We start from the raw sequence: 72089 nt of genomic DNA, 5'->3' as shown, positions 1-72089 counted from the left end.
TGTCCTGCCTGTGTTCCTGATGTCCTGCCTGTGTTCCTGATGTCCTGCCTGTGTTCCTGATGTCCTGCCTGTGTTCCTGATGTCCTGCCTGTGTTCCTGATGTCCTGCCTGTGTTCCTGATGTCCTGCCTGTGTTCCTGATGTCCTGCCTGTGTTCCTGATGTCCTGCCTGTGTTCCTGATGTCCTGCCTGTGTTCCTGATGTCCTGCCTGTGTTCCTGATGTCCTGCCTGTGTTCCTGATGTCCTGCCTGTGTTCCTGATGTCCTGCCTGTGTTCCTGATGTCCTGCCTGTGTTCCTGATGTCCTGCCTGTGTTCCTGATGTCCTGCCTGTGTTCCTGATGTCCTGCCTGTGTTCCTGATGTCCTGCCTGTGTTCCTGATGTCCTGCCTGTGTTCCTGATGTCCTGCCTGTGTTCCTGATGTCCTGCCTGTGTTCCTGATGTCCTGCCTGTGTTCCTGATGTCCTGCCTGTGTTCCTGATGTCCTGCCTGTGTTCCTGATGTCCTGCCTGTGTTCCTGATGTCCTGCCTGTGTTCCTGATGTCCTGCCTGTGTTCCTGATGTCCTGCCTGTGTTCCTGATGTCCTGCCTGTGTTCCTGATGTCCTGCCTGTGTTCCTGATGTCCTGCCTGTGTTCCTGATGTCCTGCCTGTGTTCCTGATGTCCTGCCTGTGTTCCTGATGTCCTGCCTGTGTTCCTGATGTCCTGCCTGTGTTCCTGATGTCCTGCCTGTGTTCCTGATGTCCTGCCTGTGTTCCTGATGTCCTGCCTGTGTTCCTGATGTCCTGCCTGTGTTCCTGATGTCCTGCCTGTGTTCCTGATGTCCTGCCTGTGTTCCTGATGTCCTGCCTGTGTTCCTGATGTCCTGCCTGTGTTCCTGATGTCCTGCCTGTGTTCCTGATGTCCTGCCTGTGTTCCTGATGTCCTGCCTGTGTTCCTGATGTCCTGCCTGTGTTCCTGATGTCCTGCCTGTGTTCCTGATGTCCTGCCTGTGTTCCTGATGTCCTGCCTGTGTTCCTGATGTCCTGCCTGTGTTCCTGATGTCCTGCCTGTGTTCCTGATGTCCTGCCTGTGTTCCTGATGTCCTGCCTGTGTTCCTGATGTCCTGCCTGTGTTCCTGATGTCCTGCCTGTGTTCCTGATGTCCTGCCTGTGTTCCTGATGTCCTGCCTGTGTTCCTGATGTCCTGCCTGTGTTCCTGATGTCCTGCCTGTGTTCCTGATGTCCTGCCTGTGTTCCTGATGTCCTGCCTGTGTTCCTGATGTCCTGCCTGTGTTCCTGATGTCCTGCCTGTGTTCCTGATGTCCTGCCTGTGTTCCTGATGTCCTGCCTGTGTTCCTGATGTCCTGCCTGTGTTCCTGATGTCCTGCCTGTGTTCCTGATGTCCTGCCTGTGTTCCTGATGTCCTGCCTGTGTTCCTGATGTCCTGCCTGTGTTCCTGATGTCCTGCCTGTGTTCCTGATGTCCTGCCTGTGTTCCTGATGTCCTGCCTGTGTTCCTGATGTCCTGCCTGTGTTCCTGATGTCCTGCCTGTGTTCCTGATGTCCTGCCTGTGTTCCTGATGTCCTGCCTGTGTTCCTGATGTCCTGCCTGTGTTCCTGATGTCCTGCCTGTGTTCCTGATGTCCTGCCTGTGTTCCTGATGTCCTGCCTGTGTTCCTGATGTCCTGCCTGTGTTCCTGATGTCCTGCCTGTGTTCCTGATGTCCTGCCTGTGTTCCTGATGTCCTTCTGGGATCGGTGTCTGATGTTCTCCTGCTGAGCCTGTGCTACGTCCTAGGCCTGAAAGATTGGCTGTCCTAGTATGCCCGTGCCAGATGACCCTGGACTGCATCAACCCATGATGACTCCCGCCATTGTCTGACGTCTGAGTCGTGTACCCTTCCTAGACATGTGGAATCGGGATCCTGACATCATTATGTTTTGTTATGTACTGTGCTATCATTTAAGCAAACTTTGTTTCATCATACCTGAAGTTGTGCGGTGTAGTCTAGTTCTGCATATCTACATCTTGTTCACATGCTCAGCTGCCACAGACCCTGCTCGCTACCGTTCCCTAGTCTGGGTAGGTCCAGGTTACTCTGTGGTCCAGTGGGTCCACATTGCGTTCCTTTTTGGGACGCTCGCCCACGTCGTCATGGTCTGGCTACGTGGAGGTGTCGGCTCGGCCACGTTTTCGGTCGCAGCCGTAACAATTGTCTCCTTAATGGTGCCATAGGCTTCTTGCCACTATATCAATGGAAGCATATCAAAAGTTCTGGTTCTCATAAGGTGAGGATAAAAAAATTACTGGTAATCCCCTCATGCTGAAGGCCAATATGACGATTGAAGAGCAGAAGGTCCAGCTGACTTTATAACTGGATAATGCTTCTCCTTGGGCCTGATAGGCTTAAAGGGGTTGTTCACCTCTGGGGATATTTTTGTTTGTACTTAAAAGCATGTAATTTGGGATAAAAATAATTTTTGCTATTGGGTTTGATTAAATATTTTGTACCATTTTGCTTTTACAGACTTTTTATTGCCCTGCACATTCAACTTTGATCCTAGAGCATTGGATCACATTTTTCAGACACTCAGATCCAGCTGATCAGAGTGTCATTGGCATAATCATCACGATTCCTTCGGATGAGAGAATCGACGGCCGTGTGCACCTGTGCCCTTATGATAAAAGCCATACACAATATTTATTTGTAGAGACATGATTCGGGATAATGTTTCTCCTCTGATCTAATTAGGCTGTATGAGAGACCTCTTACTGGGGTCCAAGGGGTGACATCTCTCCTTGTGGTGAGTGACGTGCTTGACATGGCTGTGTAAGGAGACTTAAAGGCCATGCAATGCTCTTTTGGGAAATTTAAATATGCAAAATACCTCTTCAGAGAAAAATCAACGATATAACACAAGCAGATCAAAACAATGAAAAACTACTACAGGAAACGCTGTATTACTAAAGTTCCTTTAAGAGCCATATGTTTGAATGTCTACAAACAAAGCTCAAATGGAGACAATAAAGCTAGTTCAGTCTGCGTCAGTAGGTATTGACTCTCGGGTCTTTTGCACACTTATGGCATCATATTTTGGGCTGTTTGGAAATCACTCGAATTTCTTTCCCAAAATAATATTGGAATTGGCAAATATTTACTCCAGATAAGATGGAAAAGATTGTGACCAACTGGACGTGCACTGTGCCAAAACAAAGGCCTACAACAAGAGACCATTGTGTTAACCAACATTTTGACAGACCCACCCTAATAAACATAACCTGAAAAGACATAGCAAACAACTAAGAATATAAAGTTAATTCCCGTAAGACTCGTCCATTCTACTCTCGACTCCAACCATCAACAGGCAACACCAAGTGAGGAGACCAGCCATGAACTACAAGGTGTTTTGCTTATTTGCCATCGCCCTCATCGTTGGGTCCTCCAGCTTCGTACATGGTCAGAATGCGCCAAGTAAGTTATCCACATTTGTTTATAAAATATATTACTATATAAAGTTGCTATAAAGTTGTCAAAGAGTATTTCATATGGTTTTCTAGTTTATCTGTGTGAAAGTACTTTATTAGGATATTTTGGGTTACTGAAGATCAGATGTAAATCATTGATTGCAGCTCTGGTAGGTTGTTTAGGGTTGTTGTCCTGTTGGAAGGTGAACCTTTTTACCGTTGCTAGCTGCCCCCCTATATGGCATGTAGAAAAAAAGGTGATCTGGTCAGATGAGACCAAAGTAGAACTTTTTGGGCTAAATGCAAAGTGCTTTGCATTGAATAAAACTAGCACTGCACATTACCCTGAAAACACCATCCCCACCGTCACACATGGTGGTGGCATCATAATTCTGTGTGGAGGCTTTTCTTCAGCGGGGCAGAGATAGGGATGCTGGTCAGAGTTGATAGGAAGATGAATAGAGCTAAATACAGGGCAATCATGGAGGTAATCCTGTTAGAGGCTACAAAAGACTTAAGACTGGGGCGAGATTCACCTTCCAGCAGGACAACAACCCTAAGCATCTGGCCAAAGCTACAATGGAGGGTTTAGATCAAAGCATATTTATGTGTGTGAATGGTCCAGTCACCGTCCAGACCTAAATCCGAGGGAGAATCTGTGACAAGATGTGAAAATTGCTATTCACAGATGAATCCATCCAATCTCACTGAGCGAGAGCGAGTGTGAAAAGAAGAAGGGGCAAAGATGTCACCTTTAGATATGAAAACTGGGACAGACAGACCCTAAAAGACTGCAGCAGCACCGTAATTGCAGTGAAACGTACACCAACAAAGTATTGACTCACAGGGGCTCAATACTAATGCATGGCACAATTTTCAGATTTATATATTTAAAATAATTAGAAAACCCTTTACACTTCACAAATACTTGTTACTTTGTGTTGATGTCACATAGAATCCCAATAAAATTACAGTGGCATATAAAAGTTTGTGCACCCTTGGTCAAAATGACTGTTATTGTGAACCGTTAAGCAACTTGAAGATGAAATTATCTATAAAAGGCCTAAAGTTAACGATGACACATTTCCTTTGTATTTCAGGCAAATATATATTGTCATATTTTACATTTTAAAAATTACAAAAAGGAAAATAGGCCAATGTAAAAGTTTGGACACCCTGCATAGTTAGTACCTAATAGCCCCTCCTTTTGAAAGTATCACAGCTTGTAAAAGTTTTTTTGTAGCCAGACGAGAGTCTTTCAATTCTTGTTTCAGGGATTTTCATCCATTCTTCTTTGGAAGATTCTTCCAGTTCTTTGAGATTCCTGGGTTGTCTTGCATTCTCTGCTATTTTGACGTCTAGTCACAGATTTTCAATGATGCTCAGATCAGGGGACTGTGATGGCCATTGTAAAACCTTTAGCTTGTGCCTTTTGAAGTCATCTATTGTGGATTGTGATGTGTGTTTAGGATCATTATCCATTTGTAGAAGCCATCCTCTTTTCCACAGATGGTGTTATGTTTGCATCAAGAAATTGTTGAAATTTAATTGAATCCATTTTTCCCTCTACCCATGAAATATTCTCTGTGCCATTGGCTGCAACTCAACCCCAAAGCATGATTAATCCACCCCCATGTTTAATGGTTAGTGAGATGTGATTTTTCTGAAATTCTTTTCCATTTTTTCTTCACACATATCTTTGATCATTGTGGCCAAAGAGTTCTATTTTAACCTCATCAGTCCACATGACATGTTTTCAAAATGCATCAGGCTTATTTAGATGTTCTTTTGCATACTTCTGACACTGAATTTTATGGTGAGGACGCAGGAGAGGTTTTCTTCTGATGACTTTTTCATAAAGGTCATATTTGTGCAGGTGTCTCTGAACAGTAGAACAATGTACTACAACTCCATAGTCTGCTAAATCTTTGTGAAGGTCTTTTGCAGTCAAACGGGGGTTCTGATTTGCCTCTCGAGCAATCATATGAGCAGAACTCACTGAAATTTTCCCTGGTTTTCAAGACCTTATCTTGACCTCCACTGTTCCTGGTAACGGCCATTTTTTAATTACATACCTTTCTAACTCAGGAAAGGGCAACTTGAAATCGCTTTGCTATCTTCTTATAGCCTTCTCCTGCTTTGTGGGCCTCCACCATTTTCATTTTCAGAGTGCTAGGCAGATGCTTGGAAGAACTCTTGGCTACTGTTTTTTGGCACAAGGTTAGAGGAGGCTGGGTTTTTATAAAGCTGGGAAATTTGCATCACCTGACCTTTCCTAATGATGAAGGTGAACAAGCCATAACCCTAACAGGCTAATTAAGGTCTGAAATATTGGTCAAAGTTATCTGAGCACACAGATCTCCCAGGGTGCCAAACTTGCTAAACTGTTCATAATAAGAGAAATTTTGACCAGGGGTGCCAAAACTTTAACATGCCACTGTAAGTTTGTGGGTGTAACATCAAAAAATGTGGAAAAGTTTCTTGCATATGAATATTTTTTTACCAAGGCATTGTATAAAGCTTTGTATAGACTTCCTGATCACTGGTTGTCCCGAATGCTGGGATTCCCATCAATTCTGGGAATCGGGGCTGTGAAGACCCTTTTGTTAATGCAGTGGTGTTCAATCATGTGCACTTCTGCTCCATTCATTCTGTATGGGACCTCCAGAGATATCGAGGGCAGAGAGTTAGATGATCTTCTACATTCTTACGGATTGTGGATAATCTCCAAACTTGGCACAACATCTTTAAGTTACCAACTTTTGAAAATGGTCTTTGCGGATAATATTTTTTCATAACCATACCACTAGTGTTGAGCATTCCGATACCGCAAGTATCGGGTATCGGCCGATACTTGCTGTATCGGAATTCCGATACCGGGATTCCGATACTTGCCGCGTATCGGATACCGGAATCGGAAGTTCCAAGATTCAAAATTCCGAAATTCAGCCAATGAGAATGATTCCAAGTGTGGGCACATCCTGTTTAGCATGGAGGGCATGAAACTACTGGCAAGGCTGTGATTGGCTGCTGAAATGATGTCATGATGCAGTTTAAAAGTCGCTGGCGCCATTTTGCGATCACTCTGCTGTGAATTCAGTTAGTGACAGGACGCTGTTTGCTGACTGAGGGACAGTTTAGAGATAGCGATTTGCTTCTTTGTGCTTTCCAAAGGCTAATTTAGCAACCGCTGTGTTCACCTACTATTCACCTTGCTTTTGCCTTGTAGCGCTGTTTTCACAGCGATCTGCAAGGTCTGTGTGTGTGTGTGTGTGTGAGTGCAGCCCACTCTCTAGTCTGAGTGCAGCCACATAGGCCATCCATAGCTGGTTGTATTCAGTTCAGGGAGGGTGGTTCATTGCCTCATACTGTTCTTTTTTTTTTTTTTTTCAAGTAGTGTAGTCTGCTGCTAATTTATTAAAAAAAATCCTATTAGTGTCTTTCCACCCGTCTCCAGCTAATTTGTGGAAAAACACTACATAGGATAACGTAGAGGAGGGTTTTTGGGCCTTGCAGCGCCGTTTACGGCTGTCTGCACGGTCTCCGTGTGATTGCAGCTCGCCCTGTAGTCTGTGAGCAGCCATAGCCTGGTTGTCTCCAGCTCAGGGTTGTTCACTGCGTCATACCGCCAAATCAATTTTCATTTTGTTTTAAGTAGTGCAGGCTGCTGCACATTTTTTCAAAAAATTCCTATTAGTGTCTTTCCACCCGTCTCCAGCTAATTTGTGGAAAAACACTACATAGGATAACGTAGAGGAGGGTTTTTGGGCCTTGCAGCGCCGTTTACGGCTGTCTGCACGGTCTCCGTGTGACTGCAGCTCGCCCTGTAGTCTGTGAGCAGCCATAGCCTGGTTGTCTCCAGCTCAGGGTTGTTCACTGCGTCATACCGCCAAATCAATTTTCATTTTGTTTTAAGTAGTGCAGGCTGCTGCACATTTTTTCAAAAAATTCCTATTAGTGTCTTTCCACCCGTCTCCAGCTAATTTGTGGAAAAACACTACATAGGATAACGTAGAGGAGGGTTTTTGGGCCTTGCAGCGCCGTTTACGGCTGTCTGCACGGTCTCCGTGTGACTGCAGCTCGCCCTGTAGTCTGTGAGCAGCCATAGCCTGGTTGTCTCCAGCTCAGGGTTCTTCACTGCGTCATACCGCCAAATCAATTTTCATTTTGTTTTAAGTAGTGCAGGCTGCTGCACATTTTTTCAAAAAAATCCTATTAGTGTCTTTCCACCCGTCTCCAGCTAACTTGTGGAAAAACACTACATAGGATAACGTAGAGGAGGGTTTTTGGGCCTTGCAGCGCCGTTTACGTCTGTCTGCACGGTCTCCGTGTGACTGCAGCTCTATCCGTTGTCAGTTCAGCCCCCAAAAAATAAATAAATAATAAAGTTCACCAAACACACCAGTTACACCACTTTACATTTGTGTAGGCCACATTAGCTCATATTAAAGTCTAGTCCACACTTTAGAAAATTAGTGTTTCTTATACCTGTTAGGAGGAGTTGCTCAGGAATAAGCACACAAAGCCGTTAGTACTTTTCTGCTTATCTTTATCAGTCAACCAAGATGAAGAAGGCAGTGAGTAAGGCACGTGGGCGTGGGCGTGGGCGCGGAGCAGGGAGGGGACGTGGGGATTCTGTGCCTGCTGCGGGCACCGGTGACTCATCAGCACCCACTTTCACCAGGCAACAGTCATTCATGCGCAGCTTTGTGTCAGAGCGCCGTACACCGCTGCTGCGTGAAGAACAAATTGAAGCCGTTGTCGGATGGATGGCAGCTAATGCATCAACTTCAATTAGTGCCACATCCTCTCAGACACAGAGCACTGGAGAGCAGCCATCTGTCTCTTCACCACCTGCCAAATTGCCCAGGCAGACAGAGAGCCCAGGACAGGAGCCGTCTCTACTTCTGTTCTCTGAATCTCTTGGCTTGGAAACAGGGGGCCAGCCAAGCAGCATTGAAGAAATGGAAGAAGAGGCAGGGTGCAGTGATGCCCAACAGCTTTTTCTCTCTTCCTCTGAAGAGGCGGGTGGGCCAGTGGCTCCGGTCACCACATCGCAGGCCGCATCAGCTGATGATGACACTCAGGTGCCACTTACTGGTGCGTGCTCTGCTGCTGAGACTACCCAGGAGGAGCAGTTGGGGGCAGAGGGTAGTGTAGATGATGAAGTCCTTGACCCATCTTGGCGTGAGGGACAGGAAGGTGGTGGGAGCAGCTCTGAGGAAGAGATTCCCCGTACAGCCCAAAGAGGGAGAGGGAGGGGGAAGACTGCGGATCCTGCAGCCTCCGCTTTGGCACCCGTTAGGAGCATGTCTCTTCCAAAAGCCAAAAAGGGCGCTCCCAAGACTTGCAGTGCCTGGTCCTTTTTTGACACAGTTGCAGATGACATTTGCTATGTCAGATGCAAGGTGTGTCATCAAAAAGTCAAAAGAGGTCGAAATGTCAGCAACCTCAATACCTCCAACATGTGGAAACATGTGCGCAACAGGCACCCGGCGGAGTTAGAAAAACACACTGAAGAGCTAGGCCAACCAACAGCGGCAGCTACCACCACTTCAGCTCGTGTTGCCTCTTCCTCTAGCTCACACGCAGCTGGTTCAGCTTCCTCCCAGGATCGCCGTGGAAGAACCTCTGGCCCTGTTGTCCAGAGACCCGCTGTAATTCCACCCGCAGCACCACTTTCCCAGTCATCCACACACTCCCAGCCCAGTCTACAGCCATCGGTAGTACAGGCATGGGAGAAAAGGCGGCCTTTCTCGTCAAACCACCCACGAGCACAGGCTCTGACTGCAGGCATTGCCAAACTTCTGTCACTGGAAATGCTGTCATTCAGGCTGGTGGAGACTGACAGCTTCCGTGACTTGATGTCATTGGCAGTCCCACAGTACAATGTGCCCAGCCGCTTTTACTTCAGCAGGCAAGCCGTCCCTGCCCTGCACAAGCATGTGGAGGGACACATAAAACACGCGCTACTGAACGCCGTCAGTAGCAAGGTCCACCTCACCACCGATGCGTGGACCAGTCAACATGGACAGGGGCGATACCTTTCCCTCACTGCCCATTGGGTTAATGTCGTTGAGCCGGGTACAGACCGTGCGAGTGGCGCAGGACGTGTCCTGCCCACTCCAAGGATTGCAGGAATCCATTCTGTACGCATTGACTCCTCCTCTTACACCAGTTCCTCAGAATCATCGCTGCAGGAGCCGTCACAGTCCACCTCCACATGGACCCGTGATGAACGTGTACCTGTTACGACCGACATGAGCACAGCCGTGGCCAAACGTCAACAGGCCGTCTTGAAATTAATTTTTTTGGGGAATCGTAGCCACACAGCGCAGGAGCTCTGGAATGCCATTAAACAGGAGAGCAATGTGTGGTTTGTGCCAGCGAATCTCCAGCCAGGCATGGTAGTGTGTGATAATGGCCGAAATCTGGTGGCAGCTCTGGGCCTCGGCAACCTCACTCACATCCCATGTCTGGCACATGTGCTCAATTTGGTCATGCAGAGCTTTTTGAGGGACTATCCGGATCTTGATGCACTGCTGCACAAGGTCCGCCTAGAGTGTGCTCACTTGCGGCGTTCCAGCACGGCAAAAGCGCGCATTGCGGCTCTGCAGCGCCGACACCGCCTGCCAGAACATCGCATCATATGTGACCTACCTACCAGGTGGAATTCCACGTTACATATGTTGGAGCGGTTGTGTGAGCAGCAGCAAGCTGTAATGGAGTACCAGCTGCTTCAGGCGCAAAGAAGTCGCAGTCAGCGCCGTACAGACTTCACAACCACAGAGTGGGCCACTATGAATGACGTCTGCCAGGTTTTGCGTCCCTTTGATTATTCCACGCGGATGGCGAGTGCAGATGATGCACTAGTCAGCATGACTGTCCCCCTTATCTGCCTGCTTGAAAAATCACTGCAAGCGCTAAGGGATGATGTTGTGGAAGAGGTGGAGGATGAGGATTCAGCATTTCCATCATCTTCTGGACAGTCAGCGCCACGTGGTTCCTCACAAACGCGTAGGCAGGGGACAGTTTGTGAGGAGGATGAGGAGGAGTCAATGGAGGAGGAAGACATCCGTCCAGAGGAGGGAGTTACCGAATTGTCCAGTACTCAGTGTGTACAGCGAGGGTGGGGTGATGACGAGCGGGCAGATATCACGCCTCCAGCAGGGGACAGCGTTTCTTGGGCAGTTGGCAGTCTGCAGCACATGGTGGATTACATGCTGCAGTGCCTGAGAAACGACCGCCGCATCGCCCACATTCTCAACATGTCTGATTATTGGGTGTTCACCCTCCTCGATCCTCGCTACCGGGACAACGTAGAAAGCCTCATCACACCGTTGAACCGGGAGCGAAAAATGCGGGAGTACCAAGACACACTGGTCAATTCCATCATCTTCTCCATTCCAACTGAGAGAAGTGCTGCTAGTGCATTCCAAAGCAGCTCAGTGCGTCCAGGCAGTGGTGGAGGCTCTGCACAAAGAGGGAGCAGAAGCAGTGCCTCTGCCCAAGGCAAGACCAGTATGGCCCAACTGTGGCACAGTTTTCTGTGCCCCCCACAAAAGTCTACACCATCACAGACGGCTCCAGTCAGCAGGAGGCAACGGTTCCGTCAGATGGTGACAGACTACATGTCTTGCCCTCTTGCTGTACTCCCAGACGGCTCTTCCCCTTTCAAGTTTTGGGTCTCAAAGCTGGATACATGGCCAGAGCTAAGCCAGTATGCATTGGAGGTGCTGTCTTGCCCTGCGGCCAGTGTATTATCGGAACGTGTCTTTAGTGCTGCAGGTGGTGTACTAACTGACCGTCGCATGCGACTATCCTCCGATAACGTTGACCGGCTTACTTTCCTGAAAATGAACAAGGCCTGGATCTCGCAGGAATTTGCCACTCCTCCTCCTGATTAAATAATTAGGTCACTGCATACGTTATCCAGGTCTCCTGTTGTGTTCATCTTTCTACCACCTGAACTTAAATTCCTGGGCTCCAACACCGCCAGTTGAGGCTCAGAAGTGCCGTCAGCACAGTCAAAACATACGACCCAGTGTTATTGGGTTTCAGTAACGTCAGCTGATCCCCAGCTGTGTAGCCGGCAATGTGTCATGCGACCGCCACGCTGACACAACAACTGAAATGTAAGGGAATCTGTCCCCCCCCCCCCAAGGCGTTTGTTACTGAAAGAGCCTCCTTGTGCAGCAGTAATGCTGCACAAGGAAAAGGTAGCTATTTTGGTTTAGCTCCTTGCACACGCAGAACTTAACACTTATAAAATGTGTCCACTGATACCGTAAAACCGTCCCGGAGGTGGGACTTTCCTTCGTAATATGACGCAGCACAGCCGTCATTCCTCCCCCCCCGGCGCCGCGCCCCGGCTCCTCAGCGTTGTTTGATTCCGTCCCGGAGCCTGCGCTGTTATGTTATCCCGTGGCCAGGCACACTTAGCGCTGCCCGTCTTCTGGCATCATTTGGTGTCAGGATGGCTGCGCCTGTGCGGCCGCGCTGGCCGAGAGCCCGCCTCGCAGTGTCTTCTGATTTAATCTCACTGGGGGCCTGGGATCCATGGACATGCGCAGTGCATATCTGAACCTCCACCTCTCACTCATCTCCCTATGGCTTCTTCAGACTGTTCGGTGTCAGCTGGTCCCTAATAGCATGCCACGGCCGTGACACCGCACAGTCTTAAGAAGCCGTAGGGAGGGGAGTGAGAGGCGAGGATATGCACTGCGCATGGCCATGGATCCCAGGCCCACAGTGGGATAAAATCAGAAGACACTGCGAGGCGGGCTCTCGGCCAGCGCGGCCGCACAGGCGCAGCCAGCCTGACACCAAATGATGTCAGAAGATGGGCAGCGCTAAGTGTGCCTGGCCAAGGGATAACATAACAGCGCAGGCTCCGGGACGGAATCAAACTACGCTGAGGAGCCGGGGCGCGGCGCCCGGGGGGGAGGAATGACGGCTGTGCTGCATCATATTACGAAGGAAAGTCCCACCTCCGGGACGGTTTCACGGTTTCTGGGGACACATTTTATAAGTGTTTAGTTCTGTGTTTGCAAGGAGCATGATGAAAAGAGCCACCTTTTCCTTTTGCATCTTTTGTGCTGCACAAGCTGGCTCTTTCAGCTACAAACGCCTTGGGGGGGGGGGTTAAAGGTTCCCTTTTGACTTTCTCAGGCTTCGGCCTACATTGTGTTCCTCTGCTTTTCCACCTGTCCCTGGGCTCCAACACCGCTAGTTGCCGTCCAGAAGTGCTGTCCGCACAGTCCCAACAGTCGCTCCTCTGTTATTGGGGTTCAGTAACGTCAGCTGTTCCCCTGCTGTGTGTGTGGCAATCCCTCCTACCTCCTCCACCTCCTTCTCCTCCACCTGTCCCTGGGCTCCAACACCGCTAGTTGTTGCCTGGTAGTGCTGTACGCACAGTCCCGACAGTCCCTCCTCAGTTATTGGGGTTCAGTAACGTCAGCTGTTCCTCTGCTGTGTGTGTGGCAATCCCTCCTACCTCCTCCACCTCCTCCTCCTCCTCCACCTGTCCCTGGGCTCCAACACCGCTAGTTGTTGCCTGGTAGTGCTGTACGCACAGTCCCGACAGTCCCTCCTCTGTTATTGGGGTTCAGTAACGTCAGCTGTTCCCCTGCTGTGTGTGTGGCAATCCCTCCTACCTCCTCCACCTCCTCCTCCTCCTCCACCTGTCCCTGGGCTCCAACACCGCTAGTTGTTGCCTGGTAGTGCTGTACGCACAGTCCCGACAGTCCCTCCTCTGTTATTGGGGTTCAGTAACGTCAGCTGTTCCCCTGCTGTGTGTGTGGCAATCCCTCCTACCTCCTCCACCTCCTCCTCCTCCTCCACCTGTCCCTGGGCTCCAACACCGCTAGTTGTTGCCTGGTAGTGCTGTACGCACAGTCCCGACAGTCCCTCCTCTGTTATTGGGGTTCAGTAACGTCAGCTGTTCCCCTGCTGTGTGTGTGGCAATCCCTCCTACCTCCTCCACCTCCTCCTCCTCCTCCACCTGTCCCTGGGCTCCAACACCGCTAGTTGTTGCCTGGTAGTGCTGTACGCACAGTCCCGACAGTCCCTCCTCTGTTATTGGGGTTCAGTAACGTCAGCTGTTCCCCTGCTGTGTGTGTGGCAATCCCTCCTACCTCCTCCACCTCCTCCTCCTCCTCCACCTGTCCCTGGGCTCCAACACCGCTAGTTGTTGCCTGGTAGTGCTGTACGCACAGTCCCAACAGTCCCTCCTCTGTTATTGGGGTTCAGTAACGTCAGCTGTTCCCCTGCTGTGTGTGTGGCAATCCCTCCTACCTCCTCCACCTCCTCCTCCTCCTCCACCTGTCCCTGGGCTCCAACACCGCTAGTTGTTGCCTGGTAGTGCTGTACGCACAGTCCCGACAGTCCCTCCTCTGTTATTGGGGTTCAGTAACGTCAGCTGTTCCCCTGCTGTGTGTGTGGCAATCCCTCCTACCTCCTCCACCTCCTCCTCCTCCTCCACCTGTCCCTGGGCTCCAACACCGCTAGTTGCCGTCCAGAAGTGCTGTCCGCACAGAGCCAAACACCTCGCCAATGTGTTAGTGGGGTTCAGCACCGCCAGCTGTTCCCCTGCTGTGCAGCCGGCAACGTGTACTGCGACCGCCACGCAGGCACAACAAGTTAAATTTAAGGGAACCTGCCCCCCCCCAGGCGTTTGTTACTGAAGGAGCAACCTTGTGCAGCAGTAATGATGCAAAGGGAAAAAGTGCCTCTTTTCGTGGTGCTCCTTGCACATGCTGATCCTAACACTTATGAAAAGTGTCCCCTCCTACCGTGATACCGTACGGTTGGTGGAACTTTCCTTTGTGATGTGACGCAGCACAGCCATCATTCTTACCCCCTTGGAGCCGTGCGCCGCCTCCTCAGCGTTGTTTGAATCAGTCCCGGAGCCTGCGCTGTTAGGTTAGCCCTTGGCCATGCACACATTTTGCGCTGCCCGTCTTCTGACATCATTTGGTGTCAGGCTGGCTGCGCCTGTGCGGCCGCGCTGGCCGAGAGCCCGCCTCGTACTGTCTTCTGATTTAATCCCACTGGGGGCCTGAGATCCATGGACATGCGCAGTGCATATCTGAACCTCCACCTCTCACTCATCTCCCTATGGCTTCTTCAGACTGTTCGGTGTCAGCTGGTCCCTAATAGCATGCCACGGCCGTGACACCGCACAGTCAGAAGAAGCCGTAGGGAGATGAGTGAGAGGTGGAGGTTCAGATATGCACTGCGCATGTCCATGGATCTCAGGCCCCCAGTGGGATTAAATCAGAAGACAGTACGAGGCGGGCTCTCGGCCAGCGCGGCCGCACAGGCGCAGCCAGCCTGACACCAAATGATGTCAGAAGACGGGCAGCGCAAAATGTGTGCATGGCGAAGGGCTAACCTAACAGCGCAGGCTCCGGGACTGATTCAAACAATGCTGAGGAGGCGGCGCACGGCGCCAAGGGGTTAAGAATGACGTCTGTGCTGCGTCACATCACAAAGGAAAGTTCCACCTACCGGACGGTATCACGGTAGGAGGGGACACTTTTTATAAGTGTTAGGTTCAGCATGTGCAAGGACCATAATTAAAAGAGCTAAGTTTACCTTTTCCAGCATTAGTGCTGTACACGATGGCTCTTTCAGCTACAAACGCCTGGGGGGGGGTTAAAGTTTCCCTTTCAACTTGCTCCAGTGCAGGCTTCGGCCTACACTCTGCTCCCTCTCCTCCTCCTGCTGACCCTGGGCTCTAACACCGCCAGTTGGGGCCCAGATGTGCTAGCTGCACAGAGCCAAACACCAGCCAATGTGTCAGTGGGGTTCAGCACCGCCAGCTGTTCCCCTGCTGTGTAGCCGGCAACGTGTCCTGCAACAGCCACGCAGACACAAGAACTGAAATTGAAGGAAACCTGTCCCCCCTCCCCCAGGCGTTTTTACGTTTTACAGCCACCTTGTACGACAGTAATGCTGCATGTGTGCAAGGTGGCTCATAAACGTATTCTCCTCGCACATGTGGAACTGAAAACACGTCTAAAATGTGTCCTCTGTGTGACCATTTAACCGTCCCGGTGGTGTGACTTTCCTTTGTAATGACACGCTGCAACCCCCTTGGTAGCGCTGCCCGTCTTCTGGCATCATTGTTTGGCTGCCTGCGCCTCTGCGGCCGCCCTGACCCACACAACGCCCTTCGGTGTCTTATTTCTTGGGACTGCGAGGGTGTGATTGATGGGCATGAGCGGTGCATCACTTCGCCTGTCCCTCATCTCCTTCCGCCTTCTTCAGACTGTGCGGCTTCATGGCCGCGGCATGCGATAAGGGATCAGCTGACGCCGCACAGTCTGAAGCGGGTGTAAGGACCCGAGTGCGAGAGGCGAACATATGTGCTGCGCCAGGCCATGAATCCCAGCCCCGCAGTGTTTTAACAATGTTAAGACACTGCGGGGCTGGGATTCATGGTCATCGCGAACCGCACCGGCCGACATTAAATGAGGTCAGAAGATGGGCAGCGCTAACAGCGCTAGGCCAGGGGATAACACGACAGCGCAGACTCCTGTACAGCAAATAACAACGCTCAGGAGGCTGCACCCAGCACCAAGGTGGGATTCTTGACATCTGTGCTGCGTCTCATTACAAAGGGAACTCGCGCCTCCAACACAGTTTGACTGTATAAAGGGCTAAATGTTATACGTGTTTCATTCAGCGTGTGCAAGGAGCAAAATTAAAAGAGCAACCTTTGACTTGTGCAGCACTACTGCTGCATAAGCTGTGGCTCTTCTACTTTGTAACCCCTGAGGGGGGGTTAAAGGTTACCTTTGAAATTGGTTCAAGTAGGCTTCGGCCTACACTCTGCTCCCCCTGCAGAGCCCGGGCTCCAACACCGCCAGTTGGGGCCCGGTACTGCTAGCTGCACAGAGCCAAACACCAGCCAATGTGTCAGTGGGGTTCAGCACCGCCAGCTGTTCCCCTGCTGTGCAGCCGGCAACGTGTCCTGCAACTGCCACGCAGGCACAACAGACCCAAAGCTGCCGCCAGTGCAGGCTTCGGCCTACACTCTGCTCCATCTCCTCCTCCTGCTGACCCCGGGCTCTAACACCGCCAGTTGGGGCCCGGTACTGCTAGCTGCACAGAGAAAAACACCAGCCAATGTGTCAGTGGGGTTCAGCACCGCCAGCTGTTCCCCTGCTGTGCAGCCGGCATCGTGTCCTGCAAAAGCCACGCAGACACTTGCTCTTGTACCTTCTGCTCCCCATCCTGGTTCCAGTACCGTCAGCTGGTTCTGGGCAGAGCCTTTGGCTTAGGTGCCTCCCTCTGGGTATCCGAGTTCCACCAACGTCAGGTGGTCCTTGGTAGTGCTTTCAGGCCCGGGTACCTCCTGCTTAGTAACCGGGTTCCAGTAACGTCAGCTGGTCCTCGGTAGTTCCATTGGCTCTTGGACCTTCGGCTACCCATCCGGGTTCCAGCACCGTCAGCTGGTTCTCGGCAGTGTCTTTTGCTCTTGTACCTTCTGCTCCCCATCCTGGTTCCAGTACCGTCAGCTGGTTCCGGGCAGAGCCTTTGGCTTAGGTGCCTCCCTCTGGGTATCCGAGTTCCACCAACATCAGGTGGTCCTTGGTAGTGCTTTCAGGCACGGGTACCTCCTGCTTAGTAACCGGGTTCCAGTAACGTCAGCTGGTCCTCGGTAGTTCCATTGGCTCTTGGACCTTCGGCTACCCATCCGGGTTCCAGCACCGTCAGCTGGTTCTCGGCAGTGTCTTTTGCTCTTGTACCTTCTGCTCCCCATCCTGGTTCCAGTACCGTCAGCTGGTTCCGGGCAGAGCCTTTGGCTTAGGTGCCTCCCTCTGGGTATCCGAGTTCCACCAACGTCAGGTGGTCCTTGGTAGTGCTTTCAGCACAGGTACCTCCTGCTTAGTAACCGGGTTCCAGTAACGTCAGCTGGTCCTCGGTAGTTCCATTGGCTCTTGGACCTTCGGGTAGCCATCCGAGTTCCAGTTCCATCAGCTGGTTCTCGGCATTTTCTCAGCCTTCTTGTACCTTCTGCTACATTTCCAAGTTCAAGAGACTAAACACGATGACCCGGAAGACCACCCCTAAGATGACGACGACACCAGAGACGACAACCACCGTGATGACGACGACCCTGGAGACGATGACCCTGAAGACCACCCCGATGACGACGACCCCGGAGACGACGACCCTGAAGACCACCCCGATGACGACGACCCCGGAGACGACGACCCTGGAGACGACGACGACCTGGAAGACCGAGAAGCAGAAGAACAAGAGGCTGCAGAACAAAGAGCAGAAGAACATTAAGCATAACACTAAATATCAGAGCAAAAAATATTATCTAAATTATAAGCAGAAGAAGACTAAGCAGTGTATGGGGGTGAGTCCGTTCCTCCTCGTGGTGCCCCTGGATAAAGCCTGATGCTGCAGGCCAAACTGAACGCGGACAAATGTAACTCTTTTGTGACAGGCAGAACGGAAGGTGTAATCTTCAAACTTTTATAGATAACAACTACGGGAATGCCTGTCACAAATAAGAATATGATGAAGAAGTAGAATATGATGAAGATAATAGTAAAATAAAAAGAATATGAACAATGTAACCAAAAAAATAATAGGTAGAAGATGAAGAAGAAGATGAATAAGGTGAAGAAGTTGATGTCAAAGAAGCTGATGATGAGGATAATGAAGAAGAAAGTGTGGGAGAAGTAAAAAAGAAGGTGAAGGGCGTGGAAGTAGTGAAACATCAATATCTGACAAAAATAAGTAAAAAATTAACATAGTCAAAATCTTTCTACCGCCGAACGTCATAAAAAAAACCAAAATCCTGCTATTCTATTACATTGGGCTAAACCTCTGTGCCTTTAATGTCTCCGCCACGTCCCCCAATACATCCTACATTATTCTTAGTTGTTTTCCTTCATGTAGAATGAACCTACAAGTTTATAAAGGGTTTATTTTAATTCCGATATTTTCGTCCCATTGACTTGCATTGGGATCGGGTATCGGTATCGGATTAGATCCGATATTTTGACGGTATCGGCCGATACTTTCCGATACCGATACTTTCCGATATCGGAAAGTATCGCTCAACACTACATACCACCATTCTAAGACCATTCTCTTTCGACATCCCAAGATTAGGGGGCACTGTTCTCTAAAATATTCCAAGTGGTAGCAGCAGAATTGACTACTCATGAGAGGTCTTTTTTTGCCTGTGACTGTCCTTAATTTTCCGTGAGAGAAAGCAAGGATGGTAAAGTTACTGTATAAGGGCTTTACTGGAGTGGAACAATGGTGTCCTATTATTCCCACACAGCTCCTCCCCTGCAGAGACTCTTCTAATTGACATGTTTTAGTGGACCTGATCCACAGAGTCCTTGCAACCTTGTGTTCCCCTTAACTCAAACTTAACCCATAGGGCTCCTTAAATCTTATGTATCATCCCTGTGCCACTTCCCCCCACCGAACCTCTGTTACTTTATGACTCCTTCTGTCCATCACTCTACATCCTCCCCTGCATACACCAACCAAAGAGCCCTTGACATGTTATATTTCGACTGACCTTCTTGAATCTACCCAAACATAACCATTCCTTACTCAAAGACCCTTCTACCTTGTGTTTCCACCAGATCACGCCCTGGTTAGGGGGTCAAGAAGGTTTAGAGCCGGCCCTGCTGAAACACATATTTAATGTTGAAAGGCATAAACTGTCAGGTTCAATAGGTGAGGTAGACCCTCTAAGCCTCAGGTTTGGGTGGACACACAAACACCAGACATTGATGCAGCAGGTAGAAAGGTGCGTGGGCAGCGAGGACTAGTCATGCTCAGGCATCTCAGGAGCAGCAGGCTGGATGAAGTGGAACACAGAAGGGAAGGAAGCAAGTAAAAGGACAGTATGCAGATAAGGCAGACGTCTAGAGGTCTAGAGTCTCAATCCAAAGACACAGATGTGTACTTAAATGGGCCTTAAATAGATCCGATGTGGAGCACAACAAAGGGCAGTGGACCCAGGGGAAGGAAGCAGAACCTGTGATACCACGTGTGTAATACAAGCATTGTATTTTGCTTGTAACAATAAGTTATAAGAGACATATAGGTATCTTCATCGTCTGATGTCTGTATATATTATGTTAATATAGGCTTAGGGAAATTAATTATTGGAACACAAGTGTTTTATCAAGTATCTAAGTTTTATTCAGTGGCTGTCACTTAATTTCCTTTAAGTAGAAATGAGCAAAATTTGCTGAAAATTTCAATTCATCAGTTTGCTTGAAATTAGCAAAAAAAAAGTTTGATTTGGGTTGAATGTTCCTTATTATTCTTTATGGCCTTTGTAGACCCCAGAGCTTAACAAATATAGGGTGTAAGGAAAAAAGAAAAATGTCACTGACCTGGCCTCCCCCGCCCCAGCCCACCATCCCTCCCTGCCGCAGCCCACTCGTCGGACCTCTTCTTTCCTCCAGCGTTCAATGCTGTCTTTGGATATCTTCCTGGCATCTAACATCATGACATGGGTTGCTTCAACTGAGGCCTCACCAGCCCCTTGGGAGGAGCATGTCAAATCTTGATGTGAAGGGCTTTTTTTTGGAGCAGAAGGAAGATGCCCAAAGTGGATCTACCATGCTGGAGGAAAAAAGAGGACCAGATATTGGGCTGCGGCAGTTGAAAGACAGGTAAGGCACGATAAATATCAGTTGGTTTAACACCTTTTCCAAAACTCTGCAACTCAGAAAAATAAGACGCCATTTTGATGATTTTGGATCATAAAAAATTTCGGACTGAGGAAAAATCTGAATTTTTTTAGAATATTCGAGGCAAATTCAATTTACCAAAAACCGATTAGCTCAACCCTACCTATAACCTCCTTTACAGCTGCCGCCTGACTCTGAGCTTACCATACATGATTTTTTTATCATTTTTAGATGAAGTTCAATGCTCCGTTACCCCATTTTCAAGAGTGAATTGTGGAGAACCCGGCATCACAGCGGAACAATGTATGGCGAAGAATTGCTGCTATAACGATATGGACTATGATGCCATCTGGTGCTTCTATCCTCACCCAAATGAAGGTAAGATTTAAAGAATTGTGCAGACTCAAAACAACGTCCCATAGTCTCATTGTACCCAAGTTTCATCTGTGGTCAATGGTTGCATGAGAACGTAGAATGGGAAAACAGCGCCATCCTTGTTCCCTGGTTGTCTCTGGTACTGCAGCTCAGCTCTTTTAATTTCAATGAGACCAATGGACAAACAAACTTACTAGAGTTTTAAGTTTTGGAGAAAAAAGGCAGATTTTGATTATTTATATATATAAATATATATATATATATATATATATATATATATATATATATATATATATATATATATTTTTTTTTCTTTTTTTAAAGTTACTTTTATGCAGTAGAACTTGGAAATTGTAATGGTTTAATTTTTTGGATTTTAGCTTTCATTACATATCCAGTGCCCTCATTTAACGCTAAATACTCATGGCTGTTTTTCTTCTATAGAATGCGAGTTTTAATCAGATTCTGATGGACAACCCGGTCTCTGCCAATGGAAGAAATGCAATAAGTCACGATCGTCATCATGTTTCATATCTTCACGGATGGAACAATCGGAGAACTATCTCTGCCTGATAAGATTTCACATTGTAAAAGACTTTCCCTCTTTCTAAATGCATTAGGGTACTGTCACACAGTGCAATTTTGATCGCTACGACGGCACGATTCGTGACGTTCTAGCGATATCGTTACGATCTCGCAGTGTCTGACACGCTACTGCGATCAGGGACCCTGCTGAGAATCGTACGTCGAAGCAGATCGTTTGAAACTTTCTTTCGTCGCTGGATCTCCCGCTGTCATCGCTGGATCGTTGTGTGTGACAGCGATCCAGCGATGCGTTCGCTGGTAACCAGGGTAAACATCGGGTTACTAAGCGCAGGGCCGCGCTTAGTAACCCGATGTTTACCGTGGTTACCAGCGTAAAAGTAAAAAAAAAAAAAAACGTACATACTCACCATCTGATGTCCGTCAGGTCCCTTGCCGTCCGCTTCCCGCTCTGACTGTCTGCCGGCCGGAAAGTGAGAGCAGATCACAGCGGTGACGTCACTGCTGTGCTGCGCTCTCACTGTACGGCGGCACTCAGTCACAGCAGGAAGCAGACGGCAAGGGACCTGACGGACATCAGATGGTGAGTATGTACGGTTTGGTTTTTTTTACTTTTACGCTGGTAACCACGGTAAACATCGGGTTACTAAGCGCGGCCCTGCGCTTAGTAACCCGATGTTTACCCTGGTTACCCGGGGACTTCGGCATCGCTCCAGCGCCGTGATTGCAAAGTGTGACCGCAGTCTACGACGCTGGAGCGATAATCATACGACGCTGCGACGTCACGAATCGTGCCGTCGTAGCGATCAAAATTGCACTGTGTGACGGTACCCTTACAGCCTGGCACTTATGTAAAGTAATAAAGATCCAATTAGACACGTTTCGCAATTTTTTTTGTAATATAAGTGGTATACATAGGGGGCCTCAAAAATCAAAATGGGTCCACTTTACAGCAGAGATTACAACAAATTTCAGGCACTGTCTCCATCTATCCCCAACCTGCATAAACCCCTCATCCTGCTGATACCCCAATACTGAGCGGCTGCTGACAACAGGTCTTACTGCCCCACATACTAATGCCACCACTGTGCCCCTTACAAAGTATAATGTCTTCTTTATGCCCTCTAGATGGTAAAATTGCCCTTTAGAAAATATTAATGCTCTGTGCAAGTGCCCTAGAAAACAGTGTCCACATTTTGCCCTCCTAGAAAGTAATAATGCCCCGTGTGTCCCCTTGACAGTAATAATACCCTGAGTGCCACTATAACAATGTGTCCATCTAACATTTAATAATGTTACTCAAGCCCCTTTGTACATCTCCCCTATACACAATATAATGTGCCCACAACTCCCCCATACACAGTATAATGACCCTACCAGTAACATAGCTACCAGTGGGGCAGAGGGGGTCGCCCCAGGCCCCGTGCTCCGAGGGAGCCCACCTGAAGCTATGTTACTGGAACTGTATCGGCATGCACAGCGCACCCATAAAGTTATACTCTGTAGCAGAGCAGGGAGAATCGATCTAGCAGCACTGCCACCCGGTCACTATGGGGCCCCTGAGCAGGTGGGAGGGCCCGGTGCCAGCAGTGGGCCCCACCTGCCCGTCATCACAAGTGCAACTGTATTGGCTAGATGCTGATACAGTTGACCGCATTGATGAGAGAGGGAGCGTTACGCTGCCTCTCCCATCATCCCCCTGTCAGCGTCTGACGTCCCTGATACAGACACTAACAGCGGGCGCGATGATGTCACAACTCAACACCCGCTGTAGGGAGATGTGTGGGTGCTCAGAGCACCGGAGGAATGAAGAGGAGAGGTGAGTATTTATTTATTGTTTTTATGGGGGTGCATTATACTATAGAGTCTGCCTATGGGGGGCTGCATTATACTATAGAGTCTGCCTATGAGGGGCTGCTTTATACCATAGAGGCTTATGGGATGCTTTATAATATATGGAAACCTATGTTGAGTGCATTATACTCACTCAGAGGCGTAGCTAGGGTTTTGGTTCAGGGGGCAAAACTTCTGAGTGGCCCCTAACTAGGTAATCTTGATTACAACTGAGTGACACCCTCTAATATATGCAATATAGAGTCTGCCTATGTGGAGTACATTATACTATATAGAGGTGGGTGCATTATACTATGTAGTTTGCCTATTGGGAGTGCATTATACTATAGAGTCTGCCTATGGGGGTGCATTATACAATATAGAGTCTGCCTACGTGGAGTACATTATAGTATATAGAGGGGGGTGCATTATATTATAGAATCTGCCTATGGGGGCCTGCATTATACTATAGACTCTGCCTATGGGGGAATGCATTGTACTATAGAGTCAGTCTATGGGGAGCTGCATTATAATATAGAGTCTGTCTTTGGGGGTCCATTATACAATATAGAGTTTGCCTATGGGGGGCTGCATTTTACTATAGAGTCTGCCTATGGGGGGCTGCATTATACTATAGAGTCTGCCTATGGGGCTGCATTACACCATATAGAGTCTGCCTATTTAGGGCTGCATTGTACTATAGAGTCTGCATCATACTCGGGACTTTATTAAATGTAAAGTGGGCACTTATTGTTATACGGAAACTCAGGTTACTGTGGCTGTCAAAGGGGCACACAGGGCATTATTACTTTCTAGGGGGCAGAATGTGAGCACTGGTTTCTAGGGCACTTGCACCCGGCATTACTATATTCTAGAAGGGTACTTTAGAATTTAGAAGGCACAGAGAACCACACAGCAGGTGCAGTAATAGGGACACATATGGCAGAGGCACAGTATTGGGGTATCAGCAGGATAAGGCGCTTGTGCTGAAAATATGAGACGTGAAATGTGTCTTTGTTGAATTCTCTGCAGACAAGTCCTGGCTGGAGAAGTTGTCATGTCTGTCTGGGCCAGGTGGAAAAGAGGGGAAAAGCAAATGATTCCATCAGAAAGAATGTCAGTGGTAAGTCACCATCTATAACTGTGCTGTGATCTCTTATATGTTCCATGGGACTGGTATTTACTACTGACCATATGGCCATAATATCAGTCTTGGTTTATGTATAGAGATTATTTTTAGCAACAGTGGAGTCATCTGCTGAGGTTCTCCTACATCCACTATTAGGGGCCCTCTCAGAAATGTCACCCCCCCAGAACCAAAACCCTAGCTACTCCTCTGACCCTTCTATTCCACTCTGCACAGTATGATATTTCCACAATTTCCCTATATACCGTACATTACGATAGACCCACAACTCCCCCATGCACAGTATAATGCCCCTGCCATTCCACTCTGCACAGTATGATATCCCCACAATTCCTCTATATACAGTATGACAGGCCTACAGCTCCCCTACACACAGTATGATGCCTCCATAGCTCCCATATTCACAGTATTCTGTCCCACACAGCTCCCATATGCACAGTATAATGTCCGTACAGTACTCCCCACACTGTATGACGGCCCTTAGGAGTCCCACAATCAGGAACAGTTTTAGAGAAAATGGTGCCCTGGGCAAAAAATTAAAGTGGGCCCAAAATTCTGCACTCAAATAATGATATTACCAGTACAACCACTAACCCATAACCTGTCAAATAAGACACGTGAGTGATATCTGGGAATCATGCGTCCCACCAGGTATGTGTAGATGGGACGTCATCAGCTCAAGTCATCTCCTGATGCAACAATGAATTATGGTGGACAACCACTTTAAGTTTGTAAAATAATTCCCATAAAGGAAATGCCTGGTGATCAAGATATCATCTGTCTGGCAGATAGGTGATAAGTTATTAATCAGTGGGGGTCTGACCACTGGAACCAGGGGAGGACACAGACAGCTTGGGACCCCTGTGCAGGAAATGTGTCTGGGCTCCCCTACTTTTAAGACGACAAAGATATATATATATATATATATATATATATATGTATATATATATATATATATATAGCCACATATACATGTATACATTACATAGTCTCCTTTATTATGTATATTGCCGTCCCTTACATATCGGATTATATAGAGCCCTGTCTTTATTACATACCATCCTGTCTTGTTAGCTGTATAGTGCAATGATGGCTGATGGAGCATGGGAAAGCTTCCTATCTAAAGGAGGAGCTGATGGACTGGTCGTCTGGTCACCGGCTCCTCCATCAGTAGTCATTTTATATCTAACAAGAGAGGGGACTATGTAAGAAAAGAGGGCGCTGTGAATAACAAAAATAACAAGAATACACTGTGTAAGAGACAGCACTGTACATAACAGCAGAGGAAGCTATATAATAAGGGAGGGCATCATATATAACTAGAAAGGATGGTAGGTAATAAGGGACGGTGTTATACATAACAAAAGAGGAAACTATGTAACTAAGGATGGTGTTATAGATAATAAGTGAGTACACTTTACACTAAGGGACTGTGCTATACATGAGTACACTATATACTAAGGGACTGTGCTATACATAATAAGTGAGTACACTTTATACTAAGGGACTGTGTTAGACATAATAATCGATAATAACATCTTCCTCCACCCCCCGTTCCTAAATCCATTATAAATCCCCCTTCCTGCCATCCCAATCCCCCACACCCCTCATTGTCCTCCTCGCCCGGCATCCCATTATTGCCCTCTCCCCCACTCCCATGATTGCCCTTTTCACCACCTTCATCATTGCTTTCTCCCTACCACCCCATTATTGCCCATTCCATACGCTCCATCATTTCCTCTTCCACCACTCTCATCATTGTCCTTTCCACCGCCATCATCATTGTCTTCTCCCCCACCACCCCCATCATTACCCATTCCACGACCTCCATCATTTCCTCCTCCCCACCACCCCCATCATTATCCATTCCACCACCTCCATCATTGCCATCTCCCCACCACCCCTATCATTGCCCTCTGCATCAACCCAATCATTGTCCTTTCCACTGCCATCATCATTGTCTTCTCCCCATCATTACCCATTCCACGACTTCCATCATTTCCTCCTCCCCCACCATCTCCATCATTGCCCTTTCCACCACCCCATCATTGCTTTCTCCCCCACCACCCCTATCATTGCCCTCTGCATCAACCCAATCATTGCCTTCTGCCCCATCACCCCCATCATTGCTCTCTCTGTCAACCCAATTATTGCCTTCTGCCCCATCACCCCATCATTGCCCTCTCCATCAACCCAACCATTGCCTTCTACCCCATCACCCCCATCATTGCCCTCTCCTCCACCTACACACACAGACACTCACAGCACCGTTCACCTCTCTGCATACATATATATACACACACAGCATCATTCACCTTTCTGCATACACATACAAACACACACACCTCACCTCACCTCTGCACACGGTATCCTGAAGCCGAACCATCTTCAGCAGCTTCCTGTCTTGCACAGCCATGGCGCTGAATGATGTCATTCAGCCGCTGCTGTGTGAAACAGGAAGTGCGGGCAGGAAGCAGAATGGATCTATTCCCTGTAGTTCCGCTCCGCTGCCATTTTCTCTTACAGGCAGCGGAGCTGTAGGGATTGCTCCCTGCCCGCCGCACATGAGGGCTATTTGGCCAGGGGCTCCCCCGGAGCCTTGGGGCCGGATAAACTGGCCAGATTGCCCTCATTATTAGCCGCCCTGCAGGGGCCCCACAGAGCTTCTGGGCCCAGGTGCAGTTGCACCGGTTGAACCGGCGATATGTCCGCCCATGACTGCAACCCACATTGATTGGCAGAACATGGAACTTTAATCCCCATTAGAATGAAGTGGCAGTGAGCGTATGAGACCTGCGCTCCATTCATTTCTAATGGGGCCGCTGGCCTCTGCAGTAGGATTTTTCTGGTGCCCTTAGGGTATGTGCACACGTTCAGGATTTCTTGCAGAAATTTCCTGACAAAAACCGGACATTTCTGCCTGAAATCCGCATGCATTTTTTGCGCGTTTTTACGCTTTTTTCACGTTTTTTCCCGGAGCTTTCCCAATGCATTAGGCCCCCTTCACACGTCCGCTTAAAAGTATACGCTTGAGACAGTCTGTTTTTCCTATAGGTGTTTGTTTCTATTGGCCATCAATATGTACATGTGTACAATCCGTATGACACTTACAGGAATAGAATGCATTCAAGAAATTACAGATTTTTCTTTGTTAAAGATGTGCAAAAATGATAGATAGATAGATAGATAGATAATAGATAGATAGATAGATAATAGATAGATAGATAGATAGATAGATAGATAGATAGATAGATAGATAATAGATACATAACAGATAGATAATAGATGATAGACAGATAATAGATAGATAATAGTTAATAGACAGATAGATAATTAATAGATAGATACATAGATACATAGATAATAGATAGATAGATAGATAGATAGATAACATAGATAATAGATAGATAGACAGACAGACAGATAATAGATAGATAATAGATGATCGATAATATAAATATAAATAATAGATAGATAAATAGATCAATAGATAGATAGAAATCACTGAGATATATAATTAGTGCCTTGAATGTGTAGCTTACTGTAGATCTATTAACCCAATAAATAAATTAAAAAAATGATGCGGGGTCCCATTTTTTGTAACCATCAAAGGTAAAGAGACTGTATGATTGCCCCCACAGTAGTCTCCGCACTATATGATGACCCCTACATTGTATGTTGGACCCCTTTGTAGCCCTCTCTGTGTTTAATGGCCTCCACAGTAGCCCCACATTGTATGATAACCGCTTTAGTAGCCCCCACTCTCTATGATGGCCCACAGTAGCCCCCCACTGTATGATTCCCCCACTGTATGATCCCCCGATCATTTGATGACCCCCAGTAGTAGCCTCCACACTGTATGATGGCCTCACAGTAGTACCCATACACTATGATGGCCCCTTTAGTAGCTCTCCCGCTGTATTATGGTTCCCTTAGTAACCCCCACGCTGTATGAGGGCCCTCTTAGTATATGCCATGCTGAAAGTGAGCCCCCTTTGGACCCCCACTCTTAATGATGGCCCTCTCACAATATTAAAATAACCAAATCCCAGCTTATGCCCTGGCCTTCACCCTTTAACCCCTGTACAGGGATCTGGAATTAAACAGAGGGCCCTGGCATGGGGCCACGGAAAAGGCTGCTGATCGGTGGAGCAGGTGGCAGGAATGGTCAGGTAGCTGTGTCAGAACCAAGAGGGCATGAGAGGCACAAAATCAGAATACATAAGAATAGTCAGAAACACAAGCTGAGGTCAAAACAAGGATTGAAAATACAAGGAGCAAAACAGAGTGGACTGTACCAGAGAAGGACCGGCAGCTTCCAGAAGTGAGCTGGAAGATTAAGTAGAGTGTGGTGCTATCCAATTGGCTGCAGTAGGGAGATGATAACTTCAGCTGGACAACACACATACCCAAAATGGCAGATGGACTGCAAGTCCCAGCTAACCTAATACAAATGGCTGAGCAGAGCCTGCACTGCTTTTGGTTCCAACCATGTTGGGGAGAGGTCGGGCTCACAATCACCAGTCCACTTCATCCCAAAAATATTGGATGGGGTTGAGGTCCAAACTCTTGTCCAAATCTCCTGGATTATTTGAGGAGGTGGTGAACTTTTCATAAAAAATTCTTATGACAGAGCACAGAAACATCGTCTCTCTGTTTCACCACATGTTCTGGCAAAGCTTAGGCTGATTTAGTTCTGTGGCCGGCAGGACATCCGTAGTGCGTAGAGGACGTCATTCAACGTGAAGATAATTTGAAGGAAACCCTACTTCCTGTGAACTCTTCTCACCAGATCAATCTCTACCTCCACTAAGATTTGGATGATCCATAAAAATTGGACCCTTTTTTAATGCATCCGTGAAAAAATCTGACGAGTTAATGATTTTACGGAGGTCAATGGTATTTGAGCAAATTACTATGGCCTTGATTATCATCATTTTACAGCTCCTAGTAAATGGTGATAGGGTGTTCATATCAGTAAACTGAGTTATAAATTAGTGATCACTGATGGGTCATCTCATCTGCGTAGGATGACTCTCATTTGGGAGTAAAATCCTGCTGTCCGGTGGCTGATGTGTGTGGTCAAAACGCTGTAGAATGTTCTGACGTTGGTGAGCTGCGGATGGGCAGGGTTTTGATCTCATGGGGACTGGGAGATTTTAAATATTGTGCCAAGCAAATGAGTGTTTTTTTTTTTACGGAGCTGAACCAAAAAAAGATGGATGGCCATCTCTAATTTAGGGCGTCTAGTCTGCAGTGCTATCCATGTTCTTGCATATATTACTCTACAACTTTTCCAGCAACCTAAACAGAAAAGGGTCCACGTTTAAGCTCATTTGTATTTTCGAGTTCCTCTAGACAGATAACATCTATCACAGCTGTCACCAATATAATGGTGAATTTGATGTAAGCCAAAACTAGGCAAGGCTTTAAAAAAAAACCTTTGGCAATAGATTTTTTTACAGATTCACCCTCAAAATATTGAATATTAATCCCTGATATCCATTAAATTCTGGTCCTTTGTGACTCTCCTACACCCCTGGCATCTGAGAATATACCGGATATGAAGTCCATGGTATTATAAAGAAAAATTGTCTCATCATTTGAGTCAATAAAACTTGCTCCATCTGCGTCAGCAGGTATTGACTCTCACCATCCTCATCTACGGAATACAGTCCTTGCATAACACTTTTTGAGCTGCTTCGAATACCAGGAATTTTCCACCCAATATAATATTGAAATTGGCAGCTTCTTAGCTAAGATAAGATGGAGAAGTTGGTGACTCACTGGACCTGTTCCGTGCCAAAACAAAGGCCAACCACCAGAGACCATTATGTTAGCCAACATTTCGGGAGACCCACCCTATGGATAAGACATAGCAAACAACAACCCAAGAATATAAAGTGATCCCCCTGGAGAATCGTCCATTCTGCACTCTATTCCACCAGCAAGACCAAGTGAGGAGGCCAGCCATGAATTACAAAGTGTTTTGTTTATTTGTCATCATCCTCATTGTTGGGTCCTTCATCTCCGTACATGGACAGGCTGCGCTCAGTAAGTAGAATACTAGCTAGCTTTAAAGAAGGTTCCCTAGATTTGTCTGATACGGTAAATCATACGTTTCACTGGAAAATCCATGTTCAAATAATACATTTGGGAATTATGGGTTAATGGAAAAGGAGGTCCAACCACTCAGGATCATCATCCATAAGCCAGAGTGAAGAGCAGCTAGAAAGAGTGTCTTTGGAGGATCTGTAACATTGGTAGCCTATCTTTGTAGCCCATTGATTCTTATAAGCATTAAGTGCAATTCTTTGTTTCTCCTGTGGAGGCACTGTGGGGAGAATAAACAGTTTCTGCCCGATTCTCAATAAGATTTAGGATGATCACTACTTTTTTTTTTTTTAACTTACAAATCAGTTAAGAAAACAAAGTGGGAAGAGAAGAGAAGATATTGAGATAAAGAGATAAGGAAGAACTTCTGAAAAGAGGAATTAAGAGGAAGGACCAATGGGACCAGTTCAGTTCTAGGTGTCAAACTGAGTTGGCAAAAAGTTGCAAAACCTCCTGAGATAACACAATAGAACTACATGTTGATGAATAAAGAAATAAAAACATTTACAATTTTTTTTAACATCTTTTAACATAGCAAACAGGTCATTCCTTGCTTAGTGATACCTAGTGATACAAAAATCCCTTCTCCAACAAGGAATAGACACTTGATTTGTTTTCAAAAAATGTTTTTGCAAATTCTTTTTTAACAACTTTTTTTCCTGCTATTTTTTAATCCGAATCCAAATTAGTTAGTAATATTTATTCTACCTGTAACTGGGGCTAAAATGTCAACCCCAGTTACAGGGGAAAATCAACATTATATATGGATTACCATGTACAAAATTTAAAAAAATAAAAAATAAAATAAAAAACTTGACTAAGTATAATAAGAAAAATGCTATTGCTAGCCCGAACCATAGCTTCCAGCTCTGCTCCTAAGGACCCAAAACCATATCTCACCAATATTAAAAATAAAACATTTAAAAAATAAACCTTTTTTCACATTTTTCTTCTTGATATCACCAGAAAAGAATATTAATCTAAACATTATATCTATCACAAAATATACTCAAAACATTGTACTGCACAAAAAAAGTTCTAGCTTTTGAGCCCCACAACTTTATACTTGTTTATTAAAGGAAAAAGCCTTGATGGAAACATGGATGCTGCCCACTTGACTGCTGTTAAAAGTTGTCAAGGGAGTTAAATATTGACAAGCTAAATTTTACTTCCTATACAGGGACTTTAAACAACGTTTAGCTTTTACAGTTTTGTTTTTTTTTTACTTAAATGCATGTATTTGGGATAAAAATCGTTTTTGCAATTCAGTTTCATGAAAAGTATTGCACCTTTTGGCTTTTACAGGCTCTTTGTTTCACGGTACATTCAACTCTGATGTGGTCAGTGGTCATAATAAATCAGCTGAGAAGAGCTAAAAAAAGAAGAGAGAAAACAAAATTACAAATTCTCCCATCAGGCTATAATAAGGAGCTCACTGACGAATACTCAGTTAACTCATTCTGGAGCACAGTGCAGCTCGGAGGCTATAGAAGGCAAATGAGGCAAAATTCTTAATGAAACCTGAACGTAAACATGTTTTTCAGCTCCATATAAATGTATATAAGTAAAAAAAGACCCTAAACATGGACAACCCCTTTAATTTTTGTCTTATAATATGGAACGACTTCATATGAAGAAACGGAATAAAAAACGCCCTTGAGTGGTATAAATAAATCTCAATATATGCACAAAGCTAGAAGTCAGATTAAAGTAGCAATAGTCATCGCGAACAAGCCGGTACAATAACAGTCGACCCCCTCTGAGAGCCACATGGACTTCATGAATGGCTCTCACTGGTGACAAAATGACCCCTTCCACCTGCCGATTTGACCAAAGTCCCACTGACCCAGCTAGCAGCTCCAGTCAAACCATTGAAAAGCTGTCCGCCATTAGTTAATAGCGGGTGGACGGGGTTTTGGTCCCATCAGCACTGGGTGGTTGTGACTCTGGTGTGAACACATACGGTATTTAAAAAGTAAATATTTTGGGATATCCAAAAAAGTTGCAGCTTTTTCTTAAAGTCAAGATCAGTGGTGCAACTTGGTCTTGGTCAACTTGGTTGAACCACTTTAGAATAAAATGGCAAAAAATGGCAGCATATAGTTTCACTTAGGTAACACTTAATTGCCAAAATGCTATTTTTTTTCATAACCTCACCCCTTTTACCCCCCAAGCACCAGGTAGTGGGAATCAGCCAGAGGTATAATCATAGTAGGTTCAGAAGTTGCCAATGGTCCGTTTGGCCGAAATAATAATAAAAATACCCTTAGCGCCCATGATACAGTCATATGAAAAAGTTTGGGCACCCCTATTAATCTTAAGCTTAATGTTTTATAAAAATTGTTTTTTTTGCAACAGCTATTTCAGTTTCATATATCTAATAACTGTTGGACATAGTAATGTTTCTGCCTTGAAATGAGGTTTATTATACTAACAGAAAATGTGCAATCTGCATTCAAACAAAATTTGACAGGTGCATAAGTATGGGCACCCTTATCATTTTCTTGTTTTAAATACTCCTACCTACTTTTTACTGACTTACTAAACCACTTTTTTTGGTTTTGTAACCTCATTGAGTTTTGAACTTCATAGCCAGGTGTATGCAATCATGAGAAAAGCTACTTAAAGTGGCCACTTGCAAGTTGTTCTCCTGTTTGAATCTCCTCTGAAGAGTGGCATCATGGGCTCCTCAAAACAACTGTCAAATGATCTGAAAACAAAGATTATTCAACATAGTTGTTCAGGGGAAGGATACAAAAAGCTATCTCAGAGATTTAACCTGTCAATTTCCACTGTGAGGAACATAGTAAGGAAATGGAAGAACACAGGTACAGTTCTTGTTAAGGCCAGAAGTGGCAGGCCAAGAAAAACATCAGAAAGGTAGAGAAGAAGAATGGTGAGATCAGTCAAGGACAATCCTCAGACCACCTCCAGAGAGCTGCAGCATCAACTTGCTGCAGATGGTGTCACTGTGCATCGGTCAACTATACAACGCACTGTGTTTTTTGCCACCATGCATAACGCCTTTTTGTATTACCAAACAACTCAATCTTGGTTTCATGAGTCCACAGGACCTTCTTCCAAAAAGAAATTGGCTTCTCCAAATGTGCTTTTGCATACCTCAGCCGACTCTGTTTGTGGCGTGCTTGCAGAAATGGCTTCTTTCGCATCACTCTCCCATACAGCTTCTCCTTGTGCAAAGTGCGTTGTATAGTTGACCGATGCACAGTGACACCATCTGCAGCAAGTTGATGCTGCAGCTCTCTGGAGATGGTGAGGATTGTCCTTGACTGATCTCACCATTCTTCTTCTCTGCCTTTCTGATGTTTTTCTTGGCCTGCCACTTCTGGCCTTAACAAGAACTGTACCTGTGTTCTTCCATTTCCTTACTATGTTCCTCACAGTTGAAATTGACAGGTTAAACCTCTGAGACAGCTTTTTGTATCCTTCCCCTGAACAACTATGTTGAATAATCTTTGTTTTCAGATCATTTGACAGTTGTTTTGAGGAGCCCATGATGCCACTCTTCGGAGGAGATTCAAACAGGAGAACAACTTGCAAGTGGCCACTTTAAGTAGCTTTTCTCATGATTGCATACACCTGGCTATGAAGTTCAAAGCTCAATGAGGTTACAAAACCAAAAAAAGTGCTTTAGTAAGTCAGTAAAAAGTAGGTAGGAGTATTTAAAACAAGAAAATGATAAGGGTGCCCATACTTATGCACCTGTCAAATTTTGTTTGAATGCAGATTGCACATTTTCTGTTAGTACAATAAACCTCATTTCAAGGCAGAAACATTACTGTGTCCAACAGTTATTAGATACATGAAACTGAAATAGCTGTTGCAAAAAAAACAATTTTTATAAAACATTAAGCTTAAGATTAATAGGGGTGCCCAAACTTTTTCATATGACTGTAGTTGTGGGCTCAGCTGAACATTTTTCATTGGGTCCTGTTATCGTCAAGTCAGACCACTGGTCTTAGTCCAAAGGAAGTCTTCCCTTTTTTGAAAGTCTCCTAAATGATCTGGAAGTTGGCAAGTATAGAAAAATTTCTATATATGGGCCACTCAGGATTGGGGCAATAGAGCCCCAGGCTTCCTCCACTCCAAAGTATCCCTACTTAACACACTGCATCTAGAGCCTCCTACACTCTGTATCGACAACTTAATCTCGCAGGTCCCTCTCTAACTTATGTGTGATCCTAAAAAGTTACACGTCTCCTGATGTTATTAAATATTATCTTAATATAGGTTTAGGGAGTTAAAGAGGACCTGTCACTTGCTCAAAAAAATTTGTTAAATAAATTGTAAAAATCCCTGCATTCCACTGATTCTTCTACTTTTTTCCCTTTTGCTCTGGATCGCTCCATTGCAGAGATATTCACATTTGTTTCTTCTGGAGTGCAGTATGTGAAATCTCTGCTTGTAGCACAACTGGGTGTTTCTCCAGAATCTTCTCTGGGGACATGCGCTTTCAATCCTCCTTACCATACACTGGCAATCACAGCTCAGCAGCGTTGTAGACTGCTAGCTGTGATTGGCATCATCTGAAAGGGAGGGTTGAAAGAGCAATGTTCCCTACAGAAGACTCTAAATAAACGCCCAGTTGGACTAGAAGCAAAGATTTCACATAGTGTGCTCCAGAAGAAACAAATGTGAATATCTTTTCAATGCAGTGACGCAGCGCAAAACGGAAAAGAGTGTCGGAATCAGGGGATTGCGGGGATTTTTAGGAGATATTTCAGTCAAACTTGTGGAGTAAATGACAGGTCCTCTTTAAATTAGTAAAACACAAATGTTCTATGAAGTTTCATTCAGCTACTATAAACTCGATTTCCTGTTAGCTTTACAGCTGAAGCCTGACACTGATCTTATATATATTTTTTTCCATTTTTCAGCTGAGCGACAATGCACTGTCGAACCAGTCGTAAGAGTAAATTGTGGACATGCCGGCATTTCACCAACTGAATGTTTCAACAAGGGTTGCTGCTATAACAATATGAACCCAGATGCCATCTGGTGCTTCTACCCTCGGCCAGATGATGGTAAGATGTATAGAATTGTATGGACTCAAAAACAATTTCTATTCTTTCAATGTATCAAAATAAGAGGATAGGTTGGAACGTTTTTATAATGTGAAAACAATTACTGCATTTATTGCTAATTTACAGTGGTTATAAGAGGTTGGAAGGAAAAGGCGCCGCTCTGATCCCCTGGTTGTGTCAGGTACTGCAGCTCAGTCCCATTCACTTCAATGGGACTGTGCTACATTATCGAAGTGAACGGACAATGGTTTAGCTTTTTGGGGAGTAAAAAGAAGCAAAGTTTATGTTTTCTTTTGTTCAATTATGTTTATTGTTCCAATGCATCAAAATCTTTGGAGTCATGCTTTGGTTAAGTATCCAGTGCCCTTGTTAATTATTACTTTTCTCCCATAGAATGCCTATTGTAATCGGATTTTGATGGACAGCCCGGTCTCTGCCAGTGGAAGAACACCATAAGACACGACCCTCATGTTTCATATCTACTTTCCCTCTTTCTAAATGTATATAAAGTCAGGCACTTTTGTAAAGTAATAAAGCTGCAATTGGAAACGAAGACGCGTTTCGCAATTTTTTTTTTAATTTATAATATGTAACTCTTTAGATTCTCAGATCAGTGGCATACAAAGGGGCCACAGAGCAAAAGACAAAATGGGTTCCCTATTATTGTGTCAGTGCTTGACATCCAAAATTTGACCCTTCGAAGTGATTTTCACAGCCCCTTGTTTACATATATAAGGCTGTCAAAATTGGGTTCGAACTAGTTTGGTGGTCAGTCCCCGAACCTCGCTGTCCGACCTTGGACTGTGACTGTCGGAGATGTGAAACCGACTTTTCCCAGAAATCGCTCAGCGCCATGCTGACGTCAGATGTTATCCCTCAATGGGCAGGACAAGAACATAAAAGAGTTATATGGGAATGAAAAAAATGAGAATATAAAAATCATCTACTATACTTTTATTTTTAAGAAATGGCGTCATTATGGACTATTTACGGTATTTCAAATCAGCCCTTTTTAAGTAAATGAGGCTAAGCTGCCATACCATAGTTATCCTATGGGGGGCGCTGTTTCAGTAAAAAAAATTACTAATTTATTAATCACTAGTAATTTAGTTTTTGCCCGCTGGCGATCATTAGAATTCCTACTTATAAAGGAGAAAATTCTGACTGTTACATTACACTAAGTAATTACTAGTTAAGAGATGAACCATAAGAAAATAAATTAATCCAAATGAGGACTTTGCTTTAAATGGTACACAAATCCCATTTTAGATTATGGATAAAAAAAAGGGTCCAGATGAGAAGCATCTTCAAAAGAGGAGGGAGGGTGTACAAAAATCGGCAGGTCACAAGTTACTCGGTTTTACTTTTGCACAAACTCTTGACATCACCTAACTTGGGTTGACCACACAATACACGTATCCCTCAGCCAGCACTGAGATACAAGAGTCACACGACACGTGGACCAGAGGTCACGTAACAATCTTATCCGGTCCCACCCTAGTCATGGTGTAATGATTTACTGAGCAGACTCATTGGAGTTGATACTAGAGATGAATTAATTGACTCGATGCAAATTCATGTGCAACCATCAATTTTCACAAAGCAGAAGATTGCATGAGCCAGAAAAGGATTTCATGACCTCACGAGTGGCCATGCATGTGTCTCTATAATGCCTTACAGCTAGCACATCACAGGGTATAGCACAGCCAATCAAGGAAGATTGTCATATCCTGGGTAAAAGCCAAGGCAGGGAATGCAGCAGTCATTTGGGGTGAATCTGGATAAATGAAGATACGGAGATAAAGCCATATATCACTGAATAAAAATTATAGATATTGTGTGGCAGCAGTCATAACAGCCACCATCAGTTTACTTATAACATACACATGTTGAGGTCACGTGGACATTACTAAGGCTGTATTTGGCATAAAGAGCTTGAAAAGTATTCACTACAGTACTAGGGGACCTCAGAGTGTTATACACTCTCTCACCTCTAGCTGATATTTTTGATTGGTCTTAAAACCTTTGATTGGGATGGAAGAGAACCTTAACGAAGGTACACCTGCTATTGTCCCTGACTAAGAGAGTGTGGACCGGGCCTAACTAACTATAGTAGAATCATCTGACTGAGCTTCTGCCACCTATAGACTGAATTGTAACAAACCTCTGCTTGAGTGAACCACTACAAATGTGTGCCAAGAATCAGGAGAAGATGACCATCTGGAAAGTTCTCTGCTCAAGTTGTGCCTTTGCGGCGCCCCAGGGTCCTGGTCGTCGCAGTGGTATTGCTTTCCTCTCGGGGAGAGTGATGCTTCGCTTGGAGGCAATGAAGGATAACTGCATCCAGGTACCACAAACATGCAACACAGTTTACACTACAGGTCACCAGCTTCTGCTCCTATTTATTAGGTCACTCCCAATATATATATATACAGTACAGTCCAAAAGTTTGGACACACCTTCTCATTTAAAGATTTTTCAGTATTTTCATGACTATGAAAATTGTACATTCACACTGAAGGCATCAAAACTATGAATTAACATGTGGAATTATATACTTAACAAAAAAGTGTGAAACAACTGAAATTATGTCTTATATACCTGGCCTCCACAGTCACCAGACCAGAACCCAATCAAGATGGTTTGGGGTGATCTGGACCACAGAGTGAAGGCAAAAGGGCCAACAAGTGCTAAGCATCTCTGGGAACTCCTTCAAGATTGTTGGAAGACCATTCCGGGTGACTACCTCTTGCAGCTCATCAAGAGAATGCCAAGAGTGTGCAAAGCAGTCATCAAAGCAAAAGGTGGCTACTTTGAAGAACCTAGAATATAAGACATAATTTCAGTTGTTTCACACTTTTTTGTTAAGTATATAATTCCACATGTGGTAATTCATAGTTTTGATGCTTTCAGTGTGAATGTACAATGTTCATAGTCATGAAAATACAGAACAATCTTTAAATGAGAAGGTGTGTCCAAACTTTTGGTCGGTACTGTAACTGGTAGTCTGTAGGGAAAGATAGTGAGTTCCAGACAGTAGTCTGAGGTGGACAGAAGGTTAAAGGAGCTGTGCATGCCCTCAGAGCTGCAGCTTCCAGAAAGAGATATTGAAGGCAGAATTGTATTGCAGCGAGCGTGTATGGAGAGGAAGCAAAGGAGAGGATACCAGAAGGGGACCAGCCCTGCACAGGCTGCCTCCTTCTGAGGTGCAGGATCCTGGTAGCCAGAACACCGAGGGAGTAAGGACCTTTATGCTTTACTTCAGAGACCGGCAAGACAGCTAATTTTGCGTTACCTGTCCGCCCCTACACCCAGGAGGCATGGCGGCACCCCTTAGAGGCTGGGGCATGATAGAGTCCCTATAAACCGCCTCAAGCCACCAATCTTACGGGTTTGTCCGATCGTATCCGGGGGACAGAGAAAGACAGAACATCTACAACAGTTGTGAGGACCTTATGAAAAGCTTAGCAGTAAGGGACTACAACACCACGGCGCTAGAAGAAGGCTTTTATTTCCACCTGGACAAGGGTACTCTGCACTTGCCTCCAAACCGGCCTGACTCTGCCTGCCCTGTGATCTGGTGCCCTGGACTATGGATGCTGAAGTCTTCAGTAAAGGTATAGAGACTGCAACCTTGTGTCCTAGTTCTTCTCTGCGCCTCTCACCATACCACCATCTACACACCGGGAAGCTCTGGGGATACACTTCACCTGTGGGAAGGTATACCATCTAGCTGCCATAAAATCACCCCAGCAGACCTGTTAAAGCAGCGTCGTCACCCTGACCGAATGCCACAGGTGGCGTCACGAACACAAACTTTATCCCTTTAAAGACCTTTCCCTTTTACACGGACGTCCCAGGGCCATGGACCGGGTCAGCCGCGCTGCTTTAAGGGGTCCGCTGGGGTCATATTATGGCAGCTAGATGGTATACCTTCCCACAGGTGAAGTATATCCTCAGAGCTTCACAGTGTGAAGATGGTGGTATCGTGAGAGGCGCAGAGAGGCGGTTTGGAGGCAAGTCCAGAGTCCCCTTGTCCAGGTGGAGAATAAAAGCCTTCCTTTGTGCTGTAGTGGTGTAGTCCCTTACTGCCTAAGGCTTCACATAAGGTCTTCACAGATGTGGTGTCTCTCTCTCTGTCCCCCAGATAGGATAGAGCAAAACCTGTATGACTGGTGGCTTGAGTCTGTTTATAGGATCTCTTAGATGACCTGGCTCTATGGGTGTCACAGTGCCTCCTGGGTGTAGGTGCGGACAGGTAATGTGCAATTAGCTGTCCTGACGGTCTTTGATGTAAGGCGTAGAGGTCCTCACAACCTCGGTGTTCCAGCTACCGAAGTTTCCGCGCCTCAGAAGGAGGCAGCCTGCTCGGGGCTGGTCCCCTTTTGGTATCCTCTCCTGTGCTTCCTCTCCTGCACGCTCGCTGCAAACAATTCGGCCTTCAATGTCTCTTTCTGGGAGCTTCAGCTCTGTGAGCATGCACAGCTCCGTGAACCCTCTCCTCTGTTCTCTGACAGGAATTTGCTACTGCCAGAAACAGCTTCCCCGAAGAACTGACTCACTTTCCCTACAGACCACCAGTTATATATATGTGGGGAGTGACCTAGTAAATAGGAGCAGAAGCTCCCCCTGGTGGCCTGGAGTGTGAAGTGTTGCATGTTTGTGGTACCTGGATGCAGTTATCCTTCCTTGCCTCCAAACATAGCATCACTCTCCCCGAGAGGAAAGCAATACCACTGCGATGACCAGGACCCTGGGGCGCCACACAGTGATGCAAAGGAGGCAGAATAAGGGTTAACAAATTTTAACAATTTAATTAACAAAACTCCTCAAAGGGAGATAAATTGTTAAATGGTGGAAAGCAAATGCAAAAATAATAACAGTCCAATTATCAAACTTATTGTGTCCTTTATGTTCCTCCACCACAGATGATCCCTTGGGGGTTGTAACACAGGCAACAGATGGGGCTCCTTGAACGATGATCCGTTTTCTGGCGGCAACGGGCAGTCTCCGGTTTTACCCGTTGAGCCCCTAATCCATGTGCCTGTGCAGCCAAAGCAAAAAGGGCCGCAGCAATCCTGGGCCGCAAACCAGTGTCCTTTACCCGACCCTCACTTCTCCACACATACGCGGTATCCACAGTCACTGGGTGCATGGCGCTCTTTACTCTCACTACCCCGCTAGTGGAACCAGGAGCCGTCAACTGCAGTCTGTCACGGCGCTGGCGCTCAGGGTGCAGAGCGCGCTGCTCACACCGCTGTCCTCTCTCCGACTGTGGGAAAATCTGCCTCGCTTTGCGCGCTTTTCCCCTGGTTTCCGGCTCACCCGGGCCCCCTCCTTACGGGTCATGGGACCTGTCCGGTCCCCTATTCCTTCACCTGGGCAACAGGGGACACAGCCTCAATAGTCCCGGACCCGTCTCAGTACAGGTACCCGCAGCCCGGTCTTCTTCCTTACAGCCCCACCAGTTACCAAATTGAACTACTATCTACTACCTTACAGCAGCACTTTGGAGCAGCATTTCAATGCTGACACAATGGCTCCACTTCTGCATACAAGGCTGCAAACATTAGGAGTTCGGACCCACCAGCCAGGACGAGCTAGATACCCATGGTGCCCTGATGGGGAAGGACCACTCCTGAGAGTACAAGACACATCACAGCATCTATAATCACAGCACAGACAAACATACTCCCACATTAACAAACACACACTCCTCACGCGCAAAGTCCATGTCTATCTCAGACTACCAAGCTGGAGCAGGCCGCCTCCACATTACCACCATGTCATTTTGTAGCTTCAGTACTCTTTACACAGTCCTCTGAACCTCTCTCTCTCTCTCTCTTGCCCATCCGACCTTCTATTCCCCCACCCGACCTCCCAATTGCCTGCCCGCTGGTCCTCTCACCACCCGCTACTCTTCTTGTGCCCGCCTCCCTGCTTGTGCAGTGTGAAGCTGGAGGCCGCCTGTCAGGACTCTGAACATTTTTTATTACCTTTTGTGCATTACTGCCCTTTTCCAAGATGGAGTCTTTGGTCTCATGTGCACTGTGTCTTCCTGCTATAAAACTCCACCCCAGCCTTCAGTCTGTGTTTGTTGTGAACTCTATTTTTGGGCTCCCTCTAGTGGTTACAAGCGGTACTGTGTAGTGTTGTCTTTCTGCAGGTTGGCAGCATCAGCTGGTTCGTTATCCTTGGTTGGTTTCCTATTTAGCTCACCTGGATACTCAGTTCCTTGCCTGCTATCAATGTAATCAGTGCTCTTCAGATCCCTTGTGACTACCTTGCTCCCAGTCTCTACAAGACAAGCTAAGTTTTTGTTTGTTAATTTTTTGATCATCAGCATTTATCTTGTTTCTTGTCCAGCTTGCTAAAATGTGATTTCCTCGCTTGCTGGTTGCTCTAGGGGACTGAGTTTCTCCCCCCGCACCGTTAGTTGGTGCGGGGGTTCTTGAAATCTCAGTGTGGATATTTTGTAAGGGTTTTTTACTGACCGCACAGACCCCTTTACTATTTTCTGCTATCTATTATTAGTGGGCCTCATTTGCTGAATCTGCTTTCACCCCTGTGTATGTGCCTTCCTCTTACCACACCGTTATTATTCGTTGGGGGCTTCTATATCTTTGGGGATTATTTCTCTGGAGGCAAGAGAGGTCTTTCTTTCTCTCTAGGGGTAGTTAGTTCCTCAGGCTGGCTCGAGACGTTTAGGATTTTTAGGCACGTTCACCGGCTACTTCTAGTGTGTTTGGATAGGTTCAGATTTGCGGTCAGTCCAGTTTGCCACCTCCCTAGAGCTTGTCCTATGTTTGTTACTTAGCTGGAGTTATTTGTGATCCTCAACCACTAAGGATCATAACAGTGTTAGAGTATTCTGCCTTGCATCCAGTTCCTGACCCTGGTGACTCCCTGGCTATATACCTGCTCCTGTGAACCTGTGTGGTGATCCTGCTACTCTGCTCTGAGTTCCTGCTGCATACACCAGATCCAGTAATCCTCCTTCATCTGCTGCTTGTGTTTACTTCCATCTGCATTTGCTGGACATGTAAGCTGTTGCTGCTCTGCAAAAACCTGAGACTATTACCCAGACCTCCCTGGTTGAGCTAAGATATTATTTTAACTGCCTTCTAAGCATATCTATCTGTGTTTGGATTAAAACAGGGACTTATTCGTGTCAAGTATCCTCAAGAATAACTGTGCTTCATAGACTTTCTGCGTGATTGCATTTTCCTCTGAAGTTTCCTACAGACTGAAGGCTGGGGTGGAGTTTTATAGCAGGAAGACACAGTGCACATGAGACCAAAGATGCCATCTTGGAAAAGGGCAGTAATGCGCAAAAGGTAATAAAAAATGTTCAGAGTCTGCTGTCTGCAAACTATTAACTACTACTAAGTTCAACCCTACTGACTGCTGCCTGCAATAAGGTACAGCTGCCTGTCTTACAGGGGATATTCTAGTAACCTAATACTTATCCCCTATACACAATATATGGGTTAATTATTAGGGCAGTTCGCATGGCGGATCTTGAAGCAGAAGTTTGGCGCGGACAGTCACGTTGACATTCTGCTGAATATCCGCCGTGGCCGCTTCCTTCATGCCTCTCATTCACCCCTATGACAGACAGCGATGAGGATTACGGAACGTCAGATTTTAGCCGCAGCCGAGAAAGGACCTGAACGGCTTCTAGAAATGTACAGAAAACAAAATACAATAATCTGCAATCAGAAATACAGATTATACAAAAATTATCACAATCTGGTGTTAATTATTTAAAAAAAATGTATGTGACACATTCCCTTAAAGAAAAATGAATAAAAATATACCTAATAAGAGTATTGGAAATTTTAAGAAATGTTTAATAGGTTAGGGTAGAGTAGGGCCCGGCAAAAAGAGTCTCCTTGTCGTGGTGGTGGCTTAAAAAAATATTTTGGCCAAAACAAAAGCTGTTGGCTGTGTATGTGATCTGGTGTTCAGTGGGAATTGTTAATGTGTGATTGGTGAGGATGTGGTGCAGATGTGGAGTTTTTCCAAGAGTGGGCGATGGGTCTGAGGAAGGTTTGCGGAGTGGAGGTGGAGCTGGGGTGGAATCTAAAGGGGGCCTGAAAATTTTGCCAGTATGGGACCCTGAAATTTCCGTTCGCAGCTCTGCTTTTTGGTAACTGCTCCATTCCTCCAGCTGAGTTCTCTTCTCTCCTCAGTAACAGAGAACCTCTAGCTGCCATGTGGCCTCAGCCTCCCACTCACTCACTTCCTGATCGCAGCCCTTCACTCAAGAATCCAAAAGTATGTACTTTAATGTACTTTTATTGGCATATGTGGTGACATTTCTGATGAAACTCAACCTATTTCAACCCACGCCCCCTCAAAAACAAAAAACAACTAAAAAACATTTTCACTTGAAAAAAATTCTGTCTGTCACGAAACGTTGCCACTTTAGACAATATTTTGTATATTATTATTCTAGAATGCTGCCTTTGCTTTTTAAATTTTTTGTAGTTTTTTTGTAGGTTTTGTGTTGATCGAGATAGATACAAACACACTCCTGCACTCCTCCCATTAACCAGCAGGTGATATATATCAGTTCTACTTATACATTTGAATTGTAGGCTCATGGCCCGGGAGAGATACGTTTGTCCATTTAACTGTAGGCTGATAGCTCAGGAGAGGCATGTACAGTAGATCAGGGACCCATCAGAGGGAGGTCACCTTGCCGTGGTTGATGGGCACACATGAATTGGCCAATTTATGCGCTAAGAACCTTCATTTTTGTAAGTACATCTTACTGAGTAATAACACAGTTTAGATTCAATGTCTTCAGTGTTTACATATATATTGGCTCCTATAGAATGCTGCTGTGTTTTCTTTTCTAGATACAAACACAGATAGATAAATAGAAAGAAAAAATGATTGATAGATGATTAATATTAATAAAATAATATTTTTTTGTATTTCTGTAGCGCCTTTACACTTTACATTTTAGAGCAATGAGATACATAGATGGATAATAGATAGATAGATAAATATTAGATATATAGATAAACAAATAATAGATAGATAATAGATGCATAATAGATATGTCACGGATTCCTTCTCCAGTATCACACAATCAACAGAGCAAGAGATGAGTGAAAAGATCCAAGAACCTTTATTTACGCAAAAATACAAAAGGTCCATATATACGATCCACCACACTGAGGATACACTAGTCCAGAACACGAATGCAGTTCAGTAACAGGATAAAAGTCCATCAACAGAGGATCACATAGTCCATATACTCTTCTTTCTCTCTGATATCCTCTTCACATCATCGTTCCACCCAGGACTGATCTGTGTCTCACCTCCCTGATATTTACAAGTCTCCCTCCTCATTCACAGGTCAGGAGGGGGAAGGTCTCAGGGGCTCATTGTTTCAACAAGCTAGGTCAACATGTCATTAGCATATTAGCAAACAACATTATTCACTGACCCTGTGGAGAGATAAAAATACAGAACTGTGGGGAGAATATCAGATGGCAAATAACAACTCATCCAACAAGAGAACACCATGAAAATAAGTAAAATAGAAATATACACAAAAATGATACCCACATAGCATATCACACCATCACAAGATACATAATAGATAGATGATTAATAGATAGATAGATAGACAATAGACAGATAATAGATAGATAATAGATACATAAAAGATACATAATAGATGATAGATAGATAAATAGATATGGCTTCCAGTACCATCTATAAGCTGATGACACTCAGATCTACCTCTCTGTCCCAGATGTCACCTGTCTGCTCTCCAGAATCCCAGAGTGTCTATCAGCCATATCCTCCTTCTTCTCGTCTCGCTTCCTCAAGCTCAATGTGGACAAATCTGAACTAATTATCTTTCCTACATCTCGCATATCTTCCCTACCTCATCTATCTATTTCAATAAATGAATTCACACTTTCCCCTGTCCCAAAATCCGCTGCCTCGGAGTAACCCTGGACTCTGCCCTGTCCTTCAAACCGCACATCCAAGCTCTCACCACCTCCTGTCGCCTCCAGCTCAAAAATATTTCCAGAACCCGTCGTTTCCTCAACCGTCAATCTGCTAAAATGCTTGTGCATGCCCTAATCATCTCCCGCCTCGACTACTGCAACATCCTCCTCTGTGGCCTACCTTCTAACACGCTCGCACCCCTCCAGTCCGTCCTTAACTCTGCTGCCTAATTAATCTCTCTCCTCACTTCTCCTTTGCTTCCCCTCTTTGCAAATCCATTCACTGGCTCCCATTCCCTCAGCGTATCTAGTTTAAATTACTAACACTGACCTACAAAGCCATCCATAACCTTTCTCCTCCATATATTTCCACACTAATCTCTCAATATCTTCCCTCACGTAATCTCCGGTCCTCCCAAGACCTCCTCCTCTCCTCCACACTTATCCAGGACTTCTCGCGAATATCCCCCATCCTCTGGTTTTCTGTGCCCCAACACATCCGGTTATCCACCACATTTGGATCCTTCAAAAGAAACCTGAAAACCCATCTCTTCAAAGAAGCTTACAGCCTGTAATGACCACACGGCCACCTCAACACCATCGGAGCTACTGCAACCCCCGACCTACTGTCTCCTTAATCCTGTAGAATGTAAGCCCGCAAGGGCAGGGTCCTCTTCCCTCTGTATCAGTCTGTCATTGTTAGTTTGTTTACTGTAAGTGATATTTGTATTTTGATGTAACCCCTTCTCATGTACAGCACCATGGAATCAATGGTGCTATATACAGTAAATAATAATAATAGATAGATAGATAATAGATAGATAATAGCTAGATTATATACAGTAGATAGATGGATAATAGGTAGATAGATCAATAGATAGATAATAGATAGATAGATAGATAGATGATAGATGATAGATAGATGGATAATAGATAGATAGATCAATAGATAGATAGTAGATAGATAATAGATAGATAGATAGATAGATAATAGATAGATGATAGATAGATAATAGATAGATGACAGATAGATATAGATAGATAGATAATTGATAGATAATAGATAAATAGATAGATAATAGATAGATACATAGATAATAGAGATAGATAGATAATAGATAGATAGATAATAGATAATAGATAGATAATAGATGATATATAGATAGTAGGTAGATAGAAGGATGAAGAACAGATTGACCGGGTTAAGGAGGGCTATAGTGAAGACCCCCCAGTCCCCAGTGTGGTAAAAGCCCCTGGACTTCTGCCCGCTGTGCTCTCCCCATAATCGCGCCTTGCGGAGGATACCATATAAATAAAGGCATAACATTGTGCACTACCACTAGGACTCTTTTAGCCAAGGGCCCATTTACAACTCATCTTCGGTCAGCCTTCGGGTGGGGGTCCGGGATGCCATGTAGAGGGCAGACTAGCCCCCGCTGGTTGGTCCGTCCGGCATTATTATTACCGGCTCTCAGGCCCGGCCTTTCCTTCGTCCGATCCCTGACATAATGAAGGATTACATCTTATCTGGACCTGGAGGGAATTTCACCTTCGTCACATTTTACTTGATTTAAAATATATATAGGGCGGGGAGGAAAATTAGCGCGAGGCCTCTCCCTAAGTAAACCTCATTTAAAGAATGTTGTAAACAGGTCCGAGGGTATAAAATAACCCCTGTGCCCGTCCCACCCGCAGAGAGAAGATGGTGATGGGCTGGAGACTGCGCTGGGTGCTGGCCCTCCTCATGGTCCTGGCTGCCAGTGGATCAGCCCAGGCGCCCCGTAAGTATCGGCATTGCTACAGATGATTTCCCTTGTTAGAAGATTGGCACAATGGTGTGGCACGTTGGGTTTCAGTGAGGTTGGATACAGAGCTATGTGGCACTTTCAGTGTGATGATGTACTATAAATCCCAGCATAACCTGCACTCACAGCATGGACTACTTGTAGTATTATATCTTTTTGGTCAACTATCGTATGTGCATGAGGGTTACACCCACTTCAAGGGTTAAAAGGATCAAGCATATTGGATTTCAACATGCCCAGTCATACTCACAGTAGTATTATAGTGCCGTCCTTGTAGAAGATCAGTTTTACAGTATTATCAAAAGTACTAAAAATGGAACCAACCTCACAGTAGTGTCATATCCACTATTATTAGGGTGGCATCCTCACAGGAGTAATATGGTGCCATTTTTACCACAGAATCTAGAGTGACAAATTATAATAATCCTCACAGTAGTGTCATAGAAATCGTAGTGTCATAGAAATTATAGATTCGTCCTCACAGTAGTGTCATATAGAAATTATAGAGTCGTCCTCACAGTAGTGTCATATAGAAATTATAGTCGTCCTCACAGTAGTGTCATATAGAAATTATAGAGTCGTCCTCACAGTAGTGACATATAGAAATTATAGAGTCGTCCTCACAGTAGTGACATATAGAAATTATAGTCATCCTCACAGTAGTGTCATATAGAAATTATACAGTTGTCCTCACAGTCGTGTCATATAGAAATTATAGAATCGTCCTCACAGTAGTGTCATATAGAAATTATAGATTCATCCTCACAGTAGTGTCATATAGAAATTATAGTCGTCCTCACAGTAGTGTCATATAGAAATTATAGTCGTCCTCACAGTAGTGTCATATAGAAATTATAGAGTCGTCCTCACAGTAGTGACATATAGAAATTATAGATTCATCCTCACAGTAGTGTCATATAGAAATTATAGAGTCGTCCTCACAGTAGTGTCATATAGAAATTATAGCGTCGTCCTCACAGTAGTGTGATATAGAAATTATAGAGTCGTCCTCACAGTAGTGTCATATAGAGACTATAGAGTCGTCCTCACAGTAGTGTCACATAGAAATTATAGTCGTCCTCACAGTAGTGTCATATAGAAATTATACAGTTGTCCTCACAGTCGTGTCATATAGAAATTATAGAGTCGTCCTCACAGTAGTGTCATATAGAAATTATAGAGTCGTCCTCACAGTAGTGTCATATAGAAATTATAGATTCATCCTCACAGTAGTGTCATATAGAAATTATAGATTCATCCTCACAGTAGTGTCATATAGAAATTATAGTCGTCCTCACAGTAGTGTCATATAGAAATTATAGAGTCGTCCTCACAGTAGTGACATATAGAAATTATAGAGTCGTCCTCACAGTAGTGTCATATAGAAATTATAGAGTCGTCCTCACAGTAGTGACATATAGAAATTATAGTCAGCCCCACAGTAGTGTCATATAGAAATTATAGAGTCGTCCTCACAGTAGTGACATATAGAAATTATAGAGTCGTCCTCACAGTAGTGTCATATAGAAATTATAGAGTCGTCCTCACAGTAGTGACATATAGAAATTATAGTCAGCCCCACAGTAGTGTCATATAGAAATTATAGAGTCGTCCTCACAGTAGTGTCATATAGCAATTATAGAGTCGTCCTCACAGTAGTGACATATAGAAATTATAGAGTCGTCCTCACAGTAGTGTCATATAGAAATTATAGAGTCGTCCTCACAGTAGTGACATATAGAAATTATAGAGTCGTCCTCACAGTAGTGTCATATAGAAACTATAGAGTCGTCCTCACAGTAGTGTCATATAGAAATTATAGAGTCGTCCTCACAGTAGTGACATATAGAAATTATAGAGTCGTCCTCACAGTAGTGACATATAGAAATTATAGATTCATCCTCACAGTAGTGTCATATAGAAATTATAGTCGTCCTCACAGTAGTGTCATATAGAAATTATAGATTCATCCTCACAGTAGTGTCATATAGAAATTATAGTCGTCCTCACAGTAGTGTCATATAGAAATTATAGTCGTCCTCACAGTAGTGTCATATAGAAATTATAGCGTCGTCCTCACAGTAGTGTCACATAGAAATTATAGTCAGCCCCACAGTAGTGTCATATAGAAATTATAGATTCATCCCCACAGTAGTGTCATATAGAAATTATAGATTTATCCCCACAGTAGTGTCATATAGAAATTATAGTCGTCCTCACAGTAGTGTCATATAGAAATTATAGATTCATCCTCACAGTAGTGTCATATAGAAATTATAGTCGTCCTCACAGTAGTGTCATATAGAAATTATAGTCGTCCTCACAGTAGTGTCATATAGAAATTATAGCGTCGTCCTCACAGTAGTGTCACATAGAAATTATAGTCAGCCCCACAGTAGTGTCATATAGAAATTATAGATTCATCCCCACAGTAGTGTCATATAGAAATTATAGATTCATCCCCACAGTAGTGTCATATAGAAATTATAGATTTATCCCCACAGTAGTGTCATATAGAAATTATAGATTTATCCCCACAGTAGTGTCATATAGAAATTATAGATTCATCCCCACAGTAGTGTCACATAGAAATTATAGATTCATCCCCACAGTAGTGTCACATAGAAATTATAGATTCATCCCCACAGTAGTGTCACATAGAAATTATAGATTCATCCCCACAGTAGTGTCATATAGAAATTATAGATTCATCCCCACAGTAGTGTCATATAGAAATTATAGATTCATCCCCACAGTAGTGTCACATAGAAATTATAAATTCATCCCCACAGTAGTGTCATATAGAAATTATAGATTCATCCCCACAGTAGTACCTACATTAGTGCCAATCTTACAGAAGATCCTTAGAAAAGCACCTGTATTGCCAGGGTCACAGAAGCCTCTATAGTGCCATCCTGACGGCAGTACCTGTAGGCTCATCTTCACAGCAGGATCTTTAGTTATGTGCATGACCTGTCCTATGGTTATTGGTATGGTCAATCAATGGGGAAATCTGGAAGTAAGTGTTCCCTACAACACCAGCACGGGGGACATTAAAAAGCAATAATACATCTGAAAATAAACTTTGTAGCACATCTTATCAGGGAAATTTCATTCTTTCTCCCCTGGGACTGATCTTCCATTCCTGATTCAAGGCTAAAATCTGTTTTTAGTGATCACTGATTTTCCAATTACTGAGATAGGAGATGGCAGTTGGTGCTCATAAAGTTCTATGGAGAAAGGAGGAGCTAGAGGCGGACACCAACTGCTGAACCGACAGTTACAGTTCTCCATAGAACTTTATGAGCACTAACTGTCATCTCTAATCTCAGTAATGGGAAAATCTGTAATGACTGAAGACACATTTCACTCGTGAACTGAGAATTTTGAGAATAAAAGATGAGATCAGGAGAAAAAGTCTGATAAAATATATTACAAAGTTTCTTATTTTCACATGTACTATTGATTTTTGGAATACAAATTAAAACAGTGATAGAGTTAAGGCCGGCATACTCATTATAAGACAGCTGGCCGAACCAGCCAAGAAGGAGAGGACAGAGAAGGATGTGACATGCTGAATTTCTTGGATGTGCAAATAAGTCACCGCCAGAGGAGTCTGGCAGCAGCTCTCTCATAGAGAATACAATGAAGCAACGAGACAAATCTGAAATAAATTTCTTAGGCTACTTTCACACTAGCGTTGGGCTTGGCCTGTCGCGGTGCGTCGGGCCGAGGTCGCCGACGCTAGCGTTGTCTCCGCCGCACAACGGGTGCAGTGGATGCATTTTTCAAGCGCATCCGCTGCCCCATTGTGAGGTGCGGGGAAGTGCGGGGAGGTGGGCGGAGTTCCGGCTGCGCATGCGCGGTCGGAAAAAGCGGACCGTCATGATCAAAAAACGTTACATGTTACATTTTTGCTCCCGACGGTCCGCCACAGCACGGCGCAACCGTCGCACGACGTGTGGCAATGCGTCGCAAATGCGTCGCTAATGTTAGTCAATGCAGAAAAAACGCATCCTGCAAGCACTTTTGCAGGATGCGTTTTTTCGGCAAAACGACGCATTTGCGACGTATTGCAGTTAACGCTAGTGTGAAAGTAGCCTTAGACCTGATGAAGCTGGTGTAGTTATTTTGAAAATTCAATCCAAATCTTTTGAAGGGCTCATAAAATGCTCATTTTAATATCAGGCATGAAAACGTTCCAAAAAAGGATTATACAGCAATCCTGGTGTGGATTTTTCAAAGTAAGTACATCGGCCTCATCAGGTCTAAGAGATCTGTTTATTAACATATACAGTTTGGATTGTGAAATTTGGTGGCTAAATCTTTAATTATGTTCTTGTTAAAATAGCCAGAAGCTATTATTATTTTTTTTTTTTATTTTACTTTTACTTAACATCGCTGAATAAAATATTGTATTTTTTTTTTTGTTTTTGTTTTTTCACCAAGGTGAGCTGTAACCTTCTGAACATCCTTTTAGTAGAAGCTCAGTTTCTATCAGCTGCATCATTTATGTCATTTACGGGCCTGGGGTTACTGTGCACATATTATATACCCAGGGGCAGATTACATGGACCTGTCATTAGAATGGGTGGAAAAAGACACAAGTCCATCAGATTCCACCCAGGTAGACTAACCCACGGAGGAATAGTTCTTAGGCTATGTGCACACGTCAGGATTCTTTGCAGAAATTTCCTGAACAAAAACGGACATCTTCTGCAGGAAATCCATATGCGTTTTTTTGCGCGGATTTTTTGCGTTTTTTCCCGGAGCTTCCCAATGCATTAAATAGCGGGAAATCCGTGAAAAATCTGCAAAATTAATGAACATGCTGCGTTTTTTACCGCGATGCGTTTTTTTCGTGGAAAAAAATGCAACATGTGCACAAAAATTGCGGAATTGATTCTATTAATAGAATGCTTAATGGATGCGGTTTTTTTTCGCAGTTTTATCGTGTTATTATAGCGAAAAATTGCAAAAAATCAGGAACATGTGCACACAGCCTTACGGTAAAGAAGCCTTTGCTCCTCTGGAGATTGAACCTTTTTTCTCCATACGGAGGGAGTAGCTTCTTCTTTTTTGAGGGGGTTTTATATGAATCAGCTTTTTACCATATTTTTTATATTTGTCATTTATGCACTTGTACAAGTTAAATCATGTAACCCCATCTGAAGACTAAAAAAATATAGTTGTTCAATCTTTTCCCTTTAGGCCGTGTTTCCACGGTCAGGAAACGCTGCGTGTTTGACGCTGTCAAACACGCAGCGTCCAGATGTTCCTGCATAGTGGAGGGGATTTTATGAAATCCCGTGTCCACTATGTGTGGTAACACGCACCCGGCGGCCCTGCGACTCCGGACATGCTGCGCGTCTTCTAAGATCGCAGCATGTCCGTGTACCTTGCGGCGACGCTGCGAGGTGAATCACAGGGCCCTATGTGTGGGGTGCGATGATTCCGGATGTGTGCAATGAACACATCCGGCATCATCACGTCACAGAGCTTTGGGAGGAGTGGGTTTGCCGCTCCGTCCAAACCGCCGGCCATCCTGAAAGTGGACACGTACCCTTACCAAGATGCCCTCATCAGTTTTACAGCTCTTCTTTGTACCTTTTCTAACTTCAGGGCCAGAACTGATCTGCAGATTTCGGATGAATGCTTTGTACGATGGTCGTATTACATCCCTGTCCTGCAAGTTCATCCATCTTAAAAAACATGACAATATCATACTGGCTTTAGAAGCCGCTGACTGACATTTCATGCTGTTGGTCATGAACGCCGCCATCTTGCTCTATACATGACTTAAAAAGGTCAGGTGAGAGGAGGATGGCTAATTGTATGCACGGAAAGATGATGCAACATTTTCCTACAAGAACCTCCTAGTGGAATATGACCACCATCTCTCGGAGCCAAGCATGACTATGATATATCCATAACTTGGGTTGATATTAGACTTTTGTGGTTTCCTAAGACCGAAAATCCTGAATCCTTGAACCCACAGAAACGATTATGTCCATCGATTGGAGATGTATCTGGGAATGGTGTTGATGTCAGGTTATTATCGATATAGTATGGAATTATTTGATTTGTAGAGGTGTACCTTAGAAGCCATTATCTTCTTCATATTTTAGCAACCATTTGCTAGCAAGAAAAATACACAGAGAATGTTTGTTCTTTCTGCCAATGTCGTCTCCTTCTAATGTAATGATATACTCACAGGAGATGCTGCCAGATGTCCAGAGATATTGGATTTTTAATTAACTAATCCATAATTCAAGTCCATAACACTGTGATTTCGTCTGATCTAGAAGTACACCCAGATCCTCCTCTACAAGTGACTCTCCTAGTTTTACTCCCCCTACAACATACGCTGCCCACATATTATTAGGGCCCACATGTATAACTTTACGTTTCTCCACATTGAACCTCACCTGCCATGTTGATACCCAAAGACTCAGTTTGTCCACAGCAACTAATAACTTATGAACATCTTCCATAGAGTGTACTATACTACATAGCAAAAACTGCCCACTTTTGCCCTGGTGACAGACCCTCTTCAAAGCCGGGATCACACATACGCGAGATACGGCCGAGTCTCGCAGGTGAAATCCCTTCTCTGGTGCCGGCACTCCGGAGCAGAGCGTGCAGCCGCACAGCAACACATGGAGCTGCACGCTCCGCTCCGGAGTGCCGGCGCCAGAGGAGGGATTTCACCTGCGAGACTCGGCCGTATCACGCGTATGTGTGATCCCGGCCTAAAGTCTTGTCTTTTAAATTTTTTGGGGGAGCTGGAGTTCATGAGGTCAGATTCTCAAGATAAAAAATTGATCACAAAATCTAACTAAAGCCTCGGTCAGACGTCAATATTTACTACTTGCGAGAAAAGTGCACCGATTATTTTATTTTTTTTATTTATCGATCAGTGTGGTCCGAGTGTCTCATACAAGGAAACAAACAAAAAAAAAAAAGTTTTTTCTTCTTCTCCTTTCTGTTTGTGAAAACCGGAGCGCATTCGGATGTCATCCGAGTGCTGCCTGATTTTTTTCATGGACTCGTAGACCTTGATTGCTGCTTTTGATCCATCACCAGGATAAAAATCCGACGTGTCTGGACTTGGATCGTCAAAAATTGTGAACAAGTGAATGGCCCCGTAGGCTACCACAAGTGCTAGCCGTAAAAAAACAAGGACGTCGAGCCTAAGGCTACTGTCACACGTTGCGTTTTTTCTGCTCCAAAACCTACTCTCTTAGCAGTAAGAATAACCCTTTTTTGCAGTGTTTTTCCTGCCAAAAGTTTTTGATGTAGAGATGTCTGCAGCTAATCCTGTGTGCACCCACCCTGATAATCCTGTGTTTTCTGTCTTACAGCCGCCGACCATTGTGCAGTGGATCCTAAAACCAGAACCAACTGTGGTTATCCGGGCATCTCTGCGGCTACCTGCCATAACAGAGGCTGCTGCTTTGACCAGAAGGTTTCTGGTGTTGTCTGGTGTTTCCACCCTGTTGCCCCAGAAGGTAATTCTGAAGCCTTATTCCACTCTTAATTACCCTCCTCAGAATACATCTCCATAACACGATCCTCTCGAATTAAAAGAACCCAACGTCTGGGCCCATTAAGTTCCGAGGTGTAATGCACGATTTCTCCAGAGGTGGCGCTGCAGGAATATTGAATATTTACTAGAAGGTTCTCTCACAGATTTGAGCGTCGACTTTTTCTACCAAACCAAGAAATGGTCTGAAATGGTCACCCTCTATTTATTAGTAATTATTAGGATATCTGTGTAATTTTAATATTATTCATTTGATGTAAGTCTGTAGAAGCAAAAATAAAAAAACAAATAACAAAAAAACTTGCCTGGGGCAGCCATATTGGAGCCTAATCCTCCCTGGCGTTTATGAGTGAACAGAGCAGCAAAGTTGTGCATTTTGTGGCTTAATAGTCAGGAATGTATCAATAAATGAAAACAATCGTCAGGGATTGATTCAGTCCAGTCCATTTTTCTACAGGTCAGGAAGTGAAAGAGGGTCTGTATACAGAGCTTAGTCTGTGTCTGTAATGTATACTGTTATATTCCTGATGTATTTGGTCAGAGCCACCTTAAAATCATGCATTCTCTACTAACGAAATGACTCTGCTCATTCTGACCTAGTCTATACAGCAAAGCTGATAAGGTAATGCATTCTTCTTACAATCCCAGTTTTCACGACAATTATAAACATGTTTGACCTTCTTTCCAGAATTTCCAGAATGTTTCTAGATTGGAAGATCCCAAGTCTTTCCTCCGCTTGCACTTTATGATCTACTCCCAGCTGAAATGTCAACATTTATATATTCTACGGACCCACCACGATTAAAGGTCACCTACTCATTACAGAACCCAGAACATGGAGCATAACCCTACTCATGGGGTGACATGGATGAAAGAGCAAGAGCACCAGATACGGCGTCATTAACCCGAAGATCGAGCTGTTCTTGTCCTACAACAACTCCCGACACATAAACAGACTTTTTTTTAATCAAAAACCCAATCTTGTCAATCAACGATGCAATAAAATTACTGGAATTTTTGGCTCTTGCGTTCTATTGGTCAATTTTTTGGGTCTCGATAATCAGGTGGAGGATCACCGTAATTTTATTTTTTTTTGCTTTCAAGACAAGGCTCACAAAAATGGCTAATTTCAAAGTCCTTTTCTATAGAAGTTGATCTGTGTAGATAATCTGCTACAACGGGTGTCATTTCTGTATTTACCATACTGCCCAATACTATAAGGTGAGGGCATGGGAACAACTATGTCCTCCATAGTACACGCCTGCGTAACGCAAAATTGCCTTGTGCAGGCATGTACTACGGAGGACAGAGAATGAACTTCAATCCCATATTGCAGCCAGCATGCAGCCAGCGGGTAAGGAAAGGGTGAATCAAACACCCGAAAACCCCGCCCCTATGGCTGAAAATTGTTCCCTCCAAATTCAGGTGACAGAGTCCCTTTAAGGAAAAGTATGTGAATAATAAAAGATAGCCCTTTACAGAAAAACATAATATTACATGAGGGTCCTATAGGATGAAGCTTAAGGTGCTGACATTGAATGATAAAGTTTTTTAGCTTTTGTATAAATACACCTTAACCATAAAAAGTTCTGTACCGACCAATACACTTTCTGTTTCCATTTTCTTGCCTGTTATTAGTGAATCAGAATTCTCATGTTTATATTCCAAGAATGAAAACTTTAAATTAACCTTTCACGGCGGATGATCCCGTCTGGACAATCCTCGCCCGTCTTTCTCACTCTACTTCTCTCTCCTCCTCTCTCGATCCCTCAGTGAGCTGCCAGACCATTTTGTTCAAGAGGCCGGGAGAAGAAGTGGCTCATAAGTGGAGAAAGAAAACGGTATATTAAAATGTTACTTTGTAGCAGACAATCATCCTTAAAGGGATAGTCCGAGACTTTAACATTGATGGCCTACCTTAGGATAGGTAATTATTGTCTGATAGGTGGGGATGCGACACACAGCACCCCTCCTATTGGCTATTCCCAGGGTCGGCCGTGTCCGGAACTACTCAGTTATGCCCTCTATTCAACGACAGAGCTGTTGCAGTTGAGCAGTTCCGGTTGACACCGGGAACAGCTTATTGGCAAGGGTGTTGTGTGTTGCACCCCCACCGATTAGACATTGATGACCTATCCTAAGCATAGGCCATCAATATTAAAGTCCTGGACAACCCCTTTAAGAACTTTAAAAGATACAGGTGACAGTTGATTATGATTGTTTTTGCTCCTCCCTCTTGTGCAGATAGCTTAATTATCTGGTCCTGTATATTTTGATATGCAGACCATTCTCTCCAAAGAGGAGGATCACATATAGAAAACTATCACTATTGCCCTTTCCAAAATCCCTAAAGCTGCTGCTCTCTAGTAAGTGTTTTATCTCACTCCCAATTCACAGCTACACTGCTCAGTACTGCTCTATAATGCGCTGCTGCTGCTTCTGAACATGTGCTACAGAGACAGGAGAGCAGGAATCCTTCAGTCTGTGTACGTGTCTCCACCCACCAGCTGAAAATGAGAAATAAATGGGAAAAATGGCGAAACATGCAAAACTGAAACCATGTAATAGTCAGAAATAGTGTTATTTCTCATGTGGACGTTCTGAAAAGTTACCTGAAATAATCGGAACACTGTAAAGATGTTTTAAAGAAGATTACTACTGTCCAGTGATAGGGAACCAACTGCGAATAACATCTCTAATTCTCATCTTAGTTTATAGGAAATGTTTTTGTGTGTTTTTTATCTATCTAGCTTAGTCACGTCTTACAGGCCATTCGCCATATGTCCTATTGAGTGGACAATCAATGTTTAATGTGCAATAAAAGAAAGTAATGAAACATATTGTCCCACATGTATTAGCGAGAAGGGCCCGCATGGTCACCTTTGCTCCGGGCCTCTCTGTCTTCTGTGTTTGCCATATGGATTTCTTCTTAGAGTCTAGGAATAAAACCAATCAATACACACAGGTGATATTTACTCTGGCGCCTTATCAAAAGCCTACAGATAATGGTATTATAAGGTGTCAGCTCATGATTATAATGTCCAAGGCTATTCCTGCTCCTTCCACCTCCTTCTGCAATTCTTCACCCCTCGTCCATTCTCCACCTTAGACACCGGACATAAAATAGATCATGGACAAATGCGGTGCTGCTTCTAGGAAAAAGGCAAAATCATGGACAAGAGCGGTGCTGCTTCTAGGCAAAAGGCAAAATCATGGACAAGAGCGGTGCCGCTTCTAGGAAAAAGGCAAATTCATGGACAAGAGCGGTGCTGCTTCTAGGAAAAAGGCAAAATCATGTACAGGAGCGGTGCTGCTTCTAGGAAAAAGGCAAAATCATGGACAAGAGCGGTGCTGCTTTTAGGAAAAATGCAAAATCATGTACCAGAGAGATGCTGCTTCTAGGAAAAATGCAAAATCATGGACAAGAGCGGTGCTGCTTCTAGGGAAAAGGCAAAATCATGTACAAGAGAGGTGCTGCTTCTAGGAAAAATGCAAAATCATGGACAAGAGCGGTGCTGCTTCTAGGAAAAAGGCAAAATCATGGACAAGAGCGGTGCTTATTCTAGGAAAAAGGCAAAATCATGGACAAGAGCGGTGCCGATTCTAGGAAAAAGGCAAAATCATGGACAAGAGCGGTGCTGATTCTTGGAAAAAGGCAAAATCATGGACAAGGACCGTGCTGCCTCTATGAAAAAGGCAAAATCATGGACAAGAGCGGTGCCGCTTCTAGGAAAAAGGCAAAATCATGGACAAGAGCGGTGCTGCTTCTATGAAAAGGGCAAAATCATGGACAAGAGCGGTGCTGCTTCTAGGAAAAAGGCAAAATCATGGACAAGAGCAGTGCTGCTTCCAGGAAAAAGGCAAAATCATGGACAAGAGCAGTGCTGCTTCTAGGAAAAAGGCAAAATCATGGACAAGAGCAGTGCTGCTTCTAGGAAAAAGGCAAAATCATGGACAAGGGCCGTGCTGCTTCTAGGAAAAAGGCAAAATCATGGACAAGAGCCTTGCTGCTTCTAGGAAAAAGGCAAAATCATGGACAAGAGCGGTGCTGGTTCTAGGAAAAAGGGTAAATCATGGACAAGTGCGGTGCTGCTTCCAGGAAAAAGGCAAGATCATGGACAAGAGCGGTGCTGCTTCTAGGAAAAAGGCAAAATCATGGACAAGAGCGGTGCTTCTTCTAGGAAAAAGGCAAAATCATGGACAAAAGCGGTGCCGATTCTAGGAAAAAGGCAAAATCATGGACAAGGACCGTGCTGCCTCTATGAAAAAGGCAAAATCATGGACAAGAGCGGTGCTGCTTCTAGGAAAAACCTTTTTGTAAGTCTAATATATACATCTACAACTAGAAAATTAGAAGTTATGTTAGAAATTTAACCCTTCACCACCCTAGACCTCCAGGGATGTTATACAACAACTTCTTTTCCGCTTACACTTCCAAGGAAATAATACGCTAACCACTTTGCCACCCTATGGATTGTGGTAATGCTACTCACTTGGGGTGCTTTGAGAGGCAAAACAGAAAGCATGTTCATTTAAATGTCCATGCTGGTTTATTACTGCTTCATAAACCAGCCATAAGCAAAAGAAAAAATAAACTGCCTTCAGTGCAGGCAAAACAAAGTAAACAGTTCTTTTGACAAAATCTCTTGACAGCCAGTCCTGGTCACACAGGCTGGATAGCATCCAGTTTACTGGCTCAGTCTGTATATAACATGCAGGAAGCCTTCTCCCTTCTTACTCATGAGTAAGACTGCTTAGCGCAGTCGAAACGCGTCGACTGGGTCATGTCAACCATGTAAATTTTTCTTTTGTATGCACTATATTTTCTTTTGAAAAAGAAAAGGAAAATCCAGTCCTGTTGAGCCGGACTCCAATTTTTTCTATTATGCAAGTCAACGCATGACCTTCTGGAGCTCCCCCATCAAATATGGTGCCACCACCTCTACCCATTGCTCTGGTGGAAGGTTCTCCCTTTCAGCAACCCTTTCAAAAACAGTCAAAACCTGGGGTCATTTTGACCTTCAGGATGGAAATATCATCCACTTACATTGGAGTCTGAGCCGTCGCCATGACAAGAACCGCCTCTCTGAGCAAATCAATCTGCTGCTGTTGTTGGTGCTGGTCTTGTTCCTGCTTCATTGGCTGCTGCGCTGCTGCTGCTGTTGGATCTGTTATATAAGCAGCTTACTTGTCTCCTGATGTGCCAGCTGTTGCTGCTGCTGGACTTACAACAGATATTTAATCAGATCCTCCATTTTGTCTGATGTCGCTTGCTGGCTTATGGCTGCCTTCACCCAGGACATGCAGTGCCTCTTTAGGTCCCACTCTAGACCTCCATTGATATTATACAACAATTTCTCCAACTAAATTATTCACTAACCTCTTCTCTACCTCAAATCTCAATGCATGTTATACACAAATGTAATTTCCATCTTAACCCTCCAGGGCTATTATACACACTAGACCTCCAGGGATATTATACATTAACTCCTTCACCAACTCCAAAAGTTTTGAGACCTAATCCCTTTGACCTCCATCTGTAATATACACTATCTCTTTCTCCAATTTAGACCTCCATAGATATTATTCACTAACTTCGTCTCCCCCCCAGACCTCCAGGAATTTTATACACTAACTTCTCCTCCCATTTGACCTCCAGAGATATTAAAGAAAAACATCTACCCTCCAGACCTCCAGGGATATTATGCACTAATTTCATCTACTATTAGACCTCCAGGGATATTGTAAACTAACTTCTCCTCCCAAACCTCAAAGAATATCATAGACTGCCATCTTCTCCCTCTAGACCTCCAGGGATGTTATACACTAACTTCTACTCCTCCCCATACCTCAAATTATGTTATATACTACCTTCGTCTTACTCTAGATGTCAAGGGATATTATACACAAAACCTATTCCACAGACCTTCAGGGATATTATAGACAACATCTACCCCCCAGACCTCCAGGGATATTATACACAACACCTACTCCACAGACCTCCAGAGATATTATACACAACATCAACCCCCCAGACCTCCAGGGATATTATACACACCTACTCCACAGACCTTCAGGGATAGTATACACAACATCTACCCCCAGACCTCTAGTGATATTATATACAACACCTACACTCCAGACCTCCAGGGATATTATACACATCTACCCCCAGACCTCCAGGGATATTATACACAACATCTACCCCCAGACCTCCAGAGATATTATACACACCTACTCCACAGACCTTCAGGGATATTATACACAACATCTACCCCCAGACCTCTAGAGATATTATACACAACATCAACCCCCCAGACCTCCAGGGATATTATACACACCTACTCCACAGACCTTCAGGGATATTATACACAACATCTAACCCCCAGACCTCTAGTGATATTATATACAACACCTACACTCCAGACCTCCAGGGATATTATACACAACATCTACCCCCAGACCTCTAGTGATATTATATACAACACCTACACTCCAGACCTCCAGGGATATTATACACACCTACTCCACAGACCTTCAGGGATATTATACACAACATCTAACCCCCAGACCTCCAGGGATATTATACCCAACGTCTACCCCCCAGACCTCCAGGGATATTATACACAACACCTACTCCACAGACCTCTAGGGATATTATACACTACCTCCTTATATATACAACACCTACACTCCAGACCTCCAGGGATATTATACACAACACCTATTCCACAGACCTTCAGGGATATTATAGACAACATCTACCCCTCAGACCTCCAGGGATATTATACACAACACCTACTCCACAGACCTTCAGGGATATTATACACAACATCAACCCCCAGACCTCCAGGGATATTATACACACCTACTCCACAGACCTTCAGGGATAGTATACACAACATCTACCCCCAGACCTCTAGTGATATTATATACAACACCTACACTCCAGACCTCCAGGGATATTATACACAACATCTACCCCCAGACCTCCAGGGATATTATACATACCTACTCCACAGACCTTCAGGGATATTATACACAACATCTAACCCCCAGACCTCTAGTGATATTATATACAACACCTACACTCCAGACCTCCAGGGATATTATACACATCTACCCCCAGACCTCTAGTGATATTATATACAACACCTACACTCCAGACCTCCAGGGATATTATACACACCTACTCCACAGACCTTCAGGGATATTATACACAACATCTAACCCCCAGACCTCCAGGGATATTATACCCAACATCTACCCCCCAGACCTCCAGGGATATTATACCCAACATCAACCCCCCAGACCTCCAGGGATATTATACACAACATCTAACCCCCAGACCTCCAGGGATATTATACCAAACATCTACCCCCCAGACCTCCAGGGATATTATACCCAACATCAACCCCCCAGACCTCCAGGGATATTATACCCAACATCAACCCCCCAGACCTCCAGGGATATTATACACAACATCTAACCCCCAGACCTCCAGGGATATTATACACAACATCTAACCCCCAGACCTCCAGGGATATTATACACAACACCTACTCCACAGACCTCTAGGGATATTATACACTAACTCCTTCTCCCATTAGACCTCTAAAGATGTACTTTTTTCATTCTAGACCAGGGGCAATATTAGATTCCCCATTACCACCCCAGACTTCCAGAGATATTAGATATTAACCCATAAACTTCCCTGAACCTCCAATGATCCGTTAACCATTTTACCACCCTAGACTAGCAAAAATGTAAGCTGCAAACTCATTCATAACCCTAGAACTCGCAACCCAAGAGCAAGGATCCCACATCGAAGTCAAAGCGTGGCCAGCTTCCTGGTGAAATACCTCTAGTTGTACATTTCCAACCTCCATTTCATGGAACCTAAAAATCGGCAACACACAGTGCATTCCTATATATGCCTGAATGTGCCACAAAAAATTGGGTATCGCTGTTATTGATTTCAGTTTAGCCCAATCAGTCCAACCTAATTATTATTATTATTATTATTATTATTAATAATAATAATAATAATAATAATAATAATAATAACCTGCAGATTGAGGTAAGCAGCCATAGCCCCCGTTCAGGACCGCACTATGTCCATTGATTGAAACAGCTCCTGAAAAGGTTAATTTCCGTCCTTCCTGAATGACAAATTGCCTTGATTAGAATTTAACAAAAGATGATTCCTAAAATTCTATTTGCTGAGAATTTCAGATTACAGCTTTCCCGTGTAGCCTGGGTCTTAATAAAACCAGGACTGTAGTGTAATAATGAAATAATTGCTATATGGTCCTCGGTCTTAATATCAGCTCATGTGATCAGTGGTAGTCACCATACACATGCATCTCCGTCCGCTGCCTGTCTATTTATTAGGGGTCATAAATGTCTGCAATGTTCGATCTCTATGGGTGTAGTGGCCATAATTTGGGAGTGAACCCACCCTCGGTAAATGTTCTCCTCGCTGGTTAAATAGGGTCATCCCTATATATATACAGCATCCTCGTAATCACAAGGCCTTTTCACTAAGAGCAGACATGGGTGCTAAAGTATTGATACTGCTGACCGTCGTCCTTGTCCTGGGGCAGAGGAGTCTGGCCAAACAGAGCCACAGCAAAAGCGACAGCCATAGTGGCAGCAACAGTCGGGAAGATATAGGTGAGTAGATGAGTAGCAACAGTCCAAACTATAGTCGCCCCTCAGAGCTTCTTAAAAGAATTGACAGCAGCATCTGGAAGGTTATACTGCTGCGATCACAGCAGTTAGACTCAGGTGCCAGCTGTATAACACAGCCGGTGCCCGCACAAGCTCCCTACATACATGTACGGCAGTGTGGACCCCCCAAGTGCTGTATGACCCAGAACTTGCTTGTGTTCCCTGGGTGCCGGATACAACCCCCATCATACAGCCGGCATTGTTACATGGGCATTATAGCGGACTGATGCTGCTGACACTACTATATGAGCACTGTTATGGGGGCACTGGGCCTGGCTGGTCCTGTTATCAATGTGAGGGGAGCAGTTCTATAAGGGCACTGTTATGGGCTGGCACTGCTATGTGACACTGGTGATGAGTCGCCGACACTGTAGGTGACGGATACTTGTATATTAGCACTGTTATGGGGGTACTGCCATGGGATTACTGTTATGGGGGCACTGGGCCTGGCTGGTCCTGTTATCAATGTGAAGGGAGCAGATGCCACTTCTATAAGGGCACTGTTATGGGCTGGCACTGCTATGTGACACTGGTGATGAGTCGCCGACACTGTAGGTGACAAATACTTGTATATTAGCACTGTTATGGGGGTACTGTCATGGGGTCACTGTTATGGGGGCACTGGGCTGGGCTGGTCCTGTTATCAATGTGAAGTGAGCAGTTGCCACTTCTATAAGGGCACTGTTATGGGCTGGCACTGTTATGTGACACTGGGGATGAGTCGCCGACACTGTAGCTGACCGATACTTGTATATTAGCATTGTTATGGGGCACTGTTATGGGGGCACTGTGGTTGACTGACACAGATATATCAGCAGTGTAGCTGACTAGTAAAATAATGGAAGAACTGAAGCTGGTACTATTATAAAGGGCACTTCCGACTGACTGGCACCGCTATGGGGGGCACAATAACTGGATTGCATTTCCTACCGTCTCCAAAATGTAGCAGAGAACATCTCATATACTTGTTCTTAAAAATATTAAAAATTCATCAGGTTTCAACAGGCGAGAATATAATTACTTGCCTCATTTCAGCCAGAACATATAATTTCAGTACCGGCAGCCTTTTATATAGTGATCAGTAACAGTGGAGTTACAGTGCCCCCTAGTGCTAACATGAGGTTATACGGTAGAATGTGCATCTCCTGACTGCAGGAAGATAATTGAGTCTTTTTCTTTCTTTCCTTTTCTATCGGCAGTAATTAACAAGAAAGAATGTAACGTGGCCCCGTACGACAGACGAGACTGCGGCTACCCGGGGATTAGCTCCTCCGAATGCTCCAAGAGAAACTGCTGCTTTGACTCCAGCATCCCCGGGGTTAACTGGTGCTTCTTCTCTAAGGCACAAGGTATCATTTTATTACACAAGACATTATCTTAAAAAGGATCTGTCTCTTGCCATAAATATGTAATTTTATTTTTACCTGATGTAAATGCCGCTGTTCTCCTGAATCCGGCGTTGTTTTTCTTTTGTTCCTGCGCCTCTCCGTTCCTGAGATATGGCCACTTTTTTCCTGTGCTGGATATACATCTAGTCTTGTTTCAAATGGGTGTGGTTCTCAAGAAAACGCCCATAGAGAAGATGATGACCACGCCCACTTGGCTAACAAGACATTTATGTACAGGAAAGAAGGGGCCATATCTCAGGAACGGAGAGGCGCAGGAACAAAAGAAAAACATCGCCGGACTCAGGAGAACAGCGGCATTTACATCAGGAGACCAAAAAACATATTTATGGCAAGTGACAGGTCCTGTTTATTGGACACTATAGGCCGTTACTACTGCTTCTTGGCAATCTAGATGACAACCAATGCCTGTCTCGGCTGTCACTCTACTTTCTCAGACTCTTGAATGACATATTATAAAAATAATCCCTCCTTATGTATTCCACGCTTACTAACATGAGCACTGATAAATTAGGGACTTTTAAAGGGGTTGTGTCCTAATTTTTCATACTTAAACGCATGTATTTTTGGCTAAATATCATTTTTGCAATTAGGTTTCATTAAAAAAAATTCCACCGTTTGCTTCCTATAGTCTTTGCCTTGTTGACTGCAAAATGAGTTAACAGAGAATCCATCAGTGAGCTCATTCTAACGATCTAACGGGAAAGATTGCAACTCTTTCATCTTGTTTTTTTTTTTATAAAACTCTTCAGCTGATTTATTACTACACACCACATCAAAATAAAATGTGCAGGAAAACAAAAAGCCTGTAAAAAAAAAAATGGTGCAAATTTTTAATGAAACTGAATTGCGAAAAAAAAAAAAAAAATGGCCACAGAGATGGACAACCCCTTTAAGACCCACTCCTAGGACAGCTGTATAACCTACCAAGACTGTGGAAACACACTTTTAGGTGGGATTTGCATAAATTCCTCTTTTCCAACCAGAATATACTAAATTTTGCCAGAATAAAATTTAAAAAATGTAAAAAAAATTTGGGTCATGGCAGATGGAAACTCTGATATCGGAGTTTGGATAAGTAAACTGTCAAGTGCCCGGATCATCAGAATTTCTGGACATTTTCGGATTAAAGAATTTTCAGGAAATTTATTGTATTTTGTTTATGAAAATTGTCATAAAAAATAAATATATATATATATATTTTTAAATTCCAGATAAGTCTCAGTGTGGGGTCAGCACCAAGAAAAGGAAAGATTGTGGTTTCCCTGGAATATCAGCTAAGGATTGTTATTCCAAAGGCTGCTGCTTCGACTCGAGTACCCCCGAGGTGATCTGGTGCTTTTATCCCAAATTCAAAGGTAAATGATTCATTGCATCATCCATCGATGAAAGTAGGAACATTCTACCACGGAGCCCCTGGAACAATTCTAGGCAGAAATGACCTTCTACTGGTATAACCCTTTTTTGACCATTAAGTATTTTTCTTACTCTTCTTCCAAAAGCCATAACTTTTTTTTATTTTTCCATACTGGGGTTTGTTTTGTTTTAATTTTTTTTTTGGGGGGGTACAAATTGTATTTTTCAATGCCACCGTTCACTTTATCAAATAATGTACTGCAAAACGGGGGAAGAAAAAAATCCAAAAGATAGGAAATGGTAAGAAAATTCCCATGTGTTTTTTTTTTTTTTTTTCTTTTTACGACATTTATTGCGTGTTACAATTAAAGTGACATAATAACTTTTCAGGTCAGTATAACTACGGTAATACCAAATTTGTAATTTATTTTTTGTAGATTTTAGAAGTTTTAAAAAAAGTAGATTTTTTTTTAAAGTAGTGGTTTGTGTCACCATTTTTTAACACATTTTTTACGAACTGTGTGAAGGTTTGGGATACTTAATATAACGTTTTGATTGTAAAACAATAATTCTGCACTTTTTTATTTTTTTTTTCCTTTTTTAAACTGGTTAAATACTTTTATATGCTGTTAGATCAGATAGGTTTACGTTTTAATTTTTTATATTTCATTTTTTTGTATTGTGAAAAGAAAGATGATTATAACTTTGAGGTTTTTTAATTATTAAATATTTTTTAAAACTTTTTTTTTTAACTTTTTTGTAGTCTAGGGGATAGTATATAGTGATATAATACTATGAGGTTAAACATGGTAGCAATGGGGACCTTGAAGCTTTCTGCACCTTGCCTCTCCTGCCTTGGGAAGGCTGACGACTATATCAATATGAACCCTTTAAATTAAGATATCAAAAAGATGCCTCATAGGAAAAGCCACTGGGGTTAAGGGTCAAATCTAAAGGGGCTAAATGGTCATTTATCACCACCGCTGCCAACCAAAAACTGAGAGAATACTCATTAGTGGTCAGATTGGGATAAAAAAACATGTTTGATCTGAATGAAACCCAAATTAGAAGAGATTTCAGTTTTGGGCTATGTTCACGTGAGGATTGTCAAGGTGTTTTTGGAGCAGAAGCCAAGCAGAAACTGACTAAATCCTCTTCAAAATCTCAAAACTCCTCAAAAACCTTGATCTAGGTTTATGTTTCCTGTTTCTCTAGTTTTCAAGAGTAATTCACTTCCTTTTTCAGGCGTATTCTGGCCCCCATCCTATGAAAAAAAACACCTAAAACATTGGGCAAAATGCACATTGAGGTCAAAATGTCATTGCTGTGCCCATATTCGTTGATCTTCAGTTCCACCGTCGGATTAAAGATGTCGTGTGCACATTGCACAAGGGTAAGTTCACGCTGAGACGGAGTTTTTGGAACTGAAACTGAATAGAAACTGAGCAGACACTCCCCAAATCCTCCAGAAAAAGTCAAATCTCTTCAAAAATTTGGAGTTTCTGTTCAGTTTTTGCTCCAAAAACTCATCAAGAAGACTCGGTGTGCACATTTCCAAATGGAAGTTAGATTAACGGAATTTTATTTTATGTTCTAGAAAAATCTATACGTTGTACTCATTGGTCATAGGATTGTCATTGCTTTTTATTTCCCCCTACAGGATGCTCTGTTAGCCACAAACTAAGAAATGACTGCGGGTACCCCAACATCAGCTCCAAGGACTGTTACTCCAGAGGGTGCTGTTATGATGCCAGTATCCCCGGGACCGTCTGGTGCTTCTATGGAAGCAAATAATATAATAATGGTAATTGGAGATGAAAACGGGGACAGAATGATTTCCTCATTGTGGCTGTCATCTTCATCAAAAATGGCTTACCCTTGACAGTAAAGAGGTCACCCCTCTCGTAAGGATGCGTAAAGCTGCCAAAATTCGAATTTTGCTGGTTTGCTCAGATTTATTTGATGCAAATCGATTCTTTTTGTCTATATAGACCCTAGAGTGTCAAAACATAGGTAAAACAAAATAATATATATATATATATATATATATATATATATATATATATATATATACTTATCTGCCCCTCACCTGTCTTACGTTTAGGCTCCTCTGGTTCAGTGGTCATCTTCAGTCTGGTGCAGCCTCTTTTTCTGTTAAGAACAGTGTCTTCCTTCGGCTCTTGGCATCTTCGGGGTTGACTAGTCCCTGCTTTGTCACGACGTTACAACACACTTCATGACATTGTATGAGGACGTGCGTTGTGATATCTTGATGATGTGGAGCCTGGTGAACACTGAGGATGAAAGGAGCAGAAGGAAGATATCAGGCAGAGGAAGAGAATTCACTGAAGCAGGGTTCTTTTCAGCCTTATATAATCCAACAAAATAATGGGTGACCACCGTGCTAGATTCCCACTGAGCGAATCCCCAAAAATTTGAATTCAGGCAAATTCAATTTTTTTGTAAAATTCGAGTGTAAATTCGATTCGTCCCTAGTTAGCTGTAAATTGTCATGTAACAATAAAGCTGCTCTCAAACCTGGAAAAAGATATACCATGACAAGTAACTAAAATAAAATTGCAAGGAACTTTTACATTTTACTTTAGTCATCCATTATCTTCAATAGGAATGTCGTCGATATACCGACAACGCTTATGTGCCATGCTTTAACCCTAAGTCCCCGAACTATGATAATGCAGCATATTTTGAGCACCTTTCCTAAGACTTCACTATGGCTATTTATTTTGAATTTGTAGCATTTAAACAGGTTGGTCAATATTTTTTCAAAATCTGATCGGTGGAGGTGCGACTCCCAGCAATGAACATCTATGTATGTGAAATTCCTCGAATGTATAACATTTATCACTCATAATTTAAATTTCTGTAGAATTTTCCATAATTTTATGAATAGTAGGTGTCCGAACTCCTGGGAAGTCCTGGGATTCCTGCCAATCCCGATAACATGTCCCCTTTAATGTTTATTCCTGCACAGCGGACTCCAACCACCCTAATGAGTAGACAGCTTCAGCCGGACCACCATTAAGTCCATGAGTCTGGCTGCAGTTCCCTACATAGCCGGTGGACCAGGAATGACACTGTACAGGGAACATTTTGGAAGAGGCACATCGCCACCTGTTTAAGGTCCCTACATTGAGCCGGACTGCTCCCTTTTGGGCAGGGTTCTAAAAACCATTACATATTTTGGCAGGGATTAGACTGGAATTTGGAATTCCAAAAATTGGAATAGTCCTGACAAATAATGGACTGTTGTAGTTAGTTATACTATAAAGCATCGCACACAATTTTGGGACTTATGACCCATGCATCTATGTAGGACAGGCCCCCAACATTTCGCTTTTGAATTACGATTATGACAACATCCCTGACACCCTAAATGAATACAGAACACAAACTTCATAATCCAGTATAGACCTATTTGAGCATACTCTGCACATATGCAACCGGCCACAGTGACCGAGATGTCGGGACGAGATTCACACTTAAGTATAGCACATGTCTTAACCAGAACACCAATGAAAATTCTACGGCTAAACCCTGCTCTCACTTTTCTTCCAGATGCCCCCAAGTGATCCCCAAGGATCCTATCAGTGTGATTTCATATGGATCCAAAAGTACTGTTTTGTTAAAATATTAATAAAAATTATTCTACAAAAGTATGGATATATTTATTTCTTTAACATTGACATTTTCAGGAGTGTTGTATTGATATTGCAACTCCTGTCCCCAGTGGGCTGACCATATATATTCCCCAACTTATGTACACACTGGTGGTCAATTCAATAGGAATCCAATTTTAATAAGTCGAGTCGGTAGCAAGAAAAGTTTATGCTCCAGCAGCTCTATACAAAGTGCCTTTCTTGGTGACCCGTAAGTACCTACCAGGTGACTAGAAAGTAAATACAGATCCACTGGTTCGTCCATTGCCCAGTAACTTGTGTCACTGCCCTTACATTGAGAGAATTAGGAGGAGCAGCTAGTCGGCACGTGACTGTAAGTGTGCAAATAACTTATGGGAAGTCACATCACGACTAATAAAACCACTTAGATTGTGTATAGGACGCCAAATTTAATTTTTGTCCCGGGTGAAGGAACCTAGATTCCAGCACATGAAGTAACGCCCCATATCTACATAACCTTGCATATAGTGAGAAACCCCATGTGCCCTCTTATCATTATGTCATGTTCTTAGTGACCTCAGAATACATTCATGCTCAGTTACCTTGGTGAAAGTCTAAATTGGCCCAAATTTCTTTGTTGATTAATATTTCAGTGTATTGAGCTTAGAGATTTAGAGCCCAATTCTTCCGATATAAATATCCAAATTTTAAGGGCATCCTGTTGGGCATCATGCTTCTGTTTCTAACCTGCAACTTGAAGGTGTTTGATGGACACATCTGTCAGATGTAGTGTGCCACCACAAGCTGCATCACAGAGGGAAGATTACCTCTGCAACCGTCCCTAGCAGAGGAATCTACAGCCACCTCTAGGTGTGTAAGAGAAAGCCACTCTGCTAGAGACTAAAAGTCAGGGAATGTCTGTAGTGAGAGGCACAGAGCTGCAAGGAAAGGCCTGGAAAGCCTGACATCTGTGAAGTGTTTTCTCCAAGAGCCTGGCGAGTGCCTGCCATATGAAGAGCTGATAAGTGGAAAGACCAGAGGAGCCAAGTCATTACCCAGAAGGAGCCGCACTAAGAGTGGTGAAGGATATGAGGGTTTGAGGAGAAAGTGAGGAAGTGCTGGACCAGGAAGCCAGCAATCCAAGAGGATAGTGGTGGAGGTGGTCATGTGTGGAGAATGAGGCCACAGATAGACTAAGCACGTGGAGTAAGAGACTGTAATATAATAACTTTGCCTCAAAACACAGTAAAACTTCCCACCGATTAAGAGGCGGGGATGTGCCACACCCTAGAAGAGACTCCCCACCTCTGAAGGTCAGCTTGCACGAAACCTGAAAGGGGCATCACACTTTATCTGGTGCACCCCATACATGCCTGGGATCACTACATGGACCTTGGTAGAAAAGTATTATTGCGATCAAACCATGTATTGACTTAATTGATCCAGCCTAACACGGTCAGTAAATAACTTATGTTCTCCATGATGTGCTTTGTCCCGTGATGCTTCAGTCATCTTTTATGTAACAAACATCTGTTAATACAACACACCCGTTGTCCTTGCATTGTGATCCTGTCTCGAGGTCATGTCAAGTGTTGGGCGTGAGGTGACGCCTTAGCTCATTACATGGCAATCAACTAACTGCTACCAGTTACACATGAATAGGTTAATATCAAGCAGAACTAAGAATACTTCACAGCACCTACACAAACTATTCACTCTCCCCAGGGTAGAAATAGCGAATATAATAAAATCTCTGAAAACTGAAAAAGATTCTCTAATGTCAAAATGAGAAAATTCTTTATTTTTGCCTAGCTATTTTAATCATAGAGAACTCAGTCATTTTTTTCTTTTTTTCATTTTTTTTTTATTAGTATATTGTAAGAGCAATATTGTATAATTTTTCTTTTTTTTTGTGGAACAAGTTGTATTTTTTGTGGCTACATTTTTGTGCACATATAAAGGTGTTGAAAAATATATATTTTTTGAGAGCAGGATAGAAAAACTAACCAAAATTCTCTAATTACACAAGTCTGGAAGGGTAAAAATTTTTGAAAAGTAAGAGGTGATTTTGTAAATATACTTTCGATCACTGAACTCAGTAAAAATGTTGAAAAAATTCCATCACGTACAGGCGCCTGTATACCTCCTACCCTGCCTGTCAGATCGCTGATGTGATACTCAGCAGTGCTAAGGGTCAGATCAGCGATCTGACATTATATAGTGATATCCCATACTGGGACAATGTAATAAAGTTAAAAAAAATATATATTATAAAGTGTAAAAATATTTTTCTTAAAAATCCCCAAATAAAGAAAAAAAGTTAAATAAATATTTTATCAATAAATACATTTATTTACCTTAAATAATTTTAAAAAACAATAAAAGTACACATATTTGGTATCACCGCATTCGTAATGACCAGCTCTCTAAAACTGT

The 72089-nt window shown here is 44.0% G+C and overlaps 2 protein-coding genes across 2 annotated transcripts; both read left to right on the top strand.

The window, feature by feature from the left end:
* The first annotated feature begins 3321 nt into the window (after positions 1–3321).
* LOC143815017 (putative gastrointestinal growth factor xP1) lies at positions 3322–21928 on the top strand. Its single transcript, XM_077293796.1, has 3 exons — positions 3322–3451; positions 20367–20513; positions 20955–21928. Exons 1-3 carry the CDS (start codon positions 3370–3372, stop codon positions 20966–20968), a joined length of 243 nt encoding a protein of 80 aa, XP_077149911.1. The 5' UTR covers positions 3322–3369; the 3' UTR covers positions 20969–21928.
* Positions 21929–29969: 8041 nt separating this feature from the next.
* On the top strand, positions 29970–69687 carry LOC143817602 (uncharacterized). The gene is made up of 10 exons (XM_077299091.1): positions 29970–30087; positions 35046–35192; positions 46849–46950; positions 54339–54485; positions 59174–59264; positions 63015–63196; positions 64453–64602; positions 65874–66017; positions 67676–67819; positions 69592–69687. Exons 1-9 carry the CDS (start codon positions 30006–30008, stop codon positions 67807–67809), a joined length of 1179 nt encoding a protein of 392 aa, XP_077155206.1. The 5' UTR covers positions 29970–30005; the 3' UTR covers positions 67810–67819; positions 69592–69687.
* The last annotated feature ends 2402 nt before the right edge of the window (positions 69688–72089 follow it).

The sequence above is a fragment of the Ranitomeya variabilis genome, chromosome 3 (assembly GCF_051348905.1).
Source record: "Ranitomeya variabilis isolate aRanVar5 chromosome 3, aRanVar5.hap1, whole genome shotgun sequence".
NCBI lineage: Eukaryota > Metazoa > Chordata > Amphibia > Anura > Dendrobatidae > Ranitomeya > Ranitomeya variabilis.
The sequence above is the reverse complement of the archived record's forward strand: the minus strand, read 5'-3'. Positions and strand labels throughout refer to the sequence as shown.

What these genes read in the sequence shown, in the direction of transcription:
- LOC143815017 (XM_077293796.1), top strand. Translation starts at nt 3,370, where the DNA reads ATGAACTACAAGGTGTTTTGCTTATTTGCCATCGCCCTCATCGTTGGG. An exon ending in ACATGGTCAGAATGCGCCAA is followed by an intron (nt 3,452 to 20,366) that starts GTAAGTTATCCA and finishes TATCATTTTTAG; the next exon opens with ATGAAGTTCAATGCTCCGTT.
- LOC143817602 (XM_077299091.1), top strand. Translation starts at nt 30,006, where the DNA reads ATGAATTACAAAGTGTTTTGTTTATTTGTCATCATCCTCATTGTTGGG. An exon ending in TGGATCAGCCCAGGCGCCCC is followed by an intron (nt 46,951 to 54,338) that starts GTAAGTATCGGC and finishes TCTGTCTTACAG; the next exon opens with CCGCCGACCATTGTGCAGTG. An exon ending in TTCTCCCTTCTTACTCATGA is followed by an intron (nt 59,265 to 63,014) that starts GTAAGACTGCTT and finishes CTGGTTAAATAG; the next exon opens with GGTCATCCCTATATATATAC.